The sequence below is a fragment of the Misgurnus anguillicaudatus genome, chromosome 24, assembly GCF_027580225.2.
Source record: "Misgurnus anguillicaudatus chromosome 24, ASM2758022v2, whole genome shotgun sequence".
In the NCBI taxonomy this organism is placed as follows: Eukaryota; Metazoa; Chordata; class Actinopteri; order Cypriniformes; family Cobitidae; genus Misgurnus; species Misgurnus anguillicaudatus.
In genome coordinates, this window is record NC_073360.2 from 30339197 (window position 1) to 30402604 (window position 63408).

Sequence of the window (63408 nt, forward strand, 5' to 3'; positions counted from 1 at the left end):
AAACAAAATAGACAAACATTAATATAATCAAAAATAGAATGTTACAAAAAACAGATACTTAAATAATGAAAGCAAATAATGAAATAATTTTAATAATTAGTATTACTGTTTTGTTATCCCTGCTGGAAAAAACAGCATACCAGCATGCTGTGTTTTGGTGCTGGTTTGCTGGTGACCACCAGCATAATTCCCATACTGGTTTAGCTGGTCATCAGCATACCAGCACGGGAATTATGCTGGTCTGTTCTGTTTTTTCAGCAGGGGTATGAAAAGATTTGCATCTCAAATAGCATTTTACTGTTTACCAATATAGTAAATGTGCGGAGGCTATTCCGAATTGAATGCATGTTGTCCTTTAAGGAAAATATCTAAACCTAATACAGAAAATTATAAAATGAATCTTTCCATCAGTGGCGGCTCCAGAGATTTTCTGATGCAGGTGCTATGGGGATGCTCAACACTTAAGAGAAGGTGCTTTACATTTTGGGGCGTTTCATTAAGGAGGTCGCATCGGACCACCCTTTATACACGCGTACACGCCCGCATTAACTAGCCTATACTTGTTCCACGACTATGTAAAAGTATTTAACACAAGGGCTATAGAAACAACATACATAAGCCTGCCAATGTAAACCTCTGAAAATAATATTTCACAGATCTGTCACAGTCTAGCCCTGAATACAACGGAGCACCAAACGCAGCAACAGACACGCACCCAAAAAATCAAACAGACACACAGCCTAAATCACACAGCCAGTTACCAACACTAGTGGTGAATCAGCATTGTTTCTATTGTTCTTACCGGACCCGGACGCGTCCTGTCCAGGATTTCGGGTGCATCTTCTGGAAGTCGTATTTGTCTGCCGCATACGTCATAGAGGATTATTATTATTATTACAGAAAAGCAACTGTTACATTTTAAGGTAAGAATTAAACTACGATTGTATATCTTATGTTTTTAACTGAATGGCGTATGCAGTCAACAAATACGACTTCCGAAAGACGCAGCGAAATCCTGGACAGGAGGCGTCCGGGAAGAATGACACGTATGGGCACCCTATAGATGTAACAATGCAGAGCCAAGATTTGTTCTTTAAACACCAAATTAATTCAATTTGTAATAGCCAACAGAGGGGAAAAACAAGCACTTATCATAGACGTCTTCACAACAAAACAGCATCATCACTGATGTTGACGCAGTCAAGGGTCCTCATTCTCTCCGTATTTATAGCCAAAAGTGCCAGATTACTGGTCCTAGTGTGTCCACTGCTGTTCCTCGGGTAGTTTTTGGTGTATCCATTTTGGTGTATTTTGCTCGGCTAAATTTCTAAACTCGCTTTCAAAAACAAACTGCCGTGCGTTAAGGTCAAAAGTTCACAGAGCGCTGCACCCATTGGCCAAAGAAGATCACATGTTTGGGCGTCATGATATTTTAGCTAAATATATGTTTATAAATTATTATTTAACTCCCTTTTTTAACAATATGAAAACACTATTCAAACATGACATTAAAATATAAATATAAAAAATTACAGACATTTCTTGGGGGTGCTGGGCGGGTGCTATGGATATTATAGCCGGAGCTACAGCACCACCTAGCTCCTCCCTGGCGCCGCCACTGCTTTCCATCTTTCTCATCCATCTTCTTTGGTCTTACTTTTTAAACTGATAATGGAATTTATTGAATTTAGAAAAAAAAACAACACATATTTTTACTCATGTCACAGTTCAATCTATAGATATTATATAAAAGTCATTAATCATTCATCACAGACCCCTCATACACCTTCTATCCCGCTGTCCTATCGATAACTATCTTTTAAGTCTTACACAGACATCTTAGATTAGACCTGAAGATAGCATATCCCATGAACATGACCTCACATGATAACAAGACCTCTGACCTTTACATTCCCATACTTGCACCTGCAAGAAATGATAGGGTGGTAGCATGCACCTGTCAAATACAAATACACATACCACCCTGCTCATCCTCACCAACATAGTTTATAAACCTGACCTCTTATAGCCAATAAAATAATCTGAATGTTTGTTATTCTCAGTAATATCTAACCTAAATCTCATTCTCAGTTCAAATGACTTTATAGGTCATTGAGATCTATATTACTGATATATTTCCTTTTAAGAACACCATGAAAGCAGGCAGACAATAATTGTATAGAGGTGTTATTAAATAATAGTGTTTTTTATTTTATATTGCAAAGAGTGATTTTTTTTCTTATGTAAGACTGTTATGCAGATTTTCTTTTCCTGATTGGATGAAGAGCTCCCTCTAGTGTTTTATATCTAGCATCACATTCTGTCACAAAAATTATACAAATTTCTTTTACAATTTGGTGAACATTTTAAGAGTTTGCCCATGCAAAAACTGACATCACGATGCTATTGAAGCATGTTGTTTAACAATCTCTACTCTTTAATATATAATATCTAAAGTACAGTATTTTTTTAAGGTTAAGATCTGCAGCAGTGTGTGTAAAATATTTTATGTAATTTATAGCTTCCTGCTACGTGGTGATTTTTTTGTACAGTATATTTTGTTTTTCAGATCACATCAGTTGAAAACACTGTTTTTATGTTGTTATTTTCTGGTAGCAAAAGAATAAACACATCTTTACAGCCAAAATACTGAACTGAAGAAGAGTTTAGCATAATAATATTTTGTTGAAATACAATATGGTAGAAATTAACAGCTTTTGTGAAAATACATGGTCTGAGGTACAATACAATACAAATCCGAAGAATACAAACAGGAGTTTACAGAGATAAGTAATGGTCAATGACATTAATAAATATATTTTATATAAGGCTTGATTTAACTCTTTGTATAATTTATGTATATAAAACATGTCCCCTGATAAACACAAAAAAAGAAATAACACATTTATACATATAAATTACAGCTGGGATTAAATCTTTAGTCTTACCTGAAATGTAACAATTTTGCACAGTACGTAAGTAAAACATGCTTTTTGAGACAACAATGCAATCGACTAACCAGCCATTAGTCAAAGTAAATAACAATCCACATAATCAAACAAACTATTCAAAACACAACTAGAAAATATTTTTCTTAAACGTCTACTCAGTAATTTTGTCCTCATTAAAAAAGTGTTTTGATATTTAATATCATCTACACTCACTGAGATGAAGACTTCAAGTCATAGCAGTAACCTAATAACCAGTGTTTATGGCCTAACCACCATAATATAAAAATGACTGACGGTACCTTAAAGTACTGTTCTTATGTTTCTATTGTCGCTTTTCCATTGTGTGGTACGATTGCAGCTCGGCACCACGCCGCATCTACTGTCGTGACATCATCGTTAACACTCAACATGGGAGCAACGCAGCATATCGTCACAGTTTTTTGGGTTTTGCTGGAACCTTAACCGAGGTGGTACTAAAAAATTACGAGGCACTAGGTACTGTAAACAGTGGAAACCCCCCAAAAGTGTGCTGTACCAAGCCATACCGGGTCGTACTATCTAATGGAAAAGCGCCATATCTAAACCCAAATCCATAAGATGTTAAGTGTCATACAGTTCACAGGTTAATAAAAACAAATACGTTTTAAATGAATATCTAATACCTGGATAATAATATACTCTAAAAACAAACGGTGCTATAGCACCAAAAGTGGTTCTATGCTCGTAATCAAAGATGATGTAGTGTGAAATTCATATAGTACACACTACAGTACACACTACAGTATTTTTACTTTGATTCAGTTCTGTAACAGGATAAACAATGTGTAACAATTATATTGTGTGTAAAATTCATATATTAACATATATCCATATATTATGTACTGTTATAATCCCTGTAGATGTCTTCAGTATCAGTCACATCATTTCTTCAGCGATCATCTTCAGTCAGTAGTTTAATCGACTAGTATAAACTGATGGACAACAAATAAGAAATAAATACCTTTCATTAGTCTGGAGTGATCTTTAAAGAGATTAAACCGAGTCAGAAAACTAAAGATGCACTCTTAAAAATAAATGATGTCATAAAAAAAACTAATTTTGGCTGAATGGTTCCCTAAAAAACCTTTCTGTTTAGAAGTGGAAAAGGTTCAATAGATTATAAAAACATGAACCTTTATATTAAAAAGTGTATTTTTGAAGATGCCATACTGTTTAACTCTATACTGTATATAAGTATAGCAGTTGTATTAATAGACCACTTACTCGAAATTCTCCAGTGAATTATCCGGATCATCAATGAGTGCAGAGAGCAGCTTTACACCTGACGGTCCAAGCTCATTCCCAAAAAGATAGAGATTTCTCAGGTGTGAAGGGTTTGATCTCAAAGATGAAGCCAGAGCAATACATCCTTGATCTGTTATATTGCATTCCCACAGCCTGCAAGAGAAGAACGACATGCTTTGGTCGCAAAATCTGGTCACTTAATAATCCCTAGAATATTAAAAGCGTCTAAAGGTGGTATATAGTTTTCCTACTTAACCCCTAAGCTCTGGAATGATTTACCCAACAATGTTCAAGATTTAATTTGAAACTATTTAAGTCAAAACTAAAAACATATCTCTTTAACAAAACATTTGTCTAATGTACTTATGCCGCAATAGTTTGGAATGAAGCACACATTCATCCATTATACTGTATGACACTTGCATTACAGAGCGACCCTTATACTTTGTTTCTCTTTCCCTGTTTCGTCCACGAACTTGAAGACACTGAGACTAACAGACCCACTTTCTGTTGCCATGAAGCTCAATACACTGATCTACTGGCCTTCCTTCAATGCGATGCCCAGCCGATGTCTGACCAGCGATCACGACCGCTTCCCTTTAAATTGATTTATTTTTCATTCTCAATTGTATAGTATAGTACTTAATATATAGTATTTCTAATATACTGTATAGTATTTAATATATAGTATTTTTTACTACTGCATAACATAAGTCTGCCCAGCGACAACCAAACGTTTCCTTTAACTTTTATTTATTAAAACTTTTATTACCATACAATTTAATATTATAATTTATATATATATATATATATATATATAGGCTCTTTCTCTAGGGTTTTTTCTCCCTAGGACTTTTTTTCCACAGGGTTTCTCCTAGGAGTTTTTCAAACCCTTGGGAGTCATCTGACATCAGCTTAATTTTGAACTTTCTTCTATACATTACATTATTACTCCGCTCACTAATACATTTTAATCTTAGCCGCTGCACTACCCTACTTTTGTTGTCCTCTGATTTTTCAGTGTTTTCTCTTGTTTTTACTAATGTCAAGCTGCTTTGGAACAATGAAACAATTGTGAAATGTGCTATATAAATAAAATTCAATTGTTTCTCTTATTCATAATTGACATACATAAGATAAAAACACAAAGTTGCAGGTCTTACTTTAGTGACTCCAGTTTACAGTGTGGATTTTCCAGCGCAGCAGAGATCAGCTTTACTCCAGAGTCTCCAAGATCATTCTTATCCAGATAGAGTTCCTTAAGATCGCATGAGTTTGATTTCATAAATGAAGCCAAAGCAGCACAACCTCCATCAGTGATGCCACAATACATCAATCTGCAAAAAAAAAGTGTCAGTTGTGTAGTTAAGAACAGCATTACTACACTATAAAAAATGCTGGGTCAACAGGGGTTAAGCCCAGCCGTTAAATTTACCCAGAAAAGTTTTAGATTTGACCAAACAATGGGTTGAAGCAACCCAGCATTTTGGGTTTAAACAACCCAACATAAGTAAAAGTACAACCCAACGGGCTGGGACTGGGTTTGTCTTTTTTTGACCCAATGCTGGGTTAAAAATAACCCAGCATTTTTTTTTAGAATGTATGCTTTGAATTAATGTCTTAGAGAGGGCATATTTCAAAATCATGATCTCACTTAAGTTTTTCAAGTTTACAGTTTGGATTTTCCAGTGCAGCAGACAGCAGCTTGACTCCTGAATCTCCTAGCATATTTCCAGACAGGTTCAGGTATCTCAGGTGTGAAGGGTTTAATCTCAGAGCTGAAGCCAGATCGGCACAACCGTCTTCTGTGATATCACAATACATCAGTCTGCAGAGAGACAAACAACAAATTAATCACTCTCACCTCTTTATCGGGGTCACTCGGTCACTAGTGATGATCCTAAATGATGACCCTACCCCAATGTTTCTAGTTTACAGAAAGGACTCATGCATCCAGCAGTGAGCCTTTTTAATCCTGAATCTCCAAGTTTATTCTCAGACAGATCCAACTGTTTTAGATGTGAGGGGTTTGATATCAGAGCTGAAGCCAGAGCTGCACAACCTTCATCTGTGATACCACATCTAATCACGCTGGAGAGAGAACAAAGACGATTCAAGATCACCATGCATAAGATTAGATTCAATTAGAAGGAACTTCTTTAATGTCAACAAAAGTTTAAGCATATAGAGGAGTTTCTGGTTTGGAAAACATTACGTTAGTATAAGTATTTGGTTTTTAGAATGTTATTTTTAGGTTAGTAAAAAATTCTCCTAACTTTCCTATCTAACCAAAAACAGACCTTAAAATATAACGTTCTGGAAACCAAAAACTAATGTTAGGATAACGTTTTGGGAACAAAAAATGAATGTTAGGGGAATGTTTTAGGAACCAAAAATTGTTAGCTGGGTAATTCAGTCTAGTGTGAACTACAACAAAATGCACGTGGCTTATAGAGAAATTAGTGTACTGTACTGTACCCTAATATCTCCAGTTTACAGCAAGGGTTCTGCAATGCACCAGAAAGCAATGTCATGCCTCCATCTCCAAGATCATTTCTATTCAAATGCAGTTCTTTCAAATGACAAGGGTTTGAGTTCAAAGCTGTGGCCAAAGCAACACAGCCTGAATCTGTGAAGCCACATTTCCGTAACCTGCAGAAACAAAAAGACAAATGTTAAAGATTTACTCACTGAATGTCCAAAATTAGTATGTACTTTCCCCTATGGTGTGTATATTTCCCCTATTCGTGAGAGTGTCACGAAAAAGCATGAATCTCTTTTTCGTGACACTCTCACAAATTTCTATAAATAGTTTTTCATGTCCATGGCACGTCTTTCTTTTTCGTATCATTTTATGTATTGTTTTCTTTTCTTTTTTGGGGGTTTAGGTCAGATTTGGGGTTTGGGTTAGGATGTACTTTTATGTATTGCAGGGCTCCAGACTAACTTTTTACACTAGGAGCACAGTGGCCCCCAACTGAAAATTTTAGGGGCACAACCAGAAAATTTAGGGGCACACTCTGTAAATCAACATGCTAACCCATATCCACATTTCTACTAATTTCCACTGTATTACTAATATATACTTTAATGCTAGATGCAGAAAGTACAATGTGGTATTTTCAAATGCAGTGTCACATCACAAAAAAGGTCAAATTTACTGGTCGCACATGTGCGACTGGATATAAAATTCAGTGGCACACTGTCAAATTTTGGTGGCAAAATGCCACCATTTGGTGGCAGTCTGGAGCCCTGTATTGGTTTCTACATATTCTTCCGCTTTTAAACTATTCTCGCCTAAAGTTGGGGTTTGGATGTCTAAAATGTTAACAGAAAGTGATTCTAACCCCAAGCGACAATGGTAAGAAAATAGGAAAAAAAAACAATGAGAAAACAATACATAAAATGAAACGAAAAAGAAACGGACATGAAAAACTATTTATAGAAATTTGTGCGAGTGACACGAAAAAGACATAATAATAATAATTATAATTTTGTGACTATACCACGACTTTCCGTGAGATCAGTCTGATTTGTAATTATGCAGAAAGAGAAGCACCATTGACTTATACTATGGAAGTCAATGGTGCTCAGTAACAGTTTGGTTACAAACATTGCTCAAATTATCTTCATTTGAAGAAATGTATACAGGCTTGTATAATTTTACAGAATTTCCCCAGACTGTTATTTTTGGGTGAACTAGCCCTTTAAAAAGTTCATCTTACTTCAATATCTCTAGTTTGCAATGTGGATTCTCCAGTCCAGTGGCGAGCAGATTCACTCCAGCATCCTGCAGGTTATTCCAGTTCAAGTTGAGCTCCTTCAAACTGGAGGATTTTGATTTAAGAGCAGTGGCCAGAGCAGAACAGCTTTTGTCTGCCAGTTTACAGTTTGCAAGCCTGTATGGAAACAAACGGTGTAATGAAGATTTGATTCTTATGTAATTAGCATTACAGAATATGAACAGTGGCAGACGCTCATTACTTCTCTTCCAAGGGGCGCAAATTTAAAACATGTGTTCGGGGTGTTATGTGTGTGGCTCATCATGTCAAAATGTGTTTGGTGCATCATGTGAACTCTTGTGCATCATGCGTCATGACAAAATACATGCCTGCTGCACACACGCTTCGAAAGGGTTTAGGATAAAAGAGACGCTCACGTTCACAAAATACACGCAAAAAAACTCAGTTAACACTAAACTCTGATTACACACGAGATTAAGCGAGTATCTGGCAAATGTGAGTGTCTCTTTTATCATAAACCTCATCCCCCTTGGGGTCTCTTTTTACCCCACATGATGCACATATTTTGACATAACGAGCCACACACATGATGGGCTAAATACATGTTTTGATGAGCTTCACATCATGCATCTTCGAAAAAGGAGTCACCGGCCGACACTGTATAATATGAGTACACTGTATGGAACGGCTGAAATTCCACAAGGGGGCGTATTTGTTCCTCAGACGTTGCACAATAAACGTGACATCCGAATATATTATTACAATTCGTGAATTAAAAGTGAGATTCCAACGAATGTCTGTTAGTGAACTAACTGTATACAGCATTTATATGATAATTCGGTCAGAAGCGTCAAGATTGTGAGATGAACAAATCGTTTTGGGTTAAAAGGCTTGGATATTCCATTTTCTTGGACTTTTGGGGATTTATGAACAATTTGTTTTGGACAATTTCACCGAAGCGGATAAAGGGAAGATTTTGAAGGTAAGTAAATATCCTAAATCGGCGCCACCAGGTTCAGGTAACTAACAACTAGATTACAGTTTTATGACTGCTATAAATCGCTTTATGGAATCCCGAGAGTCTAAGCTTTTAAGCAATGTGCTGCATGACCGTATATTTTGAAGATTTAATGCTTCAAAGTTACAATGACGTTTATGCAGCCTCACGTGCAAGAGAGGGCGTGTGCCGTGTACGGCACATGTTAATACAATGCAAATCGATGTCAATTCAAAAGACCTATAAGCTACTTGAGATTTGTAAAATAAAAAGTATCTAGAGAGAGAAATACAGAGATATTTTATTGAAAATCTTTTAATCTGAAGGTTTATGATAGTCTTGTCCTCAGCTTTAGATGGTTAGGCCTACTAGCCTGGTTAGCCAGACCTACATCAAGATGTAAGCCCTGGAAGCAAATATATTTTGCGGCCGCTAGGGTGCGTCTAGATTTCTAGGCTATAGGCCTACCTCAGTATCTCCAATTTACAATGTGGACTCTCCAGACCGTGAAAGAGTTCGGTTGCTCCTTCATCATGAAGTCCATTTCCATTCAAGTTCAGCTCTCTCAGACATGAAATCTTTGAGCTTAAAGCAGAGGCCAGAGCTGGACAGCATTTGGATGACAGTATACAATAATGAAGACTGTAGACAAAATAAACACGTCATTAAATACTATTATTCAACGTCAGTGAACAAAATACAACTAAACTAACATCTCAAAAAGTTTGGTACAATGATCTATAATCTGATACATCACTGCCAGTGGTGGCCGGTTACTTCTTTTTTCGAGAGCTCGATGTAAAGTTCATCACAACATGTATGTAGCCCATCATGTGTGTGGTTCGTCATTTTAAATTATGTGTTCTGCGCGTCGAGTGATCCTATGTGCATCACGTGTTTTTTTCAAAATAAGTGCCTCTCATGCGTAATCAGAGATTACTGTTAAGTGAGTGTCTTGCGTGTATTTTGTGAACGTGAGCATCTCTTTCATCATAAACGGTTTTGATGTGTGTGCAGCAGGCACTTATTTTAACAAAACACGTGATGCACACAGGATCTCTAGACGCGCAGAACAGATATTTTGAAAAAAGGAACCACACACGACACTACGAACACTTGTTTTGAATTAGCGCCCATCGGATGAGCAGTCATGAGCCGCCACTGATCACTGCATTGTTTAAAGCAGGGTTTTTTAAACTTTTTGTCAGCCAAACCCTATTGACCTAAATCATTTTTTTTTACTTGAAATACCCCCTGGCATTTTAAGTAAATATATTTCCATAAATTAATAGCACGTTTAACTTTAAAACATTTATTTTCATGCATTCAGGTGTTTTTTATTTTTATTATTATGCATTTTACATAGTTATTGTTATATTACCTGTTTTTGGACCTTCATCTGGTAATGTTCTTTTATTGGTACATGAAACGTATCTGTCAATTTTGCATGAGTTCCTAGTTTTCTAAAACATTGTAGTGTTCTGAAATCGTCACATGACATGCAGATTAAACAAGTGAAATATATATATATATATATAATTACCGGTTTATTGTGATTTTATTTAAATAAAAAAATACATTTTATGTTTTAATGTAATTAAGATTTTTTTTTATAAAAAAAGGTTTGTATATCACTAGTTTGGGAAACCCTGTTAGTAACCTTATCTCAACCTTTACACAATTCCTTTTTTCTATAAAGTTCCTTTGAATCTTTTTTAGTTTCACTATTACGAAAAGGGGGTGAAAAGTGCATCATACCTACGTGACTGTGACAAACAAACAAGACAAAAATAGTGACTCTTTCACAATAGCTTGCGACATTCAATACAACAGCTTGCGACATAAACATTTCAGTACTTACTGAACGATTCTAGATGCCTCGATCACAGGCAAGAGCCTCACAAGAACTTCATCGATATCACTGCACATTCTGGCATACTTGCTCATGTGAAACACATCCAGCTGTTCTGAGGTCAGCAGCACAAAGGCGACAGCTGACCACTGTGAGGCTGAAAGTTTAGTTCCTCTTATAGTCCCCGAAATAAGGAAATGCTGAACTTCTTTGACAAGTGAATGGTCACCGAGTTCATTCAGGCAGTGGAACAGGTTGATCGACTTCTCTGGAGATGGGTTCTCCATGATCTTGTGCTTGATATGTTCGGCTGTTTTCTCTGTGCATTGGACGCTGGACCCTGTGTGGGTCAACAGGCGTTGTAAGAGAACCTGATTGGACGCCAAAGAGAGACCCAGAAGAAAACGGAGGAAGAGATCCAGATGTCCAGATTGACTTGCTAATGCTTCATCGACAGCGTTCATAAGCATGTCAGATAAGTCCGAGCATGTTGTTGTATTTTGATCGATCACATTTATTTTATTGTTGATAAAGGAGAGGTACGCATACAGCGCTGCAAGATGTTCCTGCATGGTCATGTGAACAAAACAGTAGACGTTCCTCTGGTGCAGCCCATGTTCTTCTCTGAAGATCTGAGTACACAATCCTGAATACACCGATGCTTCTGCCACATCAATACCACACTCTGTCAGGTCTTCTTCGTAGAAGATCAGATTGCCTTTCATAAGCTGCTCAAAAGCCAATTTCCCCAGTTTGAGAATCATCTCTTCATCTTTCACTTTCATCTCATAGTCCTTCTGATGTTTGATGTTTGTCTGAATAATAAGGAAGTGTGTGTACATCTGAGTGAGAGTTTTGGGGATCTCTCCTCTCTCTGCTTCACCCAACATTTTCTCTAAAACAGTCACTGAAATCCAGCAGAACACTGGGATGTGACACATGATGTAGAGACTCCTGGAGGACTTTAGGTGCGAGATGATTTTGTCGGCCAGACCCTCATCACTGATTCTCTTCCTGAAGTATTCCTCCTTTTGTGGATCACTGAAACCTCGTACCTCTGTGACTCGATCAACACACATAGACGGGATGAGATCAGCTGCTGCTGGTCTGGAGGTGATCCAGATGAGAGCAGAGGGAAGTAGATTCCCCTGGATCAGGTTTGTCACCAGCACATCCACTGACGCAGATTCATTTACATCACACAACCTCACGCTGTTGTCAAAATCCAGTGGGAGGCGACACTCATCCAAACCATCCAAGATAAAGTAAACTTTATATTTATCATTGGATATTTCTAAATGTTTCGTTTCCACGATAAAGATACTGAGAAGTTCCACGAGACTGAATTTTTGTTTATTCATTAAATTAAGCTCTCTGAAAGGAAGTGGAAATATGAGGTGAACATCTTGATTCGCTTTGCCTTCAGCCCAGTCCAGAATGAACTTCTGCACAGAAACTGTTTTTCCAATACCAGCGACTCCTTTTGTCAGCACAGTTCTGATGGGTTTTTCTTGCCCGTGTGATGGTTTGAAGATGTCATTGCAGTTGATGGGTCTGTCCTCTGTTGATGTTCTCCTGGATGCTGCTTCAATCTGTCTCACCTCATGCTCATTATTGATCCCTCCGCCTCTATCCTCTGTGATGTAAACCTTTGTGTAGATGTCATTGAGGAGTGTTGGGTTTCTCTGACAGGCAATTCCTTCATGCAAACATTGACACTTGACTTTCAAGTTTGATTTGAATTCCTTAAGGACAGCCAGTTCAGATTCCCAGCTGCTGGAGAGACATTAGAATTACAATTACAACCTTACATGTTGTATCCCTTATGAGAAAATGTATGACATAAAACATTTTAAAACTTAAATTTTGAATTAAAAAATAAAATTTCATAATTTACTACCCTAATGTTGTTCCAAGCCTGTATGAGTTTCTTTATTCTGAGGGATAGTTTGGCCAAAAATGATATTAAACCCATGATTTACTCACGCCCAAGCTGTCCGAGATGCCATTGTTTTTCAGACAAACACATTCTCAGATATTTTAGAAAATGTTTTAGATCTTTCAGTTAATTAAATGTGAAGTTACGGGGTCCACGTCCTTCAAGTCCAAAAAATGTGAATCCATCCTTCACAAAATAAATCCAAACGGCTCCAGGATGATAAAAAAAGTTCTTCTGAGGGTAATCAATGCGGTGGTGTTGTAGACAGATCCATATTTAAAACTTTATAAACCAAAATAACTAGCTTCTGGTAGCGCCGCCATCTTAGACTCCTCTGTATTCAGGAGAGAGTATTAGCGTTAGGGTGGCCATTTGTGCCAGTTCCGCCGGACACGTCCCGAACATGTTTTCGGGTGCGTTCTCTGGAAGTCGCGTTGCTCGACCACATACGTCATCGAGGTTCTCACATTTCAGTTAAAATACATTAGAAAATTAAGATTTATTTCTTTTATAACATACAATCATTGTAGTTTCATTCTTACCTTGAAATGTAACGGTTGCTTTTCTGAAATTAAACCCGAAATATTAAACCGAAATGATGTATGCGGTCGACCAACGCGACTTCCGGAGAACGAACCCGAAAACATGTTCGGGAAGTGTCCGGCGGAACTGGCACGTATGGCCACCCTAATTAGCGTAGTGTACGCACTTTTCTTAGTGATGTATGACAAATTTGGAGGGCGGGGGCACAGAGCACCAGCAGAGTAACCTCCGTAAACTGCGTAAAGCTTTGATCTTCAATGCGGACGTGACTAAGATGGCGGCGCTACCGGAAGGTAGTTATTTTCGTTTATAAAGTTTTAAATGTGGATATTTCTACAACAACACCACGTGAATTACCATCAGAACGCCTTTGTTTATCATCCTGGAGCTGTTTAGATTTATTTTGTGAAGGATGGATGCACATTTTTTGGACTTGAAGGACGTGGACCCCGTAACTTCACATTTAATTAACTGAAAGATCTAAAACATTTTCTAAAATATCTGAAAATGTGTTTGTCTGAAAAACGATGGACATATGCATCTCGGACAGCTTGGGGTGAGTAAATCATGGGTTTAATATCATTTTTGGCCGAACTATCCGTTTAAACACAAAAGAAAGTGTATTGATAAATGATGATAAGCACACAGTTGATGGTACTACACACTGACTTCCATAGTAGAAAAAACAAATACTATGGAAGTCAATGGATACCGTCAACTGTGTATTTACCATCATTTATCAAAATATCTTCTCTTAGGTGAGTAAATGATGACAGCATTTTTATTTTGAACTTCAAAGGAAAACAGCACCATTTTTCAATATTTTACTATGTTCTTACCTCAACTTAAATGAATTTCCTATCTTTTTTAAATGCGTGCACTTAATCTTTGTACAGCGCGTTGTGAATGTGTTAGCGTTAGCCTAGCCCCATTCATTCCTTAGGATCCAAATAGGGATGAATTCAGAAGCCACCAAACACTTCCACGTGTTCCCTATTTAAAGGTGTTACATGAGTAGTTACACGAGTAAGTATTGTGGCACAAAATAAAATGTGATTTTTTTATGCGGATATAAAATGAGAACTATATTGTATGGCGGAAGAGCACTTCAACCTTGACGTGCAGTACTATCATCACTCCTGACTACTCCCCCTCTCGCTCAAACTTCCGTAATATTACTGCGCCTGAGAATCAAGTTGAGGTAAAAACATAGTAAATTATTGAAAAATTGTGGTGTTTTCCTTTAAGCAACATGATGAACATTTGTACTTTTTCCTTGCGTCAACTGTATATTTGGATCGGTTACTCCTGAAGGACCCCATGCTGGTTACTTCGTCTGATTTTCCTCCAGGTTCTATTTCACAGTTGATGTTTGGAGGCTGTTCAATTGACATGTAACTCTTTGTGGACACAGTTCTGTGTACAATTGACTCAGATCTTATTTGCCTACTATAAAGAGAAAATGCATAAATATTGGACTTACAGGTAAAGTTTTCCAGCAGTCAGTCAATATCATTTAATATGTATGATATGAAAACGGAGTATTGAGTTGAAGATGCTTGAAGATCTCACCTGGGTTCACATGGAGTGCTGCCATCTTCTATGTATGGAGGATAATCAACAGCATTGCTGCTTTTCATAGACAAGCAGCTAGGCACTGGAGACACTGATCTTGATTTGAAATAAAATACATTTAAAATCTTATTCCCTTGTAATTTTATTTCAGTCTGTGTAATGTATATTTGTGTATGGTTTTAAATGCACTGCCTTCAGTAACATACCTGCTGCTTGCAACAAAATCTCCATCTTGTTCTTGTATCTCTTCTGGTTCACCCATGGGCCACCGAGTACTTATTAAATTGCAATGTTACTGAAAAAAGTTATTAGGCCTATTTTATACAGTACATTTACGTTACATAAACATTGTAAACAGCTATTTTAAGCTAGAGTTTACTAGTGTAAACTAGTTTGATATGCTACATTTTGACACCTGACAAAATTATGACATCCGGAGCGGATCCACTTCGACGGCAGCTCCGTAGGGTCTGTCTAGAGGGGATACAGTTAAGGATAAATCTCGCGAGATGTTGGGTTTAGGGTAAGGATAAAAAGCAGCGCTTATCCGGCGAGAATATATAAGATTTGTCCGTAGCTGTATATGTTCTAGCCATAACCGCTCCGGTGATTTCCCGCCGGGACTATTTGGACTGCTTCTTGATGACATCAATCTAACAACATATTTCGACATGACGACGACAGTGTGCTTTAAAAAAAACTCCCTGACAGGTAAGGTGTGGGGGCGGGCTTTACAGATAAGGACCAATCAGGAGTCAAAATCTAGCAGAAAGCGTAGTCCGTCTTCTCCCTAAACCCACAACAGTATGCTAGGCTACTGTATAATATCAATTTTTACATTCGCTTATTGTACACGCAATCGCTTTCATTCAGAATTAGAAAACCCACTGATTCATTCTCTGTTTTCCCGTGTTCCCTTCACAGGTCCACGGTCAGTATGACAGATAGTCACCCAAAACCGCTAACAGTTACCACGAACTTTTACTTTTAATGTATACACTCAAAACACACAATTACTTTGAAAGAATTAATACATTGATTCTGAATGAATAAAATATACGTCAGATTTTAGGGACAGCCTCGTGAGCAACAAGTCGATCATACAGTACAAGTTCATAGAAGCACAGAAGAAAAACACAGAGATTTAAACCAGATTTAAACATCTATACTAAATTGGACACAACTATACAATAACAACGATGTTTCACAGTCGATTAGAAAAGTTACTACAGGAAAGCATTATTAAAACACGGTGGACAAGATATAAACAAAAGAAGTAAAAACAATTTGTGAGATAAAACACAGCCATTACTTACTATTATTCAGCACTTTTAAATGTACACGGTTTCAGATGTACCAACGTGACCCAGTATGCTTCAAAGCCTAAATCATTAAATCGTTTATTCAAAAGAGCAGCATGTTTTACGTCCATCCGTCCCCTTTACTTTCGATCTTACTGCAGGAAACAGATGAAACACAGCAGGTGGCGCTGTTAACTCTCATAAGAACATTTCATAAAAAGGGTTTTTTTTATTTATTCATACAAATATACAATTTCATTAAACAGTTTTGATCACTGTTCATCAAAAACATGCCAATTGATTACTGATTACTATTTATCTCTTCTAACTTTGTTTTAAACAAGATGTGAAAAGCTGCAAAACTTTATCATATTTTGAGTAAGCTTTCTATATAATATATTATCTTGATTTCATGTGCATTATTAAAAAATATGGTCTACTACACAACAAGTTGCCTACAAAACTTTGTCACAACAGTAGCCTACACAGCAACAACAAAAAAGGTCATAAGTGTGACAATACAAAATAAGGAAATACTGTTTAGGTAAAACAACATAAGTGCACCATTAGTTGTGGCAGGAAAATAAAAACATAAACCGGTAAAATTAATGACATAAAAATTTCAATAGAACACAAAAAGTGCTTGCTGTAAGCCCTAACAAGGGTTAGTAGTGAAAAGAGGAGTTGATCATAGAAGAGATACTTTCATAGCCCATTCTCGTCTGATTTTGATAACATGGTATTAAAATAAAAAGTTTGTAATCCATGTTTTTTGATTTGGTTATTGCACAGTTTCACTGCAGTAGAACATATAAAGCTTTCATTTTTAAAATACTTTGTTTTCAAAAGTAATGGCCATGTGCCTAACACTTTAGTGTGTCCAGTTTAGAATTCGGATCCTCTTTCATATCCGACAACAGCTGCCCTCCTGTACGTCCAATATGGTTCATGTACAGATTCAGCTCTCTCAGGTGTGAAGGGTTTGATCTTAGAGCTGATACCAGAACAGCACAACCTTCATCTGTGATACCGCAAGATTCCAGACTGCAAAGAGAAGAGTGAAAGACACTTAACACTCAGAGACAGATTTCTATAGTCAGAGACATATTCTTATTGAGGCTTACCGTAGTATCTCCAGTTTACAGTTAGGATTTTCCAGTACAGAAGAGAGGTGTTTTATTCCTGGGATTCTCAGTACATTCTGAGACAGATCCAACTCTTTCAGGGGTGAGGGGTTTGATTTAAGTGTTGAAACCAGATCAGCATAAGCTTCATCTGTAATTTTGCAATCTCGTAACCTGCATATAAACAAATAAAAAAAACTTTATGTGATGATATGCTACTTTACATGCATCCTCTCTATGTTGCTGTAGCTCAATTTGTAGACCATAGTAATGCCAGGATCACTGGTTTGATCTCCAAGAGTGTTGTCCCAGACTTTTGCTGCCCTCTTTAACGTTGTGTTTTTGTATATAGTACATGTTTTCGTATAATGACAATGTGTAATGTGTAAGTGTCACTCTACGACTGTAAGTGTAAAAAATTAAGTCAAAACATCATTTGTTATATTGTGTACAGCTGTGTGTAACAGTATAATAAAAATGGCACGCTTTTGATATAAGCTTACCCTAAAACTTCTAATTTGCAGTTAGGATTCTCCATTGCAGCAAAGAGTGACTGCACTCCTAAATCACCAATTTTATTCCAACCTAGATTTATCTCTCTTAGGTTTAAGGGGTTTGATTTCAAAACTGAACCCAGAGCAGCACAACCTTCATCTGTGACACCACAATTCTCTAACCTGCAAGAACAACACACAGTATTCATTTCTGTCCCATGCTTGTGCACACACAAACAAAACCAATAATCCACAAGAAGCAGTGGTTTACAGTGAATTTACAGTAGAAGAGCTAAGGGGCATTGTTAGGCCTGATACATGGCAGAGTTCCTAAAACCCCCATACATAATATATTCACTTTAAACTACAGCTGGCACATAGCATTTTAAACATTATTTTAAATGGTTATTTCATATACCTGGCAAAGTTTCATAAAATAAACACATATTCAGAGACTGTAACTACCAGTTTTTATATTTTTTAACAATTGGGTAATCTTGCCTTAGCATCTCGAGTTTGCAATCACAATTCTCTAGATCTACAGACAGCCTTCTTACTCCTCTGTTTGTAAGGTTGTTTCCAGACAGATCCAGTTGTCTTAGATGTGAGATGGTTGATCTCAGAGCTGAAGCCAGAGCTGCACAACCTTCATGAGTGATGCCACAATTCATCAACCTACAGATAAATAAACCAAGACATGCTTATTTTTGAGACATTTATTGCTCTTAAAAACATTTCTTTCTCTCTCTCTGTGATGATGATCTTACAATAATGTCTCCAGTTTACAGTTAGGAGATTTCAGTGCATCAGAGAGCTGTTTTATTCCGGAATCTCCTAATTTATTTTTAGACAGATTCAGTTCTCTCAGGTGTGAGGGGTTTGATCTCAGAGCTGAAGCCAAAGCAGCACAACCTTCATCAGTTATGCCACAATTTCTTATCCTGTGGAGAAAAATGGCATGCTTTTTACATCTGCAGTGGAGGACACAACTTTATTTCTTTATCAAAGCAATGACCACAAACTCTGATATTTTTCACGCCTAGCTAGAGAAAAAAATATTTTTTTACTGTTTACAAAAACAACATGGTAATTTAATTTTTCAAATGTTAAATAATAAATAATGTAGATACACTGTAAAAAATGTTGGGTTATTTTCAACCGGACTGTTTCAACGCAAAATGGCGGGTTGTTTTAACCCATTGTATGGTGAAATATAAGCATTTTCTGGGTTATTTATTCCAGTGGCTGGGGTTGCCCCTTTTTGACCGAACGCTGCGTTTAAAATAACCCAGTTTGAACCATTTAAAATCATTTGAACCTAAATCTCAGTTGAATAATGTGCATTTGTGAGTTCACACTGTATGCGTAATTCTTAAGAGAAGTAATCTTACAGTAATCTTTCAAGTTTACAATGTGGATTCCTTAATTCAGCTGAAAGCAGGTTCACTCCATAGTTTGTTACTAAATTTCCAGAAAGATCCAATTCTTGGAGATGTGAGGGGTTTGATCTCAGAGCTGAAGCCAAAGCAGCAAAACCTTCATGAGTGATTCCACATCTGCTCAGCCTGAAAAACAATGTTTAAAAATCATTCAATGTTAGTTTTGCAAGAATGAAGTGCACCGGTGGTTCTACATGGATTTGCATCCTGAGTGAGCCTGATGGAAATAAATAATAACTGAACTTGTAACAGTTTTGTGTTTTGACAAACATTTTTATATGTAAAGCTAACATAACACACACCGTTTCTGCTTATCTGATGTTAATCTCTCCTATAGAGTATTGCATCCTTCATATCTCCAAAGAGTCATAGTTTTATCAGATTTATAAAAAATCAGCTGTACATTGTGAAAAGAGTGGAGCTTCTGGAGGCGTACCACGGGCGGAGCAAGTCATGAGCAAGCAACACACAGAAAACATTAGCCCACTATATCTGGATAACTTTTAAATCACTAAATGTTTGCGTCGTTTACATTATATGTACTTGCCAACAAAACACAGACATCTGATGCAGTTTTATCTACCGCGTACGACTCATGACCTGGTTGGGACCGCCCCATTTTAATCAAATCCGCTTTATTCCATAAAGACATGTGACATATTTAAAGTCCTGGATTTGGTAGTTTTTTCTCCACAGCATCTGAACTTTGCATATCTTACCTCCCTTAAGCTCACCATCTGTCCTTTCTGCTTCCCTTTCACTGCCTTGCACAAAACATTTCTGATGTCCATCTACAGAAGCCAGTAATGATCGAGTCAAAATAAGATTATAATTATTATTTAGAAACTTACTTTGAGTTAGCTTATAGAAACTAATCAGGTGGGGTCACCTGGACTTTTGAATGCGGTTGTGCGCGAATGAACGCAAAGACACTTGCATACATGGATTTGTGTGTGTACGCGTCAGTGCGACTGCTGTGTTACTTTTAAAAGCGTAAATTGGGTAACTATATTGCATATGGATCTGTTTTTGTTGCTATTATCTTTGTAAAGGAATACACTAGTTAACTGCTAAAATTTAAACTTGAGATTTACACCGGGGCACAAAAAATGTACACTGGGGCAAGTTCACACATAGGGCTTAATTCCGGGAATGTTATGGGAATGTTACTAGGTCCTCTTTTCGGGAGCGATCCCAGAACATTTACAGGACGTGTTTGCGTTCACACAGAAGCCTGTCTGACTATTTTAAGGGTATTTTCTGGGACCAAAGTGCCGTGTGAATGAGGTTTACACAACGGTAGTCAAAAAAAAAAAAAAAACTTTCAGAAACTTTTACGAACGAAACGGCACAGAAATACTCCTGAACCTTTGCCCATGTTTAGCATGAGGAATCCAACTCTTTAACTGTGTTATAAGCAAGACTGCATGAAATACAAGAATGCAAGAATGCATGACCCCCCCCCCTCCTTAATTTGCCTGTTATTATTGCAGATTATACTATAGGGTTATTGTAGATCATATGAATATTGTATATAAGAGTAAGGTAGTAAAACACAAGGCAAAAACCAAGATCAGGTGTGACAGATTCTTACCCCAGTATCTCCAGCTGACACTTATTATTTGCCAGTCCTGTACAGAGCTGCTTCAATCCTTCATCCTTTATATTGCTTTCTGTTAAAAACAGCTCTCTCATGCATGAAGTCTTTGAGTTGAGGACAGAAACCAAGGTGGCACAGCCTTTCTGCGAAAAGCTATGCCCACAAAGCCTGCAAGATAAAATTACTTTAAAGCTGACATAAGTTTTTGCCAATCTAATGTTAATCTTGCTTACATATAGAGTAGTATTTCATCTTTCATATGTCCAAAGAATCTTTCGTTTTGTCAGATTTATAAAAGAAAGAACAGCCTTTCCGATTTTTGCCGTAAAATGTCGAACACTTGAAGGCGTGCGGTGGGCGGAGCTGAAGAGTTACGAGTACGCGCAGCTTTGGATACTACTTTTGGATTTACAGCCGACACAGATGGAAATCAAACTTTAACTTTTTTTTTAAATAACCAGCATTATACATATGATCCAGAATCGGAAACTTAGTCAGTAATGGAAGAACAGGAACAATAGCAGCAATGATTTCACCAGGACGTCTCTATCAGGTAATTAATCCTTGCTTGTTTATCCGCTATTTTAATCAAAAAGCAACAAAATCCAGTTTTTAACTGCATTTGCCCGTTTTAAAAGGTGTAAATGTTGTAAATGCAGTACAAAGTGTTGTTGCTGGTGTTGTTTACATTACGCACGCATGCGCGATTGCAAACAAAACACGTGAGATTTTGATTTACTTACGCCTGTGGTTGTGACTCCTAAACGGGGTCTTTTAAAGTTTGGACCGCTCCTATAGTTGTAAAAAAGTGGAAAATCCGGCATCAAACTGAGCCTTGTTTGTAAAGCAGTCCTCTCCGAAATGCAGCCAGGGAACAAACAAACTCATTCGCAATTACGTTGCTCTCCGGGAAAAACGAACTGCATCCACTGTTGTCTTACGACAGGGAAAGCTAAATAAGGTTTTCTTCTCCTTACATCCAAAAACACACTTCTTTTGTCGAACTATCTTGCTAAAACAAAGTTGTCGCGTGTTGTGCAGTGATAGCCTACTGGTGACTACTCGACGGAGCAATGCTAATGCGCGTTCTCGCTCTCACTTGACGTGCAGGGCCAGCGTGCTTTTCTGGGGGTAAAGGCCCATAAAAGGAATATGGGGTCAATCAGTCGTAACGGATACCCCCATTTGAAAAAAACTTTCCGAAACTTATAGGAAAAAGGAGGCGTGAGTTTGGCTCAGAAATTCTCTGAGCTCAACTGCTTTTTGACACTTTGCTTATGTTTAGCATGAGGACTACGACTCTTAAACTGTGTTAATAAGTCAGAATGCATGAAATATCATTAAACTTCCTTAAAATGTACCAAATAATAGATGTTTCCATAATGGAACAAAACCCCACAAGTAATCAAAATCTTTTGAGAGTAGCAACATGTAAATATAAACTATATAAAATGGTCCAGAATGTTGACTCTGAGGTATCGGTTTTCTTTATATTGGGACTGCCAATTTAGTCAATTTAGTGATTTAAATAATATAGAAAAAAATAACTATATACTGACCAAAAATTATTGTCTCTATTGTTTATTATGGTTTCAGTGTCAATAGTATCATCTGCCACCATCATGGAGCATCTATATTTGGAGGATTTTTCCAACAAATATACATCAAATTTAAAGGAAATTATATTTTAAGGAAGTAAACGATATGGCAATTCATGAATCAATTGACAGCTTTAATTTATATCCACTGTAACAACAGTTGCAGCTATCATAACATACCTTGTTGTTCTCGATGCTTCAATCACTGGCTGCAGCCTTTGAAGAGCTTCATTTGCTGAGATGTTTTTCTTTACATATTTGTCTAAATCGAACAAATCTAGGTCTCGACCTGAGGTCAGCAATATGAAAACCACTGCTGACCACTGTGAGGGTGAAAGTGTTTTATTTAATTTTGAGTCTGATTTAAGATAATCCTGGATATCCTCCACTAGATAATGATCATTCAATTCATTCAGGCAGTGGAAGAGATTGATTGATTTCTCAGTAGAAGGATTTTCGTCAATCTTCATCTTGATCATCTCGGCTATTCTCTTTTTGCTGTAGGAGAGTTTTTCTGGCTGTGTGAAAAGGTTTTGCAAGAGAATCTGATTGGACTCCAGTGAGAAGCCCACAAAGAAGCGAAGAAAAAGGTCCAAATGTCCATTGACACTGTGCAGAGCTTTTCTCAGCACTGTCTGATGCAAAGCAAATATTGAATTACGTGAACCATGCGTGCAAGCCAAAACGTTGGGTAAAACCTTAGGCTGGTCAAATACATTTATATGTTTATTCATAAAAGAGAGGTACACATACAGAGCCGCAAGATGTTCTTGAACACTCAGATGGACAAAGCAGTAAGCCTTCCCTTGAAACAATCCTGATTCTTCTCTAAAGATCTGAGTGCACAATCCAGAGAACACCGATGCTTCTTGCACATCAATGTCACACTGTCTGAGATCTTCCTCGTAGAAGATCAGATTGCCTTTCTGAAGCTGCTGAAAAGCCAGTTTCCCAAGTTTGAGAATCATCACCTCATCGCTAACCTTCCTCTCATAGTCTTTCTCATTTTTTATGTTTATCTGAATGATGAGGAAGTGTGTGTACATTTGAGTGAGAGTTTTGGGGATCTCTTCTCTCTCTGCTTCTTTCAACATTTTGTCTAGAACAGTGACTGAAATCCAGCAGAACACTGGGATGTGACACATGATGTAGAGACTCCTGGAGGACTTCAGATGCGAGACGATTTTGTCGGCCAGACCCTCATCACTGATTCTCTTCCTGAAGTATTCCTCCTTCTGTGGATCACTGAAGCCTCGTACCTCTGTGACTCGATCAAAACACTCAGACGGGATGAGATCAGCTGCTGATGGTCTGGAGGTGATCCAGATGAGAGCAGAGGGAAGCAGATTTCCCTTGATTAGATTTGTCACCAGCACATCCACTGACGCCAATTCATTTACATCACACAACCTCACGCTGTTGTCAAAATCCAGAAGGAGGCGACATTCATCCAAACCATCCAAGATCAAAAGGATTTTACTTTTATTTTGAGATATTTCTAATTGTTCTATATGTGTGAATAATTGTAGAAGATCTATAAGACTGACTTTTTGGTCCTTCATCAGATTAAGCTCTCTGAAAGGCAGTGGAAATATGAGATTAATATCTTGATTTGCTTTCCCTTCAGCCCAGTCCAGAATGAACTTCTGAACACAAACTGTTTTTCCAATGCCAGCGACTCCTTTTGTCAGCACAGTTCTGATGGGATTGTCTTGTCCAAGTAGAGGCTTTAAAATATCATTGCATTTGATTGGTTTGTCTTTTGTTGATGCTCTCCTCAATGCTGCTTCAATCTGTCTCACCTCATGCTCATTATTGATCTCCCCACACCAACCTTCTGTGATGTAGACCTCAGTGTAGATCTCATTGAGAGGTATGAGGCCAATGTTTTTTATTGTTCCTTCATGCAAACACTGACATTTGTTCCGTAGATGTGATCTGAGTGTTTCTTTTGTGGACAAGTCAGTTCTGGAATATAAAAGATTAAAAATTAAAATTGTCATTTTTCAAATAAATCATTTTTAGCAAGTACAATTTTTTTATTTATTTTATGATGTTATAATGCTTTTGACATTGTTTTATATGTTGCATTTGTGCTAACTACTGCGTAAATAAAAATACACAAACTCATGTGTAAACCAAATGTTTGATTTCTGTTGTTAAGCAGTCGTTTATATCACACTGTTAGTAGACACTGTTACTAGCAGACTTTTGACTCTCGTTTACCTGGATTCTTTAAATTCCACTAAATGATCCATGGACTGATTGCTGTTTTGCAACTCAGGACTGGAATAAAGACAATCTGATTTATGTTGCTGAAGTATGCTGCTGTAAAATACAATCATTAAAGCATTAATTTGGTGGTATTTGTCCTTTTGATCTGTTTAAATTTGTCCTTTTGATCACACTACGACTGTTATGATATCAGACTTTCACTGCAGTTAGTGGACTTATAATAATAATATTATGGCGTCACCGATATTTATTGTATGTAAAGGAGTGGCAGATCGAGAGTTTGTAACCACTGTGGATCTCGAGGCAAAATTTTTAATGGGTGCTGAAATATATCGTCGCTGTCCGATGAAACTCACGTATGTTCATTTTGCCGATTTTTAAATTTTTCGACAGATTGAATGTCCAGGTTCATTTCCATATACAGTATGCGTCACATACCTAATTAGCCAATGAAAACTTGTGAAATCATGTCATCTGATTTTCACATACCCGTTTGGTGTCAAAGCTGTCAATCACGCCTCATATCTTCCGCCTGTGAAGCATCTCGCCGGTCTCGTAAAGTTTCATCGAACCTCAGCACTGGATATAGCCGAATAAACATGACAATGACTTTCCTTCGAGGTAAACGTTTCCCCCGGACGCCAGACTAACATCTAGGAGTTACTTAATTACGGTAGGACTGTGCAAAGAAAGTATCTGTCTAGCATTGTTGTTATTTACGCTGGGGATTTCCACACCACTTTTTGAAAGCATTTGGTTAAAATGTTCTGAAAAATCAAGCGATGCTTAAGACTGGTTTTGTGGTCTAGTGTCACATATGTTGTGTTGTATGCTTATGGTGTGTTTTCTTGTACATATGTAATGAAATTCATTGTAATCATTTATTAAACGCGCTGCTGTTTTCTACGGTATGGTGCTTTGGCATTGTTCGGTTGAGCTGGTGTTGCAGGGACTGTTACATGTGTGATGTGTGCATTCGACATTGTTGAGGGTTTATAAATTTATGCTGAGTATTTTCTTGTTGTTGACTGGCCTACGCTATGCCCATTTTTGATGCGCGTTATTCAATATTTTTCCCGTCCTGCAGTAATGTTTTTATAAGATCTTTTGTCCCCACCACTTTTCAACACAAACTGACGCCCCTGTTGTGTAGCATTACCATGTCAGTGTATTGATTCATTGTCCCTTAATGGTTTGCAAGAGACATTTAATACACTTATAATTAATATTAAATAAAGTAAGCGTATTTAACCAAGACGTAGGCTATTTAATAAACTGAGCGTATTCATCTGTCAATACGAAACGCGACTTTGGCCATTCTAATTAATGATCGGAAGAACGCGTATCGATCAAAGTTACTGTAAAATATGCACGCATGTCCATTTAAACTCAATTTTGGTCAAATGTGGATTATATCATGACACTGGCAAGAATATGGTTACATGTAAATATGCCGTAATTTCCGTGGCATAGTCACGGAATTTTGTGCTCATTTTTCCGTGGCATTCTCACGGATCTCCGCATTTTTCCGTGGCCTTGCTACGGACTGTCTTTTTCCGTGGCATTCTCACGGATTGGTTACTCAACTGTTTTGTCCTATTTTCTTACCATTTTCGCTTAGGTTTAGGGTTAGATTTACATGAAATGACATCCCTACCCAAACCTAACTCTAACCCCAACGCCAGGCAACAATTGTTTAAAGTTTAGAAAATATAAAAGGATAAATCAGAAAAAATAGTATAAACCAATATTTAAAGTGACATACTAACGCAAACACCAAATCTAACCCTAAACCGAAGCGAAAATGGTTTGAAAATAGGAAAAAGCAGTTGAGCACCCAATCCGTGAGAATGCCACGGAAAAAGACAGTCCGTAGCAGGGCCACGGAAAAATGCGGAGATCCGTGAGAATGCCACGGAAAAATGAGCACAAAATTCCGTGACTATCCCACGGAACTTTGTGAGATCATGTTGAAGTATGACAACGCTACATTCAACTGCTTTTGATATACGGTGTTTTTTTCACTTTCTGAAAAGTTACCATTTTGGACATACGTGAGTTTCATCAGGCAGAGACGATATACAATATTAACATAGTATGCCTTTTGATAACCATGGTTTTGATAGTACGGTTATTGACAATGCCGGTATATTGGGACATCCCTATTTACACATCTATGTTCATCCTCACCACTACTATATGGGCACTTAAAAGTAAATTAAACAGTGTAAAAATACAAAAAATATGAGCCCAGGGGCCCTATTTTAACGATCTGAAACGCAAGTGACTTTGTGGGCGGATCTTGGGCGCTGTTGCTATTTTTCCGGCGGGAGAAATAACTCTTGCGCCAGGCGCAAATCAATAAGAGGTTGGTCTGAAGTAGGTTCATTATTCATAGGTGGGGTTTGGGCGTAACGTCAAATAAACCAATCAGAACGTCATCCAACATTCCCTTTAAACGCAAGTGCGCAAGTTCCATGGCGGGTTACTATTATTATGACGGTTTTACCAGGCGCACGCCAGGAGCGGTTCACAGCCGAGGAGACCCACGTTCTTGTAAGAGCAGTCAAAGACAGAGAAGTTGTTTTGTATGGGGATGGGAGAAACCCGCCCAAATCAGCGTCGGTTAAACAGGCGTGAGAGGAAATAGCCACAATTGTCTCATCAGCTGGCATCCCCAGGACATTGCGCCGCAAGTGCTACAATGATGTCAGGAGACGGGGAATCCCAAGCTTGCCAGCATAAATCGGGGACGCCGTGTAACGGGAGGTGGATCTGCCTTTACACAGGACCTGACGCCAGCAAAGGACATCGCTGCGTCCACCCTCACCGCTGAAAGCCAAACGCAAGCAGTCCAACCCCAAAGTACACTTACAAATCAAGTTCACATACATTAAGGTTTCTTATGAAAACATTTGGTAACACTTTAGTATGGGGAACACTTATTAATTATGACTTTTGCCTCAGTAAACTCCCAATTTACAGCTAATTAATAGCTAATAAGGTAGTTGTTGTAGACGTTAGGTTTAGGTATTGGATTGGGTTAAGGGATGTAAAATATGGTCATGCAGAACAAGCCATTAATATGTCCTTTATAAGCGCTAATAAACAGCTCATATGTAAGCTAATAGACACTAGTTAAAAGTGAGAATTGTTTCCTATACTAAAGTTTTACCGTTATTTGCATGATAATTTTTTAACGCAGCCACACAATAAATAAAAACTATTACCACAATGCTCACCACAATGATTTCCCTTATCTCATGTGTTAATATTTTTTATTGTAACAATTTATGATTTGCAAAAATAACTGTTGCATCTGTGTAGATTAGATAAGCAAAGTGTGTGCGCGTTGTGCATTATCGTCAAGCATGCGCCCTTAAAATAGCATAATGAACCACGCTCAATGCGCCACTGCCTTAGACTAGTTTTTTTTGGTCAGTGGCGCAATTGTTTTTTGAAACTGCAAAATAGCATCAGGGATGGTTTGCGCCAGAACACACCTCCTTTTTTACGGTGAACCGCCCAGGGAGCGCAAGTGCATTCCCTAGTTTGCCGACGTACGTCTGTGGAGGGAAAACCCCGCCGTGCGCCGGTGCAAAATACGAATGATACATGCGTCACTGAAAAAGTCAAATGCGCTGGGTGCAAGATAGGGCCCCAGGAGTTTTAAGCACACTTCTAGAATAATAAGGATGTGAGGATTTGCAGAGAAAATCTTATCATCTAGAATCTAGTCAGCACATGAAACCAGTCATGCCACATAGTTGTTTATCAACCTCATGTACTGTGTGCAAACATTTTTAACAACACTATCTGTCTCTCTCTCTCTCTCTCTTTCTGCTTCATCTGTTTTGCATGACACAACATAAAACTAATGACTAAAAGTGACAGAAATGGGGGTTTGGTTATGTTTATACTGTAATCTACCTGGATCCTTTCAAATCCCTTGGATGATTCATTGACTGATTGCTCTTCATGGACTCATGGCTGGGACACGGAGAAGCTGATCTCCCTTGCGGCACTGAGCTACAATAAAACAGAGACAATAATTGATCATTTAATGAAGCTTTAATATGAGCATGAGAACACAGTACTACTGTATGTGAATCTGTTCAATAAACCAAGATCTAAATAAAACATATTTTCTCTTTTTTGAAAGCCTTTGGGGTGGTCTCCCAGAGAGCACCCTAAAATCTGCTGGGTTATTTTTACCCCAATGCTAGGTAAATATTGGACAGAACATGTGCTGGGTTAATAAATACTGTAAAGTTGGGTTGTTTCAATGCAGTGTTGGGTTGTTCAACCAATGGTTGGGTTAAAAACAACCCAGCATAGGTTTGTTTATAACCCAACGTGTTCTGTCCAATATTTACCGAGCATAACCCAGCAGTATTTAGAGCAGGGGTCGGCAAGTAACTTTGGCCGCGGGCCAATATTTTTTTTAGCCAGTAGATGGCGGGCCAACTGTTGTTGGCACACTTACGTCTTATTTTGAATTAGCCAAGTATAGGCTATCTGATCTTTTGTCAAGAAACATTGTCTTTATTTCCTATTTAAAAGACGAAAGACGGCATTAAAAATTGCTAAAAACATGGTAATGGGTCTGTGTATCATTCGTTCAATCGTTTTTTTTTTCAAATTAAAAACAAAAATGAAAAAATTAACCACCACGGGTTTTCTGATTGTGTGCTCAGATAAAAAAATTAATTACTGGATTAGACTTTTTTTTTTAACTCCTTTATAGGCATAATATATCAATGAAATCATTTTAAACAGATCAAGTACTATAGTGGTAATATTACAGGCATTTATGCTCTCATGAAATACTCTTACAGTCCGACTTTTGAACTATTCCTTTTTTTATTAATATTTATCCGGGACACACACATACACACCTAAGGTTTAAGGAGGTCTCCGCTGGACTGTTTTTTGTCCAGCTCCGACAAGGTTCTATTCATAGATTCATTTGTGTTCACCCGCTTTATTTCCCAACCTGACGGGTCCGCAAAACTTAACGTCACGTTTCGTTTCCAGAATCTCACATTCAAATGTCTCTAACGAAAAGAGACAGATAATTTTAAATGTTATACAAAAATTGTGTTCGTGCCAATAGAAATATTATTTTAACATTGTATTCATTGTATTTATAATGAAATATAAATAATAAATTAAATAGGACAAAGCCTCTCACTCAAATGTCTCACCATCATAAACCGAGTTGGTTGCGGAGTTGCTGTTCAAATTGCTGAACATCCTCCTTTGCCAAATTTATAACGTTTTAAACGGAGGTAAAGATCAAAGAACTATGCGTTAGGAAAATTAATAATGGCTTTATTTTAATAGACATGTAAAACCATATTTTGGTGGATTACTTTCATTTTTTTAACGAATTTACCTGCCCATTTAGTCTTAATAATTAACGGTAAACGAACTTGACTTGCTGTTTTCGAAGGCAGGTCGAACCTTAGGTCGGGCGCTCGAGCCCCAAGTTCAAGTAGCAGAAAACAACAGTATTCCTTTCAAATCTACTTTAAAAGTGTATTAGTTAAAATATTATTGCAGTAAAAGAGTTTATTTTTATCATATTTTGTAGTGGTTTCTAAAAGCCAGCAATTACTTTTCAGTAATTTGCAATGTCACGGAGTTTAACGTCTTCACGCGTGATGAATTGACATGATTTACGAGGTAAATTTGCAAATGATTCATGAAGTCATACCTCTGCAATTATTTGATCGATTGTGTTTTAGAAGTATGCTCAAACTCTAATGACAGTTATGATCGCGGATGCGCTGGTAGAGAAAGAGAACGAGAAAAAGCGGCCCGTTAAGATAGCTATTATACGCATTTTTTTCAGGACAATCTTGCTATTTGTCAGTGTAGCAATAAATAATAATAATAATAATAATAATAATAATATACGCGAATAAATAATAATGAAAAAAGTTCAAAAGTCGGACTGTAAGCGAATGAGACTTACAGGAAAGCATGGTTGCTATTCAAACCCTTATTAAAACCCTTATTAAAATGTAATCTGTTAGTACCTGATCTGTTTAAATTTATTTCATTGGTATATGTCTGCTTAGGTGTTCAATTAAAATTTGTCCGAACCCGTTTTCATTCATTTTTTTATTTTTGATCTGAGCGCACAGAAAACGAGTCGTTTGATTTTAGTTCAGGAAATAAATAATAGAAAAACAAGTCGTTTTTCTTTATTTTCTTTTTGGTTTTGATTTGAAAAAACGAATGAAGGAATGATACACGGGGACATTTTTGTAAACTGTTATTGTAAAATAAAAAAGTCTGATTAAAAAAAAATTAAAAAACGGACTTCTAATTAATCCAGCGGGCCAGAAAATATTGCTGGCGGGCCACTTTTGGCCCGCGGGCCGCCAGTTGCCGACCCCTGGTTTAGAGTGAGGATAGATTAAGCCAGGAGTCAGGACTAGGCCTTAGTTATATTAGGACATTTAAGTAGTTTTCATAAACATAATCTGCGCTTCATGTAGACAATTAAGCAATCATTTAGTAGACATGTTAGCCATAGAGACTAATGGTCATCTTTTACCTGGACTCTTTAAATTCCACTAAATGATCCATGGACTGATTGCTTTTCTTGAATTCATTTAGAAAGTCTGATCCACCAGGCTGAAGTAAGCTGTAGTAAAACACAGTAAAATAAGTCATTAAAATGTAAGTCACTTAATATGAACTTCAGTAACAAAATACTTAAAAAGCAGTAAGTTTTATATCCAATCACATTAATGATGCTAACAAATAAATCAATGCCACAGGAATTTAGAGATATTCCTGCAGTTGTGGTCTTGACTGGTCTCTAAGTCCAAGACCAAGATTAGGTAGACCAAATGTGGTACAGGCCAAACCAAGATCATTATAATGAGTATAAACTTTAAATATTTTCAAGACACCTAACTACACTGAACTATCAGAATAAAGGTTTTAGACACAGTGTCAGTTTGAAAAAATGTCTTATCACATTTGTTGTCTGTCTACTAAATCTACACAATACTGTAAAAAACGCTGGGTTATTTTCAGCCCAGTGTTGGGTCAAAAAGGTACAAACCCAGCTGCTGGGTTTAATTAACTGTTTATATTCGACCCAATGTTGGTTAAAACAACCCAGCATTTTGGGTTAAAAAAACAACAACAATAAAATACAACCCAACATGTTGGGTTCGTCCCTTTTTGACCCAACGTTTGGTTGAAAACCCAGAATTTTGAAAATAAAAAGCGTGAAATTTGACTTACAGTATAATAATATTAAAATCAACAAGCTGTGGTTATGATCCTTCCCTTACAGTATTACCTTTCATGAAAATTTTTGTTTATCAACCTCTGTATGTCCAAACATGATCTGTTTCTCTATCTTTCAACCCTGCTGCTTGACACATAAAACAAATGCCAGCAAAGTAAAATGAATTATTATGTTCATCTTTTACCTGGATCCTTTAAAGTCACGTGGATGATTCATTGACTGATCGCTCTTTATCGACTCATGGCTGGGACTTGGAGAAGCAGGTGTTTCCTGATTCTTTGAGCTACAGTAAAAACATTACAACATTCATTCATTCTTACTGTTTTACACAATGTTATGTTAAAAGGCTTAATCTGTCAGAAACTAAAGTGAAGCTTAGAGTCGATAGATTTATGAAGTAATCAGTAAAAACTTCGTTTGTAGTTTTACTAGAAAACCATGACAGATATCGTATACTTTCCTTTCAAATCAAATTTTATTTCTCACATACCAACCCAATATCACGAAATTACGTGACTATATCACGTATGGACCAACGTGAAAATGTCACGTTTTGCCATGTTTGAGCGTGAGCATGTTACACTTTTCTGTTTGTGTCACTGTGGTTACTCAACTTTTTTGTCCTACTTTCTTACCATTGTCGCTTCGGTTTAGGGTTAGATTTACATAAAATGACATCCCTACCCAAACCCAACTCTAACCCCAACGTCAGGCGACAATTGGTTAAAGTTTAGAAAATATAAAAGAATAAGTCTTGTATCTTTTTTTTATAAACCAATACTTAAAGTGACAAATACTTAAAGTGACATATAACGCACGCACCAAATCTAACCCTAAACCGGAGCGACAATGGTTTGAAAATAGGACAAAAAAGTTGAGTAACCAATACGTGACAGTGACACAAACAGAAAAGCGTGACATGCTCACGCTCAAACGCGGCAAAACGTGACATTTTCACGTTGGTCAATACGTGATATAGGGTTGCACATACATACAAAGTTAGACATGCAGTGAAATGCTTTTTTAGAACTGTCCGGTATTCAAGCATAAAAGGAAAAAAAGGAATGCAATTTGAGATAAAAGTAAAATAAAACCAAAAGGACGTAGAAAAATAAAATATAAACTATATACTATATAAACTATATAAGAACTATTTAAACTATGAAAATGTTATGTGAAAAATAGTGTATATACATAAAGGGGTTTTATGATTGTCTTTAAAGTGCAGTATGGTGTGTATAAAGTGGCACTGAGCTGTGCAAGTCCAGAGTTTTAAAGTGACAGTCCAAAGTTAAAGTGTCATAGTGTAAAAAAGAAGGTATTCCAGTACTAGATCAATACTTATACAAACTTCTGTAACAATACTTATTGTTTATAACACTTACCTGTGGACTTGAACAACGGAGCAATCTCTCACAAGTTCATCAGCCATACCTGCCGAATCTAAAAACAACAGAATAAAAAGTTCCTGTTTGTGTTATGAAAAAGTGAAACAAACTACTCTTCTATTCTTGTACTCACTTGTAATGGTATGTGTCCTAACTGGTTTTTGTTTAAAGGTGAAAAATCAAAATGACACACTTCTAAAAGCACAGTGATTCATACTGGTATGACTTTACAATTTGGTCTTTAGTTTTATGTGATGTTAAATCTGTGAATTGACAATTGAACAATTGAACATGAACACAGATAAAATACAGGAAATCTTGTGTTTTTTTTTTCTCAAAAATTAAATCTAAAATAAAACTAAACTAGTTTTACTCTTAAAAGCCTTGTTTCTGTGTGTCCGTAAACAACAGATGGTAAATATATACACAGGAAGATGAAATACAAGACTAACATTTGACATTTAAAGCTGCTAATCATAACAAAAAACAATTAAAACACATTTCTTCCAAAAATACTTAACAGATATTGACCTCATTTCTATCTTTTGAAATGTGCTATACAAATACACTCTTTTTTTCTCAACAGGTATTGTTTCAGGCTAGTGAAAACTTGTATCTTGACAAGCACCTTTTGTACTATTGCCTTCCTACATATCGGTTTAAACTTTCCAAGTTGCTTTGGATAAAAGCATCTGCTAAAGGCCTAAATATAAATGTAAATATTTTACATTGAAAAACGTTGATAACATAAACAATTTTGTTTATACTTACTTTGTCTTGTTTAAGCTCCCTCTATTGTTAAACAGACCCAATCTAGAGGATGTCAGCTCTAATTAATTTCTGCCGTTTCTTATGTTTCTTCTCATTCTGTCTAAACACTGTTTATGGACTGATAGTGAGAAAAGTCCAGCCCCATCACAAAAGCAAGCACTCCAAAGTTTTACTTTCGCTTGCGTAGACACATCAGAGCCTTTTCAACGGAAGCATTTTTTATAATGTAAAATCGTGAATTGGACCATAGGTGCTCTTTAAAGAGAGAATATTTAAGTTGAAAAAACTTTGTAACACCTAAAATATGTTTTTAAAGTTAACTTTTTCTTTTTACAGTGTATAAATCCATGCGTATCTGGCACCCAGTCAAAGGTTTTAGGGAGTAGAATCAAGACGTGTAAAAATGACTCCACTTTAGGACTTTTGTTTTTTTAGAATAAATAAAAAAATAAAAAGAGTTGTGTTCAACTAGATGTTTGTTTATGTTGTAACAACAATACATTTGACAAGCCATAAAATATTACATTCTGTAATATTTGTCGCCCTCTGTTGGAAGACAATCTCAAAAATGGAAAGAAATTCAGCCCAGGAAACATTTCACAACAGAAACGTATCACTTGTGTACAATTAAAAACATTGTGAATATTAAAGTATTTAAGACATTAAATAAAGACATTAAGTCTTTGTCTCTGATGTGTTTTAAAATTTATTCACTTAATGGTCTGTGGCTAAACTGAACTCTGGAACAAAATTACCTTGTCGAAAATAAAAATGTTTTGGTTTCCTGAAGATCAGGAGAGACAGCGATGGATCAGTGGGAGGTTATGGCAGCCGATCTGTAGTTAACATATAGTACACATTTTAAACAGTAATGTTAGCTAAGTGTAGTTTTTGATACTCTTTAGCTATAATTTAAGCGAATTAGAGACATTTTGCTTGTTATCAGAGATACACTACAAAAGTACTCTGTTGTTATTGATCCTTTGTGGAAGTTTACTGGAAAGTAACATTTGTTCCACAAAAGCCATTTGTTTATGTTGTTACTACTGAAACCATCCATAAATCCTTAATAATTGCAAGCTAACTCAGTGGTAGAACATTGTGTTAACAATGCAAAAGGTGGGTTATAACCCAGTGAAAACACATACTGATGAAAAATGTATCCCACTGTAAGTTGCTTTGGATAAAAGTATCTGCTAAATGTTAATTTTAACCATAATAACATTATAAATTATGAAAAAAATATTATTTACAACTTGAGCACATAAACAAGGCTCTTTGTGCACAAGCAAGCATAATAGTAAACATTTCAAATGCCACAAACCTTATTCAGAGATTAAATATACTGTGCAATCATCTCTCTTAGCTGTGACCCAGGTGAAAACCAAGCCAAGTCATATTTGCGGTAATAATTGTAATTCAGGATATGTCCTTTAGGTGACAACATTGTGTTTCATACCCAGTTACATTGTGTACTAAGACCCACAGAAAATTAAAAGTTGTGCTTTTCTAAACCGATATGGCTAGGAACTATACTCTCATTCCAGTGTAATAATCAAGGACTTTGATGCTGTACCATGGCTGCAGCAGGCACAATGATATTACGCAGCGCCTGAAAGTAGTCCCCATGGTAACTTTCAATAGCAGGGGACTATTTTCTGAAACTGCCTAATTTAATTTGAGACTATCTGTCTATTAATTCATCATGGAATAAATGTCATTCAAACATTTATTTGCCTTTTGCGTCTTTATGGTAGTAGAACTTTTAATTACTGTACTCGCGTTAACTATCACAAAAAATATTTTCATGGATGCAGCTGAGATTATCATCATCTTTTAAACAGGTGTAAAGACCAGAAACCAAAGAACTTTGAGCTCTGCGCTTCAGTAAGGCCAGTCTGTCTGGTGGCAGTAAGCTGTAACACACTACATACTAATTTGAATTTGTTTGTTAAAAATGCTTTCAACTGCTGAGATCAGGACTGCGGTGCAACACTGATCTTCAATGCTGTGCTCTGTTTTATTTATATTGCTTTATTATATTATCTCTGCCTTGTTGTTCTTGTATTGTAAGCTGCATTCTACACCACATTCCAAATTATTATGCACATGCTATTTTTGTTTATTTTTCCAATACGCTCTTAGAAAGGATGTGTTAATTTTTTTACACATCTTTGTGCGTTAAGCTTTTAACACATTATGTGTAATTTTAGCGCATTATGTGTCATTTTGTGTCAATTTTGTGTTAAAATATAACACAAGTTGTGTTAAAGGTAGTCTCGCGTAGCCAGACCTTCAATACTGAGCCAACCGTATGTGGGCGTGACGTCTGAGGCTGAGAATAGGTCCCTCCTACCTTCAGGCTGCCACTTCCTGCTGCCGGCTGCCAATGAACAGATAACAGGGGGTAGACAGACATCACAATTTACAAAACATTATACAATACAATCTACTTTACTAAAGAATTAAGTATATTAAATGCTTTTTGAGCTTTTGAATTTAAAGGCTTTGATTACTGTCAAAAGTTTTGAAAATGGACTTAATGTCTGTGGCAAACATTCCAAAATTAGGTTTAGAATGAATGGATCTGGCTTTATGAATATGAAATATCTAGAAAAGAAATCAGAAAATAGTGTTATCAAGATTAATGTCCTTAGAATAAAAATCAGAAAATTCTATATTTTTTTTACAGCATAGAAATACATTAAACCTCTATGTATGACTTTTTATTTTTTTTGGGAAAATATTTCACCCCCGTTTTTGGGGCTTGTGGGTCACTGATAAAATATCCTTCATAAAATGTACTTCTTTCAACTGTAACAGTTGTGATCATTTCAACATGTCTGAATGAGTTGATAAGCCAATTGATAACAGTAGCCTACTGCTTTACCTACTACTAGGTTCCCTTTCAATACGGTTCACTTCGCATTGCGTCAGTTAGCTGACGCTATGGGGAAACTCCTGGTTACTCCGTGACTGAAGCCTATTGGTTAACGTCTGTACAAAGTACAGACCAATGACGTTTGAACCCGCGCGCGGGATGTACACGTCCTTATATAAGCGCGGTTCAAGCGTCAGGAGCTCATTAATTTCTCCTTCAGCGCGAACCTCTCGCTGCTCCGAAGAAAAAGAAGCCTTACCTCGCCGTCGACAAAAGCCCTGCAGCGGAGTCCAGGCCTAGCGTCTTCCCTGCCCTTTCCGGCTGAGAACCGAAGACAGCAGAATCCAGGTCTAGCGTCTTCCCCTGCCGCTTTCCGGCCGAGAACCGAAGATAGCCTTCGCTTGCCGTGGTACGAGCTCTGTGCAGCGGACACATGCCTGACGAGGTCTCCCCTGCGGCCGCCCGGTAAGATCAATATTTTTAATATAAAGCTGTAAGCTAAAAGAGCAGGCGCTGTTGTAATAGCGTCCAGCACAGCGGCTTGAGTGAGCCTCCCTGCTATGAATTTCCCCGAGCGCGTCACCGGTCTGGCACCTCCCACGCCGGGACCGCGCTTATATGCTTCGGTTGTATCCATGTTTCGTGCTCCCCCTGCTGTTCCTCTCTCCCCGGGATGAACACACGGCGAGCCATGAGACTAGATGGATGCATAGACCTGCACACACGGACTAACCCCCCTGTGTTCTGTCACATCGCAACCGTTCATGCTTACAGAGTCCCTTCGCTCCTCTCACATTCAGTGGCGAGATCTCTGACACATATATGAATCCCCCGAGTGCATCGGGTGATACCGTTTATATGACGCATGGCTGTTCTGTCTGTGTTGCTGCTCCCCTCTGCCGTTCCTCTCTTGTTGAGATGAACAAGCGGGGGAACCGTTAAACTAGATAGATGCATACGACAAGCAAACACGGGCGGATCTGCCCCTGTTCCCTGTCATAGCACAGCCACTCGTGCTCCACGCTCGCGGAGTCCCTCGCTCCTTTCCCCGCAGTGGTGAGGTCTCTTAACGGCGTAGTTAGCACGCAGTCTTACGGCTCGCTGCCTCTAATGCAGCTGTCTAGTGTTCAACGATTACAGAGCTTCATGCCCCTCCCCTCCTGGAGCGGCACGATCTCATTCGTCTGCTCGATAGGGCGGATTCGCCGCTATTGGAGCATCAAGAACACTCATTATAAGAGCTAACCGGCTCACTATTCGTCTATACAGAGCTTCATGCCCCTCCCCCTGGAGCGGCGCGATCTCATTCGTCTGCTCGATAAGGCGGACACGCCTCTATCTGAGCGCTAAAACACTTATTATAGAGCTTAACCGGCCTGAGTCTATCTCACTTCGGAAAGCTCACTACTAGTCTGCCCGGTCATTTCTCTCTGGTTTAGACGGAATCAGAGGCAGAACGAATTTGTTTAACATACTGAGGCCCGAATACCTCCCTTTATTCAGTCCCGTCCTATATCAGTGCGCTGAATATTGGTACATTCTTATATACCCGGTTTTTCTGCCCTTTTTAATAAACGGCAAAACCGCGGGCCTCACGGCAGACTTCCTCTCTGCGATGGGTTCAGTCTGACATTAAACCACCTAGACATACTGCTCTGCTCCGTGAGCCGTTCGGGTCACCGTCACTACTGAGGCTCGTGCACCTGAACGGCCGAGCTCTGGTCTTCGCAGCACAGCTGCGTCGACATAGAACTGTCTGGGGGAAAAGGGGTTAAGTCGCGCCTCGGCTGGACTGCCCTGAAATGTTTTCTGTGTGCTGTTTATCCAAAACATACTGTGTAATACTGTTGGTTATGCGACCTCACTATAGTGGCGAACGGTATTGAATTCCTCTAAAAAGAGTAATTTCCGTGCTTACTATACTGTGTATTGACACCCCACGATTGTACGGTGTCTCTAAACACTTTCTCGCCTTACTGACAAGCAATCAGTAATACGCACACACGGCCCGCTGTCCATAATTCTATCGACGCTTGCCGAAAAAAACCCGGTTTGGCCATATACTGTGTATTGACACCCCACGGCTGTACGGTGTCTCTAACACCTTTCTGCCAAATTCGCTCGCAGCCCACCTCAGTTTCTCCGCTACGATGCTGACGGCGCAAACGAGCACGGTCTTACGGCTGTCATTCTCTCTTCATAGAGAGACGGCAGCCTCAGACTTTTGCATGGCTCCAAGCATTTGAATCGCGCCCTCTCCGGACGGCTACTCAAAGGCTTACAGCCAAGCGGTTTATGACGTTTTTCGGCCATACAGCTGATTTATATCAGCGGATCCGAAGACGCTCACCCCTCCACTCTGCTCCAATACTCGGAGATATTAAGGGTAATATCAACCTGAAGTGAGCTTGCTACCCGCCACAATAAGTTTCAAAACTCAAAGCGCGCGCACAGACAGACGCGCGGCATCTCGTTTAAGACGGGCTCACGTACCCCTCTAACGAGCCTCAGAAAACTGAATATCGTGGCATTCTGTTCATAAGTCCACTTCAGTTTGACTAAGCAAAGGTCCCGCCCCGAGCTGACGGCCGGGAAGCTCATGCTTAAGTTACACACAGCTGCATGAAGTGCTACCATTACGAGATCGCCAGCATCTGCTGTGGGTTGAACACGCTTTACGACGGCAATCAGCCTTCGGCGCGTGGAACGCCCGTTTGTCTCATATCAATCACCTTGTACTGTAAATACGGTCCATTAAGGGGATGATTTTAGCACTGCAGCACTCTCGACCATGTTATTGTGATAATGCGGTCGGGCAAACTACGGTGGTTTCATTATTTACCGAACCAGACTGAGATCTCGCCCCCTGTACAAGCTGGCGAGTCATCTCCTTTATAAACTCATTGCATCGCTTAATAAGCTATGTTCAATCAGAGTGATACGCATCTCGTGCTTAACTACCAAGATGCAGACATATTAACCCGTTACGATGGGCGTGCAGAGATTGCATCCGTGGGACACAACCTACATTACGTGTCTTATAACACGTTGACACGAGCTGCTAGGACCCCTTTCGCGAGGCGTCCTTATGCAAGTCTGATCTATTCTGTCTAGTGATAGCGAGAGTCTTCCCCCCGCGAATTGTAGGTGGAACAGCTTTCTCCTCACTACAGAGGCTCGTGCACGGCGGCTTTCTCCCCCTGCATATATATATATGTGGCGGGGATAACAGCGAACCACGCTTTTATGACCGACCATCCACTTTATTCATAAGTCTGTCATTTCTCAGATGCGGACGGTGCCCGAGGCGCAGCGCTCTGGAACTGTCCAAGGTCCTGTATGACAGATACGTCTGACGTACATCAGACGATCAGCTGTTCATCGGCGTCACAGATCACTTACTAGCGCACCTGTCAATACAGGTTATTTATGGATCGTTGACGTTATCACCTCCCGTGACAATTAAGTCTACTCCATGTATGGATTAGATCCTCGGGCATGGGCTTAGAAGTTTCTCATTTGACATTTGTGACACGGCCGGCTGGTCCCCGACGTCCACGTTGTCAGTTTACAGCTTCGACATCCCTGCTTCGCGCACTACTGAGGTTTGTTGCATTAAAGGTGCGCCGCGTAAGCTCACCTGTATGCACGATATGGGTTTTAATTATATGCGTCCACCGTGCGCTTAGAGAAGCTCACATATGCACGCTATAACATTTCGGTATACACTAAAGATGTGCTCGGAAAAGCTCATCTGTATACACGGCTGTGACACATACATACATTGTTGTTCATCTGTGTACGTTCAGGGTGCGTTGAGTGCCCACCGTACGTTCATCAATCATATCTGTACACATTCACGGCGCGTTCTGTGCATTGATTAATCTATACGCATTCACGGTGCACTGAAGGGTTCACCCGTGTGTGAACACATGACGGCGCGCTTGAGAATCTTGCCGGCCTGTGCATTATAACACTCTGATTCATCTATATGCATTCACGATGTATTCAAGTGTTCACCTGTGCCCGTGCAATTTATAGTCAATACACATTTACGGCGCGCTTGGACAGCTCACCGATCTGTGCACTATAATACTACCTATATGCATCCCGATGCGCTCGAGGGCGCACCTGGGTTCACAATATTGTGGTATCTGTATAATCCCACGCTACGAACCGTTCTGCCACATATTATAGTCAGATCGGCCGTTCGTGAGCCTCGCAGATCACTCACTATGTATGTCTGTTGCTTACAGTGGTTATTTAGATGGATCGTTGAAACCATCGCACTGGCTCACGCCCCTCTATGAGCTATGTCCTATATAGAGCCCACTCTGTGAGAGTTTGGCTTTTTCATGGACTTGGTCTACAGGGGTATCTATATTTGATATCTGCTACACGGCCGGCTGGTCTTCGCCGTCTACGTTGTCAGATTGTACAGCTTAGACGTCCCTGCCCTACGAGCGCAGGTTCTCTCGGCTCAATCTTGCAAGCTCATGTGTTTTATGTGTACACCACGGTGCGCTCAGCGAGCTCACCAACGTGACTCTGAATTTACTCATCTCGCACACCCGCGGCTCGCTCGGTATCTCGCCGTCTTGTGCTATGTTATGTGCCCTCGGTGCGTTTAAAACCCCACCGTGTGCGCGTCAACATTTTATATGGTGCTTACACATTGCTTTAAAGCTGTGAATATGCCGGGTATAGGGCCACACGCAGTAAGGCACTTCAGTATGTTGTGTATGCACGGCGTGATGGGATTACGGTCCCCCATAGCGTCAGCTAACTGACGCAATGCGAAGTGAACCGTATTGAAAGGGAACGCTTAGGTTACTCACATAACCCCGGTTCCCTGAAATAACGGGAACGAAGCATTGCGTCACTTGCCGTGCTACAAACGTCTACGCAGCGAGTGTATTCGGCTGCGCGCTTCAGTCGAATAATAATGAGCTCCTGACGCTTGAACCGCGCTTATATAAGGACGTGTACATCCCGCGCGCGGGTTCAAACGTCATTGGTCTGTACTTTGTACAGACGTTAACCAATAGGCTTCAGTCACGGAGTAAACAGGAGTTTCCCCATAGCGTCAGCTAACTGACGCAATGCTTCGTTCCCGTTATTTCAGGGAACCGGGGTTACGTGAGTAACCTAAGCGTTTTCTAACTTTGTTGATACATTTAAACTGCAAAACTTCTATCATATTTGAAGTATGTTTTCAGTATAATAAATTATCTTTATTTCATGTGCATTTGTATATTTTTACTACTATGTCCAAACAAGAAGAACATGCAAATTTGGTTTATTAAGCATTAAAGGTGCAGTGTGTAAATTTTAGCGGCATCTAGTGGTGAGGGTTGTGAATTGCCAACGGCTCAGTCCACTGCTCACCTCTTGCTTTTGAAACACATTGAGAAGCTACAGTAGCCGCCACTGGACAAACATGTCATAATTGGAGACAATTTAGTAAAAAAGTTTGTCTGTTAAGGGCTTCTGTAGAAAAATGGCTGCACAAAATGTCGGCTTCCATGTAAGGGGACCCTCTGTGTATGTAGATAAAACGTCTCATTCTAAAGCAATAAACACATAACGGTTCATTATGAAAGGTCTTTATACACCCCTGATAATTTAGTTTTGTATATTATTTTGCATTTCTGTGAAGAGATCCTTCTAAAAATTACACACTGCACCTTTAAACTGCACCAATAGGTATATACACCAATATTTGTGTGTTGTCAGAAATGCAGTTATTCTTTGTTTATGTTTTATTTGTGTGGTTTTTTTTGCATTTTATATATTTACTTTATTTATATAAAAGTTAAAACAGTACAGTCTTAATAATAAATAAAATGTCAGACTATGAATAAAAACAACATTTAAGTTTAAAAAAAATATAAACAATACTCAGTCATTACTTATTTTTCAGTACTTGATTGCTGTACATGGTTTTAAATGTCACAAACTGTAACTCATTCAATAAATAAGGTAAAGACAATGTACTCATACTGTATGACTTAACTACTGTAAGTCTCCATCAAGCCTAACTTAAGCCTACAAATTACAGTACTGTATTTGTGTTGACTTTTTGGGGTGCAGTTACCTTTAAGAAAACAATCAAGTTTTTACAGATTTGTTACATATTTGTTACTCTCTGACTTAGGCTTATAATAATTATATTATATTTAAATGTGTATTATTATTTTTCTCCTTAAACAAATTGTTCTACACAGCAGGTTACTAAAAAGTCAAGAGTATCTGCATATTTACATCGACAGTGTCAGAGCACACTCATAATAATGACATTATTCACAATTAATCTTAAAGACATGGTACAAAGAATTAATATTTTATAATCATGATGGCACTTCTGGTTTTAGTGTTTGTCATGTGCATATTTCTAAGAAAATTCTTACTTAAAATTCTTAGCATCTATGACTTTGGTGGCTAATATTTTATTTCTTTCAGCGTATTATTTGGATCGTCCTTTAAATCAGACAATAGCTGCTCTCCTATACGTCCAATATTGTTCATGTACAGATTCAGCTCTCTCAGGTGTGAGGTGTCTGATCTTAGAGCTGATACCAGAACAGCACAACCTTCATCTGTGATGCCACAATACTCCAGACTGCAAAGAAAAGAGTTAAACAGTGTTTCGGAGACATATTCAGGAATATTAGCAACATGATCTTATGGGTGATAAGGATAAAACTGATGGCCTTACCGGAGTATCTCCAGTTTACAGTTAGGATTTTCCAGTATAGAAGAGAGCAGTTTTAATCCTGGGTTTCTCAGTGTATTCTCAGACAGATCCAACTCTTTTAGGGGTGAGGGGATTGATCTCACAGTTGAAGCAAGAGTAACATAACCTTCATCTGTAATTTTACAATTTCTCAGCCTGCATATAAAAATGATTAGTTATGCTATGTGTGTTACTGGAGTTAAAAATAAGATCTTCTCAATGTATATACAGTATGTCTAATTGTACTTCCATCACAGATTATGGCATGCTTTTAACATAAACTTACCGCAGAACTTCCAATTTACAGTTTGGATTTAACAATGCAGCAAAAAGTGTCTGCACTCCTGAGTCACCAATGTTATTCCAACATAAACTTAGCTCTCTTAGGTTTAAGAGGTTTGATTTCAAAGCCGAAGCCAGAGCAGCACAGCCCTCATCTGTGAAGCCACAATTATTTAACCTGCGAGGAGAAAAACACACTCATTTCTGTCTCAAGCACACACACACACATGACAAATTCTCATTTGACCAATGTAGCAATCTTACCGTAGTATCTCAAGATTACAAACAACATTCCCCAGATCATCAGAGAGCTTTTTTAATCCTGTGTTTGTAAGTTCATTTGAAGACAAATTTAGTTCTGTTAGATGTATGAGGTTTGATCTAAGAGTCGAAGCCAGAGCAGCACAGCCTTCATGAGTGATGTTACAATTCAACAACCTGCAGAAAAATAGAGACATGCTTAAGTTATTTATCACCCTCTCAATACATTTCTTACTCTCTGTATTAAATGATCTTACAGTAATTTCTCCAGATTACAGTTAGGAGAATTCAGTGCATCAGATAGCTGATTCATTCCTGAATCTCCTAATTTATTCCGTGACAGATTCAGTTCTCTCAGGTGTGAGGGGTTTGATCTTAGAGCTGAAGCCAGAGCTGCACAACCTACATGTGTGATACTACAATTCACCAGCCTGCAGATTTACAAATAAACACGTGCTTATTGTCAGTTTCAATTATTTATTGCACTCAAAACATTTCTGACACTTTGCGAAATTATCTTACCGTAATATCTCCAAATTACAGTTAGGAGAATTCAATGCATCAGAGAGCTGATTAATTCCTGAATCTCTAAATTGATTCTGTGACAGATTCAGTTCTCTGAGGTGTGAGGGGTTTGATCTGAGAGCTGAAGCAAGAGCAGCACAGCCTTCATGATTGATACCACAATTTTTCAGCCTGCAGAAAAAAAATGCATGTTATTAACATCTCTGTAGTGTGCAGGACACAGCTAACTTATTTTCTTTGTGATGGCAAAATATTTATCACAAACTCTGAAAGGTTTCTGACACATACATTTTACACTACAGCTTCCCCTTGCGAAGAACTATGACGTCTACATGAGAGTTTCTTAAATACCGTATACAAATAAATATTTCTCAGCTTAACTTTAGGAGAAAAGAATGCCTTGGTGAGTTCAAATTATGTGTGATTATTAAAGAAGTAATCTTACACTAATTTTTCAAGTTTACAAAGAGGATTCCCCAATTCAGCTGAGAGCAGCTTTACTCCGGAGCTTTTCAATGTATTTTCAGACAGATTCAGTTCTCTCAGGTGTGAGGGGTTTGATCTCAGAGCTGAAGCCAATGCAGCACAACCTTTATCAGAAACACCGCAACACTCCAATCTGTGTAAAAAAATGTTTATCAGTGTTAGTTTTGCAGAACATATTGTTACATAATGTACTAAGTCATATAGTGGCCTTAAAACATTCTAAACTTAAAAGATTACTCCACTTTCATAAAAATTAAATCCTGATAATTTACAGTACTCCCACCCACGTCATCCAAGATGTTTATGTTTTTCTTTGTTCAGTTGAAAAGAAATGAATGTTTTTGAGGAAAACATAAAATTTTTTACATATTGTGGACTTTGGTCGAATGGTTTGCAGTTTCAATGCAGCTTCAAAGGGCTCTAAACGATGCCAACCGTGGCATACGGGTCTTATATAGCGAAACGATTGTCATTTGACAAAAGAATGAAAGTATGTACCACAACTTCTCATCTTGCACTAGCCGAGTGATGTGCCAGCGTGACCTTACGTATTATGTAATCATGTCAAAGTTCATGCGTTATATATATGTGACCTTTCAACGTGATTACGTAATACGCAAGGTCACGCTGGTGCAAGATGAAACGGTGTGGTTAAAAAATTAATTATTTTGGAGAAAATTACCAGCATTTTGCTAGAAAAAACACGTACGCCTCAGTTGGGATCGTTTAGAACCCTTCAAAGCTGATTTGAAACTGCATTTAAACTCGGCTCTGAACTTTAAGAACATTGCTTTGTTACTCTCGGACTGCGTTACTTTCACCCTGGTTTTCCTTTACATAAAGCAACAAAAAAAAAGGATCCAAAACTAGAATATGTGTGAATATAACAAAAAAGATCTTACATTAGGGTCTCCAGCTGACACTTATTATTCTCTAGTCCCTCACAGAGATGCTTCACTCCTTTATCCTTTACATTGCTTTTTGTTAAGATCAGCTCTCTCACGCATGAAGTCTTTGAGGTAAGGATAGAAACCAAAGTGGCACAGTCTTTCTGTGTTAAGCTATGCTCAAAAAGCCTGCATATAATAAACACATAATAAATGTTTTTTTTATTGAAAAACAACACAACATTACTGAAAATCACTTTACAATAAGGTTGAATTAGCTATCGTAACATACTTTGCTGTTCTCGATGTTTCAATCACAGGCTGTAGTCTTTGAAGAACTTCCTTTACAGATATGTTTTTCTCAACATATTCGTTGAAATCAAACAAATCTAGATTTTGCCCTGAGGTCAGCAATATGAAAACCACTGCCGACCACTGTGAGGGTGAGAGTGTTTTATTTATTTTTAAGCCTGATTCAAAATAATTTTGGATATCCTCCACTAGATAATGATCATTCAATTCATTCAGGCAGTGGAAGAGATTGATCGATTTCTCAGTAGAAGGGTTTTCGTCAATCTTCATCTTGATCATCTTGGCTATTCTCTTTTTGCTGTAGGAGAGTCTTTCTGGCTCTGTGAAAAGGTTTTGCAAGAGAATCTGATTGGACTCCAGTGAGAAGCCCACAAAGAAGCGAAGAAAAAGGTCCAAATGTCCATTGACACTGTGCAGAGCTTTTCTCAGCACTGTCTGATGCAAAGCAAATATTGAATTGCGTGAACAATGTGTGCAAGCCAAAACGTTGGGTAAAACCTTAGGCTGGTCAAATACATTTATGTTTTTATTCATAAAAGAGAGGTACACATACAGAGCCGCAAGATGTTCTTGAACAGTCAGATGGACAAAGCAGTAAGCCTTCCCTTGAAACAGTCCTGATTCTTCTCTGAAGATCTGAGTGCACAATCCAGAGAACACCGATGCTTCTTTCACATCAATGTCACACTGTCTGAGATCTTCTTCATAGAAGATCAGATTGCCTTTCTGAAGCTGCTGAAAAGCCAGTTTCCCAAGTTTGAGAATCATCACCTCATCGCTAACCTTCCTCTCATAGTCTTTCTCATTTTTTATGTTTATCTGAATGATGAGGAAGTGTGTGTACATTTGAGTGAGAGTTTTTGGGATCTCTCCACTTTCTGATTCTTTCAACATTTTCTCTAGAACAGTGACTGAAATCCAGCAGAACACTGGGATGTGACACATGATGTAGAGACTCCTGGAGGACTTCAGATGCGAGATGATTTTGTCGGCCAGACCCTCATCACTGATTCTCTTCCTGAAGTATTCCTCCTTCTGTGGATCACTGAAGCCTCGTACCTCTGTGACTCGATCAAAACACTCAGATGGGATGAGATCAGCTGCTGATGGTCTGGAGGTGATCCAGATGAGAGCAGAGGGAAGCAGATTTCCCTTGATTAGATTTGTCACCAGCACATCCACTGACGCAGATTCATTTACATCACACAACCTCATGCTGTTGTCAAATTTCAAAGACAGACGACATTCATCCAAACCATCGAAGATCAAAAGGATTTTACTTTCATGTTGAGATATTTCCAACTGTTCTAAATGCATGAAAAATTTTAAAAGATCTATAAGACTGACGTTTTGGTCCTTCATCAGATTAAGCTCTCTGAAAGGAAGTGGAAATATGAGATTAATATCTTGATTTGCTTTCCCTTCAGCCCAGTCCAGAATGAACTTCTGCACAGAAACTGTTTTTCCAATGCCAGCGACTCCTTTTGTCAGCACAGTTCTGATGGGTTTGTCTTGTCCAGGTAAGGGCTTAAAGATGTCATTGCATTTGATTTGTCTGTCTTTTGTTGATGCTCTCCTCAATGCTTCTTCAATCTGTCTCACCTCATGCTCATTATTGATCTCGCCACTCCAACCTTCTGTAATGTAGACCTCAGTGTAGATCTCATTGAGAGGTACTAGATCACTCTTTTCTGATTTTCCTTCATGCAAACACTGAAATTTGTTTCTTAATTCTTCTTTAATAGACAAGGCAATACTAAAAGATCCAAACAAAAATTGACATCTTTTAAATACATCAATCACACATATTATTCTTTGATTTCCTGTCATTAAAAAATACGATCTACAGTCGTGAAAATGCAGTATCATTGCATTTTGCAGGTATGCTAACTACTAACTACTGCACTAAAACTAAGTAACTACACACACAAACTAAGTAAAACCAATGTGCCGAATAAAAATATAATATGGTCATAAGATGGTATCAGAGCAACTTAGACTCTTTATATTTTAACAAGAACTATAATAACCCTTACGAAAAAGAAGTTTATTCAAGTGTGCTTAAAGTATACTTCTTTTACAGTTTTTGCCTATTGCTTACACACTAAATCCGAATGCTTAGACCAAAGCCTCAATACCTAAACTTCTTGTAACATATGCTTAAACACAGTGTTACCATAGCTTAAACACATTGTCAACTTTGCACTTTGTTTGCAATTCTGTAGCACACTTATTGCGAAACACTACACACGTTTTCTTACATTAGACACATTTTTCAAAAACGAAATCATCTATTATCATTGGGAAAACACTCTGTTCAAAATGCAAAAGTCATCTGGCAATTATAGACACTTACATACACACCTGAATACACTTGTACAGAAAACAGAACACCAATCGGTCTGAGTCTTAGCACTACAAATAGGCCTCAGGTAAGACATTCTGAGAACTTTGCAAACATGGAGGCAATGCGAGTAAGAGTAAGAGGAGGACAAAGAGAGAGAGGAGTTGGACGTAAACATGGACATGGAAGAGGACAAAGACGAGGACCAGTGCGGAGACGTGTATCGAATGACATCAGGGCTACTCTGGTGGACCATGTCATAAATCATGGCCTATCTATGAGGGAGGCTGGGCAAAGAGTCCACCCTAACCTCAGTCGCTACACAGTAGCGTCAATACTAAGAACATTCCGACTGGAGAACAGGTATATCTTCAAGTTTCTTCTCCTGTACCTACTGTATGTGTCACATGATTCTGTATCATATTACAGTATTACTGTACAGTACTATTCAAAAATGAGTAGTGCTGTGAAGTATATGTCGCCTGTGATGTCGACGAGGTCTTGTGGCCAGATCCGAACAGAAGGAGGGATCCATAAGACCCCCCAGGCCCCCACCACACACATACATGCGCACACAAACACAAAACAAGTGTGTTTTTCCCCACAATAGCAGTTTATCCAGTATTTGTTTTGTTTTTTACTTTTGTTTTGTGGTTAAATGTGATGACTTGTGGTTCTATTTTTCTTTATTTCTTTAAGAATGTTTTTTTTTTAGGGTAAAAACTCTTGTTTGATTACTGAATAAATTTAAACAAATAAATATATCTTTAAATAAATCTACTTTTGAGTTTTACTAAAGACTGAGTCTAAGAAAATTACGATAAAAATAAAACCACAAAGACTGCAGTGTTATATATAAAGCGGATCAGTGTGTTGCTGGTGATATGAAAGAGTAATTCAAATGGTACTTGTGTGTATGGTTTTGTTACAAGAATTTCATTTTTAGAAAGGAGTGCTAAGTTTTGATTGCAGTGTTTCATTTTGGCATGGATGTGAGTTGTTCATCTCCAAGTGCTATGTCTGTGTGGCTTGTGTGTAGAGTTTTGACATAATGAGCCAAATTTTGCAAAAAGTGTGTAAGCAATAGGCAAAAACTGTAAACTTAAAATAAGAAAGTATACTTTCAGTTTACTTTTTATGTACTTTTCTAAAATGTACTTTAGGTCTTTCTCAGAAATATACTTAAATTGTAATAAAGTATACTTGACCTATACTGACAGAAATGTCTAAGTATATTTGGCCTATACTTGTTTACTGACATATACTTATATAGTATAAAGTAATGAATGAATGAATAGCCCTGGTGAAAAATAAATATACTTTATTGTATTTCAAGTATATTTAACTTTGCAATATACATTACAAATATACTTAGAAAGAAATGTACTACTTTGAATATATTGAAAGTATGCTTACAACATATTTGCTTACAATTAAACTTTTAACATATTTCAAAATAACTATAATTTAGTATATTTTCTAAAATTATACTTTAAAAAAATATACTTGGAGATAAAGTTCTGTGCAATTTTTAAAGTATAATAATTTGAACTTATTTTAAAGTTTACTTTAGGTATACTTTATCTGTTAAAGTTATCATTATAATAATGCATATTTATAAAATACATTATTTAGCATCCTTTAGAAACAGTATATTTTAAGTACATTTTGAAAGTATATGTAGTGTACAAATGTATATTATCTTTATGGAGAATCTTTAGTGTTAGTAAACTAGGTTATTAATTTACTGCTGCAGGTATACTTGCAAGTATTCTTTTACTATACTTTTAGTTAACTAGTACTCATACTGAAAGTGAACATGCAATTGTTCTGTTAGTGTACTCTTATTAAACTAGTAAGTTACTAATTGTGTGCTGCAGGTATACTTGCAAGTATTCTTTTACTATACTTTTAGTTAACTAGTAGTGTACTAGTCATACTGAAAGTGTACATGCAAGTGTTCTGTTAGTGTACTCTTAGTAAACTAGTAAGTTACTAATTGTGTGCTGCAGGTATACTTGCAAGTATTCTTTTACTATACTACTTTACTACTTTAAGTGAACTTAACATCATACTATAAATATATATACATTGCACTTAAAGTACAATATGTTCCTGTGTATTAATTTTTATACTTGACATATACCTTTTAATTGTACTTTCAATTTGAAGCTAAATCTTTCGTATGCTATCAGTGAGCTAATCAAACAAAAATAATAAATAAAAAAATGCCAAATATTGGATCATTTTGGATCTTCGGGACGGCACTGCATCACATACAGGAATGCTACTGTAATGGAAATCATAACATGGGCTCCAGAAAACATTGTCAGTGGACACAATCCACTGTGCCATTCGCCGTTGACAGCTAAAACGCTATAGGTCAAAAAAGAAGCCATATCTAAATATGATCCAGAAGCACAGGCGTTTTCCCTGGGCAAGGCTCATTTAAAATGGACTTTGGCAAAGTGGAAAACTGTTCTGTGGTCCAACGAATCAAAATCTGAAGTTCTTTTTGGAAAACTGGGACACCATTTCATCCGGACTAAAGAGGACAATGACAACCCAAGTTGTTATTAGCGCTCAGTTCAGAAGCCTGCATCTCTGATGGTTTGGGGTTGCATGAGTGCGTGTGGCATGGGCAGCTTACACATCTGGAAAGGCACCATCAATGCTGAAAGGTTTATCCAAGTTCTATAACCACATATGCTCCCATTCAGACGTTGTCTCTTTCGGGGAAGACCTTGCATTTTCCAACATGACAATGCCAGACCACATACTGCACTAATTACAACATCAAGACTGCGTAGAAGAAGTATCTGAGTACTGAAATGGCCAGCCTGCAGTCCAGATCTTTCACCCATAGAAAAGATTTGGTGCATCATAAAGAGGAAGATGCGACAAAGAAGACCTAAGACAGTGGAGCAACTAGAAGCCTGTATTAGACAAGAATGGGACACCATTCCTATTCCTAAACATTGGTCCTCCTCCAGCTGTTCCTTATATGTACATTTAACTTTTCCGGCCTCTTATTGCTACCTGTCCCAACTTTTTTGGAATGTGTAGCTCTCATAAAATCCAAATTGAGCCAATGTTTGGTATGACATTTCAAAATGTCTCACTTTCAACATTTGATATGTTATCTATATTTTATTGTGAATAAAATATAAGTTTATGAGATTTATAAATTATTCCATTCCTTTTTTATTCAAAATTTCTACAGTGTCCCAACTTTTTCTGATTTGAGGTTGTATATGTATCTATATATATGGCTGAATCCCCTGAAAATTAACTTTCGTTCTGGACTCCATTTCCCACAATCCCTCATACCTGGACTGATTATTCTGCCACCTGAAGCTCATTGGACAGCCTATATAAACTCTCTGGAAACATTCAGTTAGCGCAAAGTCTTGATTTGTACTGGCTGTCATTGCTGAGCGGTTTGCCTGCCTGACATTGCTGTTGTTTGACCTTGCCTGTTGGAATATGAGTGTTTAATAAAAACCTGCAGATGTATCCTCAGTGTCAAAGTGCTTTGTTACACAAGCAGCATACAATAAGTAACCTACTAGTTTACTAAGAGTACACTAACAGAGAACTTGCATGTACACTTTCAGTATATGACTAGTAAACTACTAGTTAACTAAAAATAAATTAAAAGAACATTTGGAAGTATACCTGCAGCACAAAATTAGTAACCTACTAGTTTACTAAGAGTACACTAACAGAACACTTGCATGTACAATTGAAGTATATGACTAGTAAACTACTAGTTAACTAAAAATAAATTAAAAGAACACTTGGAAGTATACCTGCAGCACAAAATTAGTAACCTACTAGTTTACTAAGAGTACACTAACAGAACATTCGCATGTACACTTGAAGTATAAGTCTAGAAAACTACTAGTATACTAATGAGTTGACTTGCAGTACAAATGAAGAACTAATTGTGCACTAGTTGTACACTTAAAGTTGACTACTCTTACACTTATAGTACACTTAGAAGTATACTTTTATATACTAAAAGTGGGCCAATTTAGTCCCAAGCGGTATTCAAGCAGTACACTTACAAGTATACTACTAGAACATAAATGTTAGTACACTTACTACATAAAGTATACTTAAAACTTTACTCCAACATTACTTAAGTGTACTTAATAAAATGAACTTGAAGTATACTTCTTTTTCGTAAGGGAACCTATAGCTACAGTCACCTAAAGGATTAGGAACACCATACTAATACTGTGTTTGACCCTCTTTCGCCTTCAGAACTGCCTAAATTCTACGTGGCATTGATTCAACAAGATGCTGAAAGCATTCCTTAGAAATGTTGGCCCATATTGGTAGGATAGCATCTTGCAGTTGGTGAAGATTTGTGGGATGCACATCCAGGGCACAAAGCTCCCGTTCCACCACATCCCAAAGATGCTCTATTGGGTTGAGATCTGGTAACTGTTGGGGTCATTTTAGTACAATGAACTCATTGTCATGTTCAAGAAACCAATTTGAAATGATTCGAGCTTTGTGACATGGTGCATTATCCTGCTGGAAGTAGCCATCAGAGGATGGGTACATGGTGGTCATAAAGGGATGGATATGGTCATAAACAATCCTCAGGTAGGCCGTGGCATTTAAATGATGCCCAATTGGCACTAAGGGGCCTAAAGTGTGCCAAGAAAACATCCCCCACACCATTACACCACCACCACCAGGCTGCACAGTGGTAACAAGGCATGATGGATCCATGTTCTCATTCTGTTTATGACAAATTCTGACTCTACCATCTGAATGTCTCAACAGAAATCGAGACTCATCAGACCAGGCAACATTTTTTCAAGTCTCTTCAACTGTCCAATTTTGGTGAGCTTGTGCAAATTGTAGCCTCTTTTTGCTATTTCTAGTGGAGATGAGTGGTACCTGGTGGATCTTCTGCTGTTGTAGCCCATCCGTGTCAAGGTTGTGCGTGTTGTGGCTTCACAAATGCTTTGCTGCATACCTCGGTTGTAACGAGTGTTTATATCAGTCAAAGTTGCTCTTCTATCAGCTTGAATCAGTCTGCCCATTCACCTCTGACCTCTAGCATCAACAAGGCATTTTCGCCCACAGGACTGCTGCATACTGGATGTGAAAATTCCAGTAACTGAGCAGATTGTGAAATGCACCAACAATGGCACCAACAACCATGCTACGCTCAAAATTGCTTAAATCGCCTTTCTTTCCCATTCTGACATTCAGTTTGGAGTTCAGGAGATTGTCTTAACCAGGACCACAAATGCATTGAATCAACCGCCATGTGATTGGTTGATTAGATAATTGCATTATTTAGAAATTGAACAGGTGTTCCTAATAAACCTTTAGGTGAGTGTGTAATGTGTACAGAATATATTTATGTTATCTGTATCTCTTTTTTAAACCTTGCTGATTACATGACACAACATGAAAGTAAAGTAACTGTAAAGTGACAGACATTACGTTTTGGTTATGTTCAACTCTTACCTGGATCCCTTTGAATCCAATTGATGATTTATTGACGGATCGCCCTTCATGGACTCATGGCTGAGACTTGGAAAAGCTGAACTCTCCTGCTGCTCTGAGCTACAGTAAAACACAAACATGACAACATTTATTCACGCTTGCTGTTTTCATGATATTTTTCTAAACTAGTAGTAGTATTAGTAGTAGTAGTAGTAGTAGTAGTAGTAGACTTTTATATACTAAATTTGTCCTGGACACATTCAATACAGTGACTGCTGTTAATCAATGTGACATAAATCATAAAATATTGGTTAAAAAAAAATCACATTTATAATAACTTCCATTAAAAGGAAACAACAGTAAATAAATGCAATATCTGCTCTTAATTATGATTACATAGATCATCATCCAACATTCATAAAATATTTAATTTATAGCCTTGTACATACAAGTAAAGTACTGTAATGTGACAGAAATTAAGTTTTATGTTCGACTTTTACCTGGTTCCTTTTGAATCCAATTGATGATTCATTGACTGACCGCCCTTCATGAACTCATGGCTAACACTTGGAAAAGCTGAACTCCCCTGCTGCTCTGTGCTACAATAAAACCAACACAAACATGACAACATTTATTCACCCTTGCTGTTTTTATGACATTATTCTAAACTAAAAACCAAAAGGTGCATATGTCAGACGATCAAGTGTCACATATAATGAAGCAGAGCAGAGCAGTGTAATATCAGAGCAGTAATATCATGATTACACTGCTCTGCAATATTACATTGTTTTGGACTTTAAGAGATAGGAGATCTCTCACAATCTTTTCTGTGATTACAAAAAAGTGATACCAAGTTCTCAGTGTGAGGTGTCATTGTGTCAAGTTAAGTGATTTGTGTTGCATTTGAGTAATTCAGTAAACACTGTTACCCAGTTGGACTCAGTGGCGGATGCAGAACGTGACATATGGGTGGGCATGGATTAAGTCCGGGTGGGCCTGAATCTATGGGTGTCACTTTTGAATAAGAAACTATAACAAGTCTATAAAATTCGTCAAAACTTCAGAACACTAATTTAAACAGCATACACACACACCCGAACTGCACGTCACATTTTTGACATTATTGATACTTTAAATTGTAATGCAACGTGACATTTATTAAGCCTTTTTGGTAAAAAAAATATTGGGCTCTCATAGCCTACAAAAAAGAACATTCACACAGTGACAGGAAATATAAATGAACCCAAAAAAACCTTATACTTTTTAAAATAACCTATTAAAGTGTTTAAATAAATACGGCTACTAAATGCTTAAAATGAAGCTTCTAACATCATATTCTCTTCATGCAAATCACTAAAAATATATTTTCGTTCTCACATATTTAAGTTAACTTACTAAATAAAGAAAGAAAAAGGGAATTGCTAGAATAATGTTAGACTCTGGGGTTAAACGAAATGACAAATAAATAAACATTTAATATATATGAGAAATAGCAGAGCGTGCTACACTGGTCTTCTTTGTAACAAACACTGGTGCTCTTTGGACGTTAAGAGGAAATAATATACTAAATATACACAAATCCAAGGCACTCGAGTGAGAAAAATATTAAAAAGCCTTTAATACACTGGGCTACATACAAAATTAAAAGGTAGATCTACGCGTTTCGGCTTACGCCGTGTATCCTGATGAAGGCGTAAGCCGAAACGCGTGGATCTACCTTTTGGTTTTGTGTGTGGCCCGGTGTATTGGAGGCTTTTTGGTGTTTTTCTCACTCGAGTGCCTTGGATTTGTGTATATTTAAAACATTTAATATACTTTTTGATGAGCACAAGAGCAAGCCTACTCGTGAAGAGCGGAGCCGAGGAGCGCGCATATCAGACGTGAACGAAAGGAATAATGGATTTAATGCTTTCACTTCATTTTCTGACAGTTTCACTTGTTAGTGAGGATAGTAATGGCTAACAAGATGACGCCGAATTACATACAACATAATTACCTAACTAAATCTGAGAGAATGCAAACACATTACAATAATTTTTCCTCCGCCCGACGGCCAAGGCGCATCATTTTTTTTAGCCCGACAGGAATTCGCCATAGCCCGTAATGGACGTCGGGCAAGCGATTTTGCGAGGTTTGTTTTGTAGAAAGACTTTCTTTAAAGTGAATTTCGTTTTGTATAAATTGTATCTTAATATTAATCAATGTTTGATCAAACAATTGCCTCGATTTAATAAATAAGAAGCAAACCAAGAACGTCTGTGGTGTGGATTGAAGTGAACCCACGATATTTCCGCAGCCTACGTCTTTCTGCTTTAATGCATTTCTTAAATTAATGTCTCAATTACACAGTAGGCTTATAGGTTGTTATGATAGGCTATTTGTTGTTTAAAAGCAATAGGCTATATTGTATAAAGTGTAGCAATAAACGTGGCGTGACTTATAGTGCTGCTATATCGCTATATCAAACAACATCACTATGATCAGATGTTTTCTTTCTATTTTTTACCCCGCTGTCATATTTGTTATGTGTTTATGGTATTGAGAGGAAAGCGCGCAGCACATATTTATAACGTGTTGTTATTCAAAATACGTTTTCTACTTGCTTGCAAAAATGTTCTCAAAGTGATCATGGCTGAAAGCTGCTCGGGAATATTTCATTATAACGCAACATTCAACTGCTTTAATAGTTTTTAAATAGTTATCAGGCTTACTTATAATTTTACTGTTTTTAACATAACATGCAATAGATAAATTACACCACATAAAGTAGTATACATGTCTAACTATACAGAGTAGTATTTTTTACATTTCTGATTGGGCGGGCCAGCTGTCAATCTGGGCGGGCCCAGGCCCGCCCAGGCCCGCCCATAGCTCCGCGCCTGGTTGGACTAATAATCTTTTTTTACCTGGAATCATTAAATTTCATGAGACGATTTATAGACTCCTCGCTGTTCCTGAGCGCATGGCTGGGGTTTAGAGAGTCTGATCTCACAGGCTGAAATAAGCTGCAGTAAAAAACATTGAATTATTAAAGTTTTCAGTCCTTTAAATCTGTTTATCAGCTGAGTTCACACATATGACCATTGGTACAGATGACTACATACGCACAAACAGTAAATGCAGTCAAATGCAGTGCAGTGTTTAAATACAGTAAAACTATTAACTTAAACTTTTGACAGAAGATAGTGCACAACTCTGTTCATTTTACATACCACTGTAACAATGTAAGGAAATTTGTTTTGCATGCAACTAATTAAGCAGTAATTTAGTAAATACTGTTACCCAATGGCACTAATAATCATTGCTTTACCTGGATTTTTTAAATTTCATGAGACGATTTATAGACTCCTCGCTGTTCCTGAGCGCATGGCTGGGGTTTAGAGAGTCAGATCTCACAGACTGAAGTAAGCTGCAGTAAAAAAACAACATTAATTCAGAAAAGCTTTCAGTCATTTAAATTTGTTATTCAGCGGAGTTCACACAAAAATCTTTGACTAACAAAATGGAAACCATTTTAACATGATCAGAGAACTTTATAAAACAATATTTATTCCTCTGTGAAACCCATGGGAATAATAATGTTATTAAACTGTAAAATCGGTTCACTTTTACATACTACTGTAACAATGTAAGAGGCCATTTAAGTGATTTGCATTGCATGCAACTAATTAAGCAGTCATTTAGTAAATGCTGTTACCCAATGGGACTAACAATCATCTTTTTACCTGGAATCATTAAATTTCATGAGACGATTTATAGACTCCTCGCTGTTCCTGAGCGCATGGCTGGGGTTTAGAGAATCTGATCTCACAGACTGAAGTAAGCTGCAGTAAAAAACATTAATTCAGTAAAGTTTTCAGTCCTTTAAATCTGTTAATCAGCTGAGTTCACACATATGGTCATTAGCACAAATTAATACATAAGCACCAACAGTAAATACCGTAAAGATACAGTGCAGTGTTTAAATAATTAACTTAAACTTTTGACTGAATAAATAAACTCAGTTCATCTTTACATACTACTGTAACAATAAGGAGCCATTGTATCTATATAAGTGATTTGTGTTGCATGCAACTTATTAAGCAGTTATTTAGTAAATACTGTTACACAATGCGACTAATCTTTATTTTTTACCTGGACTCTTTAAATTTCATGAGACGATTTATAGACTCCTCGCTGTTCCTGAGCGCATGGGTGGGATTTAGAGAGTCTGATCTCACAGGCTGAAGCAAGCTGTGGTAAAACATAAAACTTTAAACATTAATGGAGTTCAGTGGGGGTTTTAATCGTTTTATTCTGTTAAAGCAACCAAGTTAAAGTTCACATACACTCAGCAAAAAACAACAACAACAACAACAACATTTAACGGTTTTCATTTCCAGCAAACATGTGTAAATATTTTCATGAAAATAAAAAAAATTACAAGAGTAAATACTGCAGTATGTTATTACAGTAATATGTATAAATATAGTAAAACTATGAGCTCAAACTCTTAAAGAAGGTTTAAGTTAACCTTTAATATTTCAAGACACCTAGTGAAACTACACTGAACTACTAGACTAAAGAATAACTTTGATTGAAACAGAAGTGAAGGTTTATTTTTATTTTTTAACAGGACCCTTTTAAAACTCATGGCTGATTTACTGACTGATTGCTTTCCATTGGCTCATGGCTGGAACTTGGAGAAGCTGATCTTTATAATACCCTGAGCTACAGTAAAACAAACACGACAACATTTATTCACCCTTGCTGTTTTTACACAATGTTATGTTTAAAGCACTTAAGTGTCACTTATCATTGCAGCTCTGCCATGTATTAATACTCATTGTTTTTAACACTTACCACTGGACTTCAACAGAGGAACAATCTCCCACATCATGTTCATCAGCCATACCTGCTTAACTGGATCTGAAGCAAATAATTAAACCTGCATTTTTTTTACTTACTGTAAAAATGTATGAAAGGATGAAACTTGTGACTAAGTACTTTTACATTCCTGAAATGGTATGTGTCCTAACTGGTTCTGGTTTACAAGTTGAAAGACAATCTGCGCTTAAAATCACCGTGGTGACCATAAGCAAAGCACACATACAGAAAACCTTATGTCTTTACTCAAAAGAAATTCACCTACTCCTACAACTACTTTTATTGTTAATAGCCTTGGTTACTCTTCTTCCTGCTTGTCTATAGGTAAACAACATATGGTAAATATTTACACAAGAGAATGAAAGACACTAACATTTGATATCTAAAGCTGCTAATCATAAAAATAAACATTTTACATTGAAAAGTTGATAAAATTAACAATTTTGTATATAGACTACTCACTTTAAGATCCCTTAATTGTAAATAAATCCAATCTAGAGGACATCTCTTCCGTCGTTTCTTCTGTTTCTACTTGTCGTTACTCTGTCTAAATACTGTTGATAAACTGATAGTGAGCGTCCCGCCCCCATCAAAAACAAGCGCTTGAAAGTTTTACTTTCGCTTCGCTTTAGTAGACTACAGACTGAGCCTTTGTGCAGGTGGATGTATTAAACCTATAATCTTTACTAAACAGTACTACTATAGTTCCCAGACAGACAGTTCGCATAAAGTGCGTTTAACAGAAGTCTATGACACTTACACGTTTTGTCCAACAAGATAATCTTTGCAGATGAACACAACCTTTATGAATGTTGTAAAAAATGTTTCATGTCAACGCATTTAGACTTCAAAATTCATGAAAGGTGTGCTGCAGCCTTCGGATTATTTGCTCTGCACTGAGTAGCCTCCCACTCATTTCAATGGAAAATACTATTTAAATAGCAGTTTATGAACACCATTTATTCATATCATACATTTAAGCGAAATTTATATAATATCACAATGTGCACTGCAGACTCTTCAGGCTCACAGAATCACTGTCACCAGTATATTAATAATTCATAAAAAAGCCATGTCCATGTCTGGTCATCTCGGATTTTGTTAGAGAGACAAAAATTAGTGTGGGTTTTCTATAGTTAAACATGATAAGAGTTAAGGACACCTGATAATACATGTGTTAGTCTGGACAAATACAGGCAATAAACCAACAATCCAGTTTGGCTGATATGCAACACTTAGCCCACAGCAGCTACCTCACATTAAGTGAGAACGTGAGAGACGCCTTTGTTCTGAAAACGTTTGTGAGGGGCCTGACGCCAGATCATTTGCAGCAACAGGGTGAACCTCAATGTGGGCGGCTACAATGCAGTAATGTGGGTCTAGGCTGGTGATATTCCAGAATGTTGCCTTCTGGGGATTAACTTTTCTGCACTGGGCTGCTGTGAAGTGCTCGGTACCAATTTACTTCTACTCTATGTGACCAGGACCCCAGTCACATTTATGGGCCCTCTGAATTGGAGCCCCCCACTCCATGGCAGTTCCACCCCATCACCAGCAGAGCAGTCGCTCGAGGCACCAAGTTTCTGGTCTGCGCCAGGGCTTTGGCTAGTGTTGGAGCGCCATCTTGCCATTTTTTCTATGTCGCCCAGTGATGTTGGTCAAACGCAGTTTGTACAGCACTGTATAAACACAGGGAATGCACAGCCCATTAGGCAAGACGGTCTCTAGGCAGTCGGCTGCAGAACACTGCCTGGAAGAAATGAAGGCTGCAGGAGTGATAGAGCCATCTGAGAGCCTGTGGGCTTCACCTGTTGTATTAGTCCTGAAGAAAGGTGGCAGTTGGCGATATTTTGGTACATGGGAAATATTTTGACTCTGCTCTAACTGCCCTTGATCTTGTTATGACCAGAATAGCTAAGGTGGGTCTTAAGTTACATCCAGAAAAGTGCCAGCTAATGCAAAAATCCATCAGTCTTTTGGGCCACCATGTAAGCTACGTTGGAGTAGCTACAGATGATCAGAAGACTTAAGCTGTTTGCAACTGGCCGGACGCGAGCCCACGTTCCTGGTCATTGAGCAGCGGGTCGCTGGAGGGAGGACCATGAGAAGGCGTTCCTGTTTGAGGAGACGCGAGCTCCTGGGCAGTTCCTTAGGTTTTGTGTGCCTTGTTTCCTTGTTAACTATTCATTATTAGTTTACACCCTACACCTGTCTGTCCTTTTTCTCTAGTTTAGTGCTCCCCTATTTAATGCCCTTGTGTCTGCTGTCTTGTGCTGGATCATTGTTCATCTTATGATGACGTTGTGTGTTCCTGTCTCGTCTCGTACAGCTTAGTGTCACGTTATGTAATTTATTTGGATTATTGTCTTTGTTTGCCCCCTCGAGGGTGTTTTTGTTATATAATAAAAGTCTTTTTGGTTGAGAGCTGTCTGCACTTGGGTTCTGTCCTCCCCACACATGGCAATTTGGGTCTTTCTTGTAAAAACTGCCACAGCATGCAAAATCAGAACATCACTGTGTCTATTCAATGAACATGCTCACATAAAACCACTAGCGAGAATGACAAAGGTTTTGTTTATGTTGTAACAACAATACATTTGACAAGCCATAAAATATTACTTTCTTTACAGCTGTAATATTTGTCACCCTCTTTTGGATGAGAAGCACATAAACAGGAGGATATCCAGCAATGTGCAGAAAACACTTTACAACGAATCACTTGTGTTAAAATTACAACAACTGTAAATATTAAAATAAATGAGACTCATTCTTCTGTCTTTGTCTCAGATGTGTTTAAAAATTTAATCCACACAATCATTAATAATTTTTCATTTACTTGAACAATCGAATCTGAAAGACACAACAGAAAAATATTTACATCTCTTTATAAAGTACTAAAAGAGCACCAAAGAAAAACTGGGCAAAGTGACAAAATGACATCCCCTATCAATTGCATGCTTGTTCAGAGCATTGTGTTAGCAGTGCAAAAGGTTGTGGTATATAACCTAGCCTGGTGCAACCAGACTCTCGTACATTCATTTCATTTGTACAGAGAGTCTGGCCACGCTCCATTGCAAAGCGTTACTTTCATTAAGGAGGGTCCTCTGTTGAAGTTTAAAACTATTGGATCTGCCCAGAGTCACTCAGGATCTGCCATAACCAATCGCTGACGTTTGGTTGTGACGTATGTCACTCAGTCTAGCGCACAACCTCAATTGTCTGCGTTCTTAGCCACTCCCCGCTGTTCGCTGATTGGACCTGCAGATTTTTGCCGGAGAAAACGAAACTCTACACAGCAGTCCCAGACTTGCGCTGCGGCCCAAACCGCATACTTCCATACTATATAGTAGGCGAAAAGCACTACTTCTCGTACTCTTTGCCTACTATATAGTATGGAAGTAGGCGGTTTGGGACGCAGTGGTTGTTCTGAAGTGAAATGAAAATTAAGCGGAAGAATGTAGGAGGGCGGAGCCAGGCTATATATAACCAACATACTGATGAAAAATGTATACCTTGTAATGCACTGTACTGTAAGTTGTTTCAGATAAAAGTATCTGCTAAATATTCATATTTAGCAGAATCTACAATATTTGGTAACTGCTGTGCTTTATGCTCTGCGGTTTAGCAAGGCCAGTCTGTCTGGTGGCAGTAAACAGTAACACAGCACATACTAATTTAAATTGGTTTGTTAAAAATGCTCTAATCTTCTACAATATGCACCTCTGTGTTCAAGACTGTGGTACAACACTCTTCAATGCTGTGCCCTCTTTGGGGTTCTGAAAGACCTTTAAAACATATCTAACATTTTAATATACTCAATTCTGTCTTATTATGTCTATTTCTATTCGCTTACATTATATTATCTCTGCCTTGTTCTTGTATTCTGCATTCTGATGTTATTAGAATTGACAGAAAACCAAATTTAAATGTGATAACATGCTTTACTAGTCATCCAATAAAAATACATTACCTTAACAGAGTTTCTAAAACATCAAAATAGTTAATTTTTATTAATTATTATTATTATTATTTTACATGTTTAACATTAGGGGCCTTTGGGATGCCAAACATTTATACAGTAAAGTCAGTCTCAATACAATATTAAATGTTTTATATTTGATATTTACTTGTCTTTTTTGGTGCTCTGTCCTCCACAAATGCACAACAATAAAAGACGAAAACCATCAAAAAGTTTTTTTTTTCATTTTTAATTTATAGATTTGACAATAAAATTAGAAATGTC

General features: G+C 37.8%; 3 protein-coding genes across 11 annotated transcripts; all 3 read right to left on the minus strand.

Annotated features, from left to right (window-relative positions):
- Nucleotides 1-2579: 2579 nt before the first annotated feature.
- On the minus strand, nt 2580-16395 carry LOC141361641 (protein NLRC3-like). Of its 4 annotated transcripts, none has more exons than XM_073863219.1 (13): nt 16201-16395; nt 15091-15159; nt 14882-14980; nt 14579-14758; nt 10837-12603; nt 9444-9617; nt 7961-8134; nt 6714-6887; nt 6153-6326; nt 5890-6063; nt 5399-5572; nt 4215-4388; nt 2580-3922 (listed from the first exon to the last, which is right to left on the minus strand). In XM_073863219.1, exons 2-13 carry the CDS (start codon nt 15144-15146, stop codon nt 3913-3915), a joined length of 3330 nt encoding a protein of 1109 aa, XP_073719320.1. In that variant the 5' UTR covers nt 15147-15159; nt 16201-16395; the 3' UTR covers nt 2580-3912. The 4 variants fall into 4 exon arrangements, with proteins under 4 accessions (XP_073719320.1, XP_073719321.1, XP_073719323.1 ...); XM_073863220.1 differs by having other exon boundaries at nt 15091-15179; XM_073863222.1 differs by lacking the exon at nt 16201-16395 and having other exon boundaries at nt 14579-14755; nt 15091-16177.
- Nucleotides 16396-16448: 53 nt separating this feature from the next.
- On the minus strand, nt 16449-34244 carry LOC129438882 (protein NLRC3). 3 transcript variants are annotated; one of them, XM_073863217.1, is made up of 14 exons: nt 34111-34244; nt 33337-33394; nt 32136-32234; nt 31244-31333; nt 28606-28704; nt 24667-24726; nt 22621-24408; nt 20837-21010; nt 19195-19368; nt 18571-18744; nt 18305-18478; nt 17813-17986; nt 17310-17483; nt 16449-17229 (listed from the first exon to the last, which is right to left on the minus strand). In XM_073863217.1, the coding sequence occupies exons 2-14, from the start codon at nt 33381-33383 to the stop codon at nt 17049-17051; spliced, it is 3408 nt and encodes a 1135-aa protein (XP_073719318.1). In that variant the 5' UTR covers nt 33384-33394; nt 34111-34244; the 3' UTR covers nt 16449-17048. The 3 variants fall into 3 exon arrangements, with proteins under 3 accessions (XP_073719318.1, XP_055053758.2, XP_073719319.1); XM_055197783.2 differs by having other exon boundaries at nt 24667-24768; XM_073863218.1 differs by lacking the exon at nt 24667-24726.
- Nucleotides 34245-42232: 7988 nt separating this feature from the next.
- Nucleotides 42233-59718, minus strand: LOC129438361 (uncharacterized). 4 transcript variants are annotated; one of them, XM_073863213.1, is made up of 17 exons: nt 59628-59718; nt 59142-59207; nt 58434-58532; nt 58025-58123; nt 57610-57708; nt 57206-57304; nt 54800-54898; nt 54321-54419; nt 46461-48236; nt 46184-46357; nt 45241-45414; nt 44793-44966; nt 44528-44701; nt 44274-44447; nt 44014-44187; nt 43710-43883; nt 42233-43613 (listed from the first exon to the last, which is right to left on the minus strand). In XM_073863213.1, the coding sequence occupies exons 2-17, from the start codon at nt 59189-59191 to the stop codon at nt 43433-43435; spliced, it is 3819 nt and encodes a 1272-aa protein (XP_073719314.1). In that variant the 5' UTR covers nt 59192-59207; nt 59628-59718; the 3' UTR covers nt 42233-43432. The 4 variants fall into 4 exon arrangements, with proteins under 4 accessions (XP_073719314.1, XP_073719316.1, XP_073719315.1 ...); XM_073863215.1 differs by lacking the exon at nt 58434-58532; XM_073863214.1 differs by lacking the exon at nt 58025-58123.
- Between the last annotated feature and the right edge of the window lie 3690 nt (nt 59719-63408).

Coding starts and splice junctions, on each gene's coding strand:
- LOC141361641 (XM_073863219.1), bottom strand. CDS start 15,146: ATGGGTGAACCAGAAGAGATACAAGAACAAGATGGAGATTTTGTTGCA. Junction 9,618..10,836: donor GAGGCATCTAGAATCGTTCA/GTAAGTACTGAA, acceptor TTTTGTCTACAG/TCTTCATTATTGTATACTGT. Junction 6,888..7,960: donor TGCAAACTAGAGATATTGAA/GTAAGATGAACT, acceptor TTGTTTCTGCAG/GTTACGGAAATGTGGCTTCA.
- LOC129438882 (XM_055197783.2), bottom strand. CDS start 33,383: ATGGCTGATGAACTTGTGAGAGATTGCTCCGTTGTTCAAGTCCACAG. Junction 18,479..18,570: donor TGTAAACTGGAGACATTATT/GTAAGATCATCA, acceptor ATTTATCTGTAG/GTTGATGAATTGTGGCATCA. Junction 17,987..18,304: donor TGCAAACTCGAGATGCTAAG/GCAAGATTACCC, acceptor TTGTTCTTGCAG/GTTAGAGAATTGTGGTGTCA.
- LOC129438361 (XM_073863213.1), bottom strand. CDS start 59,191: ATGGCTGATGAACATGATGTGGGAGATTGTTCCTCTGTTGAAGTCCAG. Junction 58,533..59,141: donor TCCTCTGTTGAAGTCCAGTG/GTAAGTGTTAAA, acceptor GTTTTACCACAG/CTTGCTTCAGCCTGTGAGAT. Junction 57,305..57,609: donor ATGAAATTTAAAAAATCCAG/GTAAAGCAATGA, acceptor TTTTTACTGCAG/CTTATTTCAGCCTGTGAGAT.